This window comes from Carassius auratus, unplaced genomic scaffold, assembly GCF_003368295.1.
Source record: "Carassius auratus strain Wakin unplaced genomic scaffold, ASM336829v1 scaf_tig00016040, whole genome shotgun sequence".
Taxonomy (NCBI): domain Eukaryota; kingdom Metazoa; phylum Chordata; class Actinopteri; order Cypriniformes; family Cyprinidae; genus Carassius; species Carassius auratus.
In genome coordinates, this window is record NW_020524643.1 from 3,479 (window position 1) to 75,567 (window position 72,089).

At 37.1% G+C, this 72,089-nt stretch overlaps 2 protein-coding genes across 4 annotated transcripts; both read left to right on the top strand.

Annotated features, from left to right (window-relative positions):
* Window positions 1-3,773: 3,773 nt before the first annotated feature.
* On the top strand, window positions 3,774-13,403 carry LOC113075001 (acetyl-coenzyme A synthetase 2-like, mitochondrial). 2 transcript variants are annotated; one of them, XM_026247717.1, is made up of 8 exons: window positions 3,774-4,020; window positions 4,943-5,035; window positions 5,179-5,291; window positions 10,041-10,167; window positions 10,481-10,608; window positions 11,444-11,507; window positions 11,768-11,889; window positions 12,095-12,863. In XM_026247717.1, the coding sequence occupies exons 1-8, from the start codon at window positions 3,957-3,959 to the stop codon at window positions 12,269-12,271; spliced, it is 888 nt and encodes a 295-aa protein (XP_026103502.1). In that variant the 5' UTR covers window positions 3,774-3,956; the 3' UTR covers window positions 12,272-12,863. The 2 variants fall into 2 exon arrangements, with proteins under 2 accessions (XP_026103502.1, XP_026103501.1); XM_026247716.1 differs by lacking the exons at window positions 3,774-4,020; window positions 4,943-5,035; window positions 5,179-5,291 and adding an exon at window positions 6,414-6,985 and having other exon boundaries at window positions 12,095-13,403.
* Window positions 13,404-13,950: 547 nt separating this feature from the next.
* Window positions 13,951-31,752, top strand: LOC113075002 (wings apart-like protein homolog). 2 transcript variants are annotated; one of them, XM_026247719.1, is made up of 20 exons: window positions 13,951-14,169; window positions 15,641-16,095; window positions 18,291-18,912; window positions 19,074-19,375; window positions 19,650-19,765; window positions 19,879-19,974; window positions 20,057-20,221; window positions 20,831-20,967; window positions 22,516-22,627; window positions 23,219-23,446; window positions 24,294-24,405; window positions 24,488-24,585; window positions 24,911-24,987; window positions 25,084-25,244; window positions 25,381-25,496; window positions 26,385-26,624; window positions 26,718-26,916; window positions 27,169-27,257; window positions 29,067-29,162; window positions 29,542-29,607. In XM_026247719.1, exons 2-20 carry the CDS (start codon window positions 15,663-15,665, stop codon window positions 29,605-29,607), a joined length of 3,465 nt encoding a protein of 1,154 aa, XP_026103504.1. In that variant the 5' UTR covers window positions 13,951-14,169; window positions 15,641-15,662. The 2 variants fall into 2 exon arrangements, with proteins under 2 accessions (XP_026103504.1, XP_026103503.1); XM_026247718.1 differs by lacking the exon at window positions 13,951-14,169 and having other exon boundaries at window positions 15,663-16,095; window positions 29,542-31,752.
* Window positions 31,753-72,089: the final 40,337 nt, after the last annotated feature.

Genomic DNA, 72,089 nt, shown 5'->3' on the forward strand with positions numbered 1-72,089 from the left:
TTAAACCCACCATCCAGTGAAATTAGCATTAGATTATCCGTTGCTGTTACAGAAAGTGATGAAATGGTAACTTTTGTCAGTCCCCGCTTCCTCTGCACCAATAGAGAGAGTTTTTAGTCTGGGTGGATTGATCATGAGACCACATCATGCTTGGTTGGGTAGCTGGATGGTCTCCTCACTTATTATTTTGAAAAGTAATTATGCCCATCTTTAATCTTCACAACATCTAAAGTGCACATAATCCAAGACATTTTCAGGATATTAGCAGTCATTAGTTAAGCTTCAGGGTTAAAAGTTATGTAAAAGCTGTTACAGTTGAACATTTACAGGTATAGTGGTACAGTAATGTTACTTGTACTAGAAGTGTTATGTGGAATTACAATATAGAGTCGTACAGTAATGTTATGTGTACTAGAAAGGTTATATGGATGTGTATAGTGGTACAACAATGTTATGTGAAAATGAGCACTTAATATTGACAAGTAACAATTCATAATTCTAATAAAATTACCTTTACACCACATACTATGTGGCCCTTTTACCCTTTATTGTTTCCATCATACATTTTACATACTCTTGAAGATTTCTTTAGGTCTTGTCTCAGACCCAATCTCTCTGGTCTCGGTCTTGACTCGGACTCGACCCTTTCTGAACTCGGTCTTGACTCGGACTCGACCATCTCTGGACTCGATCTGGACTCGGACTCGAATGAGCCGGTCTCGACTACAACACTGTCAACAACAGCCATAGACTCATTCTCTATTCCTCCAGTAACAGAACCAAGCTGTTCAGTGCTCAAAGGGTTTCTAAAATCACTCTCAGTATTTCCAGAACTACATCCAGGCTTTTCATTACCCCATCGCACTCACCTCATTCTGTCCCTTTACTTCAGCAGCTCCCTCCACCTGTTCAGGGCCTTTTCTTCCCTTCTCCTTCGTTTGAAGAGCAGAGTTATGTATATCCATATGAGATGTGGACGGGCGCGAGTCATTTAACACTTCTTTGTGCGGACACGAAAAGCGTTTGTGCCCCAGGTCACCGCATACAAAACATTTAAGACTCTCAGTGCTAGCATACACCATGTATGAATTATCTCCATGGGAAACGCGGAAAGAAACTTCTAGTGTGCGCTCTGGTGATGTTAAGAATATATAAACGACACGTCTAAAAGAGAGCACATGTTTAAGCGAGGCATTTTTGCACCCTAATGGGATCATTTTAACTGGACTCGTGATCTTTCCGAATCTCGTTAATTCTTTAATGATGACATCATTAGAAATAAACAGAGGGACATTCGAAATGGTAATTTTAGTGGCTGGAGCGGACAACGGGGTGACCGGTACAAAAGCTTCATTCACCCATATTCCGCTCACAGTCAGCTGATTCACTAAAGCTTCACTCGTCAGAAAGACAACAATCGCTTTGTTCATTCGCGAGGCCGATAGTATATTATCGAACCCGACTTTCTCTCCTACTATTAACAGCAACTCTTTGACTGTAACACCTGGGTCTGACGCACACCTGCACCCATTATGCAGTGAGAGAACAGGTGGCGTTCCCTGCTCGGGAGCTGCCGCCATCCCGGCGTTTACAGTACCGCAACACTCGCGGTACACCAAAGGACGACCAATTCAAAAAAAAGAAAACAGACTATAAAGAGGGAAAAAACTTACAAGAATACTTGCTGCAATCACTCGCTGCATTCACGCACGTGCCTCTCACACCCCACGCCACACTCTCGCTACCCAGCATGCAACACACCAGAGAGAATGAAAGACTGAGAGATCACAGAATGAGCTCAGGTAAGAAAATCATACACAGTAACTTTTGGAAGCCAACAACGGATCAAATCATAGCAACACTTTAAAGCAGCATTTAAATCTCCATAGAAAAGTGATACTTGCATGGCCCAGCGTGCGTGTGCTGGTCCTGGCCCAAGGCCGCGCCGAGGGACTCGCGGGAGCAACGAGGGTCGCACAGGAGAGCAGCGTGTCCGAGAACGAAGAACGAGAAGAAGAGAAGAGAGGGCGGACCTTGTTCGGTCGATTCTTATTGCTTGGGATGGTTCACGCCTCTTTTCGCGTGAACAACCAATGAACGTCCGCGATCTGAAGTGGAGGGAAAGTTCCTTTGTCTCTGTGGAAACACCCACCCTACTAACTTTGGGGGTTGTTAGATTTCAGCAGTGATATTCTAGCAAGTTCTTAATTCAAGATTAATACATTTTTCCTTACTTTGCTTTAGATAAATGGGTCTGTCAAAGCATGACGATTACACAGATACCAAAAATAATATATATATAAATGATCAAAACATGAAAATACATTCAAATGCAGAATTACCCACATTTAAAGTTTTGATTAACACATGATAAAACTGCAGATAGTCCCAATTTATATGGGAAACCTCTAATGTACCGAAAAAACAATACTATATACATTTAGACTACATTTGAGTACATTTTACCATTCTTTTGTAAGGGTTAGATTTCCTGTCCTGTTGCCCAGGGGGGTCATAAAGTTTATGAGCTGCAAAGGAGTGGGGGTTACATAAACATGACTATTTGAGAAAGAGTTAGACTGAGGAGAAACATTTCCACTTATAAGTCATTACTTTATCCATTTACCCAGGATTAACCATTTTTATGGAATACACAAACATTCAAAATACATATTAATAAGGACTTACAAAAGTAAGGAACTTTAAGAAAGGTTTCTTTTTGTGTGTGTGTGTGTGTTAAGGAATTTGGGGGGTTTTCAGGTCTCCTTTGAGGCTCGCATAGATATCGTAAAATAATTTAAGTCCAGCCAGGCTGGCGCCAGGCCAGGCATTTAGTGCAAAAAGGGTTTCATTTGTATGCCTGAATTTAACCCATGAATCGATGACCTGCATATGCGTTACATTTGTTATACATTATACAGGTTCACACGTACTCCGATTGCAGTGTGTAAGCGGTGCAAAAGCAGCAGCGAGAGCGTGTTATTGTAAGCCGAAAGCACATTAAAATAATGCACGAGCGCGAATCTCTGTTCTCACACAGACTTCCTTTGCTCTGTCACAAAACCAGACGTGCTTGCCCGGAGAGAGTGCGCGCACTTAAAGCGTGTCTCCTCTCACTTAAACTGCGTCCTGTGCACTCACAATTCTCTCTATGCTCATGTGTTAGATATTAATTATTTTCGCACATTTTTATTTCTAGCCTTTCACCGCGTGCAGTGTGAACACTCTGATCCGTTAACATGGGCTCGGAAAAAAGGCGCATCACAAACAGTGTGTGAACCTGGAGTAATGCCCAGTCTGTTCTGTTCTGTCAGGGCCGCGAAAAATCGTGCTATAAAGCGATTTAGTAATCGCGATGCTCAAATTGTGATTTTTATGACGATTTCGATTAATCACACAGTCCTAGAATGGACTGGCAATGAACAGAAAATAACTCGGGCTGGCACCGCTCAGCTAAATGGGAAAACCAGATCCAGCTCAACAGACAGTCAGCGGAGCAAGCAGTCAGAGGGAACACATTGACAGCCATTTATGTCGAGCTTGTTGGCAGCCATTTATGCACGTTTTAATTTGTTGTTCTGTAGCATATGCAGCAAAAATATTGATAAATAAATAATAATAAGATAAATTGGTGGTTTAATCTTAAACCAATCGGCCAGCTCAAATAATGGAAGCATAGTAACAGGTTAACAGTTATTTATTTAATTATATATATATATAAAAATGATGTTATTATGTTATAACTTAGACATTTTTATTTTGTTCATGTTTAAAATTGCTTTTTTTTTGGTTCCATTACCGGTGTTCTGTTGAAGAGCTGTCTCTGGTTCTCTTCATTATCCTTGTCTTGACTGTTAGAATGTGTTTTGTGACTGTTTTTAGGTCGTTACTGGGAGACAGTTCAGAGGTTAAAGATAAATCAGTTTTATGGAGCTCCTACTGCCATCAGATTACTTATGAAGCATGAGGAAAACTGGGTGAAGAAATATGACAGGTCATCACTGAAGACACTTGCATCTGGTAAGCTTACAGAGGTTTAGTAAATAAATAAATACAAATAAATTAATAATACAGATATTGTAATGTTTTTGGAGGTATAATATAATATATTTTGTGATAGTATACTACCATTGAAAGGTTTGGGGTCGGTAATATTTGAAAAAGAAAACCATGTACTTGCAAGGATGCATTAAATTGATCAAAAGTGATAAAGACATTTATAATTCTACACAAATATTCTATTTGTTTGTCCTATTAACTTTGTATTGATCAAATAACCCTGTAAAATGTATTATGGTTTCAACAAAAATACAGCATCACAACTGTTTTTAACATTGATAATAATAAGAAATATTTTTTTATCATCAAATCAGGATCATGTGGACACTGAAAACTAACAGTTCCAACAGTTTGTTTATCAACTTTCTCTGAAAGTCTGTGTGTATTTTTAGCAATGTATTACGACTTACCCCCAGGTTACTTTCTGTCATAGGAGGGATAAGTGCATTGCAAGGGCACAGTGGGGAAGGGGAATTAATCATCTTTTCAGGGTTTGAACTGAAGACCTTTGTGTTAACGGCCCAAAAATTGTACTTCCAACACCATGGTATAGTCAGCTCTTTATGGGAGAGAGTTCGGCCACTGTTCAAATTCAGCCTGCTTACGCTGGATGATTTTTAATGAGTCTAGTCACACAGCCTTTGAGATCAACAATGGAAAATCTGACTTTGTGCCAAACATTAAGGACACTAGACTACTTCGCAGCCGTTCTGGGTTTTGTTTGTCCCTTTAGGGCCTGTCAGTTGAAAAGATAGAACTAAGATTTCCTTGAATTGGCAAGTCACTCAATCAAATCAACTTAGAGGCAAGTTTTTAAGTGCAGTGTTTTGGTTGATGAATTTGTCAATATAAATGACCATGTGAATGTGTGATCTGTTGACAGTTGGAGAGCCCATTAACCACGAGGCATGGGAGTGGTTTCATAATGTGGTCGGGGATGGACAGTGCCCTCTGGTGGACACATGGTGGCAGACTGGTAAAACGAACACCCCACGAGACTCTTCTTGTCCGAGTATCGTACCCTTAGTCCTTAGTCTAGCAGCACTGATGGGATGATTTACACCATGTGTGATGTTATTTAGAAATAAATGGATGATTCACTGGGCTCTCTCTCTTCAGAAACCGGCGGGGTGTGTATTGCCCCACTCCCAGCTGAACCAGGAGCAGAGATCCGGCCTGCAATGGCTATGAGACCCTTTTTTGGCATACAGCCGGCACTACTCGGGGAGAAGGTGAATTAAATTCTTCAACAACACATCATTACAGAAGCACATCCACCTCAAAGTAAAAAAATGTAAAATGTCAAAAACAAAAAGACAACTGTCAGATATGAATTGACATTGTGAGATACAGTGATAATTGCGAGAAATAAAGTAGCGATTGTGAGATGTGCTGTAAATCCCCAATTGTAAGATGCAGTAAGATTCTAAAATATAAAGTTAAAATTCTGAGAGATAAAAGTCATAATTGTGAGGAATTATGTTTCAGTAGAGATATCATAATCTAAAATAAAGTTATATTGTAAAATAATAATTCATAATTGTGAGAAATTTGCAATTGTAAAGATATAGTCATATTCTGAAAGTTACAATTTCAAATTAAAAGTCAGAATTGTTAGAAATAAGATTGCAACCATGAGATATAGTTGTCTAAAAAAAAAGAAAATTATAGTTATGAAATAAAAAGTCATAAATGTGAGATATAAAGCTGCACTTATAGAAAATAAAGCACAGTATAGTCATAAACTGAAAAAATGGTTACAACTGAAATAAAAAGACATTTGTGAGATATAAAGCCCCGTTTGCAAGAAATGGTCACAATTGTAAAATATAGTAATAATCTGTCAAATTAAAAAGTCACAATCACAAAAAAGTGACTGTTGAGAGATACAGAGGCATAATAAAACTCACACTGTCAGACTTGTCAGTTATAACAAATAAAGTCACAGTTGTTGTATATAATGTCCCAGTGTGATATATAAAGTTACAGTTGTGAAACGGTCACATTGTGAAATATAAAGTCAATTACAACAAATTAGTTCTAATTAGCTCTTTACTTCCTGGTTTTTCTAATGTAGTTAACACCTGTTCTAGAAAGTTGCTAGCAGACTATCCGACCTAAAGAGGGTTATATTTGTCTTTTGCTCTGCCTGGTTCCGCCTGAATCCATGCGTCCAGCTTGATTAAAGAAAGCTTTGTGTTACAGACAGTGATGAACTTTGAACTCTCAAATTCTCTACTGCAGCTGGAAAAAAAAGTGAAATAATGCATGCTGAAGTGCATGCAGTCTCCTCTGAGGCGCTCTTTTGTTACGCTCCCGGGCTATTCAGAGAGATTTTTACCCCCTCCCATTAAGATGGCGCCAGTGTGTGGGGCAGGCCGTCTGTTGTCTCTTGCCTTAATCGTGTTTGTGTTGTTTTTTACTAACTACTTTTAACAATGTGGACTCTCTACTTGTGTATGATCGCCAGATACTGCTGAACATTAGATTAAATATGGAAAATATGCTAATTTATAATTCTGGTGGATCGAAAACCTTACCTCACCTGCATGAGTTACCTGCGTATCTCTGCCGAACGCCGTTTCCTGCTCGAAAGAAAAAGCGACGTAAACGTCGGGGGAAACGTGGCGGCCTGCTGATAAAAATTAAATCCCGTCTGGCAGTTTCCCGTAATCTCCGTAGAACATTAGCGGAGTATCAGATAGATGACTGCAACTATATTTCCATGCGGTCTTTGGATCCTGTCCACACCTGGCTGGTACCGGTGGTCGACGCAGACAAGGAGTCCAGGGCTCCCCGCTCCGTGTCTCCCCGCTTCCGGAGAGGTAGAGTTAACACATCGTGCCTACGGGTGTTGGATGGTGAGCCCCGGATAGCAATTAACCCAGCTCCGGCCAGGATTGCCCTGGTAAATGCCAGGTCGCTGGTAAACAAAACTTTTATCTTAAATGACTTTTATACCTCTAATAACTTGGATCTACTGTGCGTGACTGAAACCTGGATGAACGAGGGTGAGTTAAGCCCCTTTTCGGAGGTTTTACCTTTAAACTGTGACTTTTTTAACTCTCCACGACTTACAGGACGGGGTGGTGGAATTGCGATTATTTTTAAGGAAAAATTAAACTGCCGGCGTGTGATGTGCAACTTCTACTCAAGCTTTGAGCTGATTGTATTTGAGCTGAATCAAGCTGAACCAGTGCTATGCGCTGTGATTTATCGTCCTCCCAAATACCATAAAGACTTCATAAACGACTTTTCCGATTTTCTGGCTGAAATCATGCCGAAGTATGACAGAGTTTTAATTGTTGGAGATTTTAACATCCATATCTGTTGTCCCTCCAAGCCATTGGTTAAAGACTTCTTAAATCTCACGGAGTCGTTTAACTTGATGCAGTTTGTGGCTAGCTCTACACATGAGCACGGACATACATTAGACCTGGTTTTATCGTGTGGTCTACCTGTTAACAATATTAATGTTTGTGATGCTACTTTTTCTGACCACATGCCTGTGTTATTCGAGATTTCTTGTTTCTGTAGTGCTAAACCATGTGCTCCTGCTCGTCGCTGTCGCGCATTTAACTCTTTAACTGCAGAACGGTTTACTGATGTTTTTAAAAGCGCAAATATGGCCTTCTCAGTGTCCACTCAGCATTATAATACTGATGAGTTAACATCATTGTTTTATACTTCTTGTCAGAATGCACTGGACATTGTTGCCCCTTTCAGGACTCTTCGTGCTAAGTCAAAATCTGAACCATGGCTAAATGACATTACCCGTGCTGCTAGGCAGGAGTGCAGGAGAGCGGAACGCAAATGGAAAAAAGATAGGCTGCAGGTTTCGTCTGAGATCTTGAAAGACAGCTTGTTTAAATATCAAAAAACTGTAAAAATGGAAAAGTCAAGGTATTTCTCAAATGTCATCGCAAATAATTCTCATAAACCTCGTGTTCTGTTCAACACTATTAATTATGTTTTAAATACATCTCAACAAATGAGTTTGGAATTTTCCAAAGAAACATGCGAAAACTTTTTGCAGTTTTTTAATGACAAGATTGTGACTGTTAGAGCCAATATTGTTCACCCTTCTGCTGATATGTCTTCTTTCTCTGTGTGCTCTTTTGTTTTTAATCAGTTTGAGCCAGTGTCTCTTGCTTGTTTAAAAGACATCATTGACAAAATGAATCCATCTGTTTGTCCCACAGACATTATTTCCCCAGATTTCCTAAAAAAGGTTTTTGACACCCTTGGCCCTAAAATACTAATAATTGTAAATAGTAGTCTCATTCATGGAGTTGTACCCCTACATTTTAAACACGCAATAGTGGAACCACTGATGAAAAAACCCAATCTGGATTCATCGGTTCTTACTAATTTTAGACCCATTTCGAAACTTCCGTTTCTTTCCAAAATATTGGAAAAAGTTGTTTTTAAACAATTAATGTCCTTTCTAGACTTACATGGTTTGCAAGAAATGTATCAATCTGGTTTTAAATCACTCCACAGCACAGAAACGGCCCTGTTAAAAGTTTATAATGATTTATTATTGGCCACTGACACAGGTAACTATGCTGTTCTTATGCTGTTAGATCTTACTGCTGCTTTTGACACTATAGATCACAATATACTGATCTCTCGTCTTGAGCATTGTGTTGGTATAAAGGGTGCCGCGTTACAATGGTTTAGATCTTATCTGGGTGAAAGAACTTTCTCGATACGTCTTGGGGAATTTGTGTCTTCTACTGCATCTCTTGTATGTGGAGTCCCTCAGGGTTCCATTCTTGGACCCATTTTATTTTCCTTATATATATTACCTTTAGGGTCCATATTTAGGAAACATGGCATCTCATTTCACTGTTATGCAGATGACTCGCAACTCTATCTGCCTTTAAAACGAAACAATGCAAACTCTATAGCACCTTTGTTGAGATGTCTTGAGGATATTAAAGCCTGGATGGCCTCTAATTTTTTAAAGTTCAATGAAGATAAAACTGAAATCATTTTGTTTCGACCTGGTGGTACCATCAATACCCCTGATGTAGATCTTGGCGACTTAAAGTCATATGTGAAGCCCGTTGTAAAAAACCTAGGTGTTTTAATGGATGGTGACTTTAAACTAGATAAACAGATTAATTTGGTAGTTAAATCGTGTTTTTATCAGTTAAGGCAATTATCTAAAGTCAAGTCATTTGTATCTTTTACTGATTTTGAGAGGGTCATCCATGCTTTTATATCATCCCGCCTGGACTATTGTAATAGTCTCTATGTAGGCATTGGTGAGGCATCTCTAACACGTTTGCAGAGGGTACAAAACGCGGCTGCACGTTTATTGACAGGGACACGCAAACGAGACCACATTATACCTGTATTAGCTTCCCTTCACTGGTTGCCAGTTCGTTTTAGAATTGATTTCAAGATTTTACTTTTAGTCTTTAAATCATTAAATAATACTGCTCCTAAATACCTCTCAGATCTATTACAGCCATATGCTCCATCCAGAGCACTTAGGTCTGCTGGGCAACTGCTTTTAGTTTCCCCCAATGCAAGATTAAAGAGCAGAGGTGACCGTGCCTTTGCAGTAGCGGCCCCGAAACTCTGGAATAATTTACCTTTGTACATTAGGCAGGCATCTTCACTTGCTGTTTTTAAATTACATTTAAAAACATATTTGTATAGTACAGCATATAACACAGTATGAGAGTTACCTGTTAGGAGTTCTTTTAAGTGTGTGTTATAAATCATTATTGTATTTATTGCATATTTTATTGTGTTTTTATTTGTTATATTTTATTTCTTTTTATGCTTTTTAGTTCTACTGTTTACTTTATATTGTATGTACAGCACTTTGGTGAACACCTGCTGTTTTAAAAAGGTGCTCTATAAATAAACTTTGATTTGATTTGAAGATCATCTAAGGAGGGACATAACCTCTCAGTGCACGTGTTTTTAGTAATGTAGAATAATCAATTTTGCTTTATCAACAGGGACAGATATTAATTGGAAATGATGTCAGTGGAGCTCTGTGCATCAGCCAGCCTTGGCCTGGAATGGCCAGAACCATATTTGGAGACCACCAGAGATTCGTGGATGCATATTTTAAACCGTACCAAGGTGAGCAAGACCCCAGAGGCTCTCGAAGCTCCTTCTTGCTAGGAAACTTATGAAACAGAAAAGTTGGAATACTTGCTGAATTATTTAACTGTTCTTTTTGACTTTGACTTCAAAGTGAGGGCATGAGAGGAATGTTAGCAAACCCTATCTGGGAAAATGTCAAAATAATCTGTTTGGATTTTTCAAATGTGCCTTCTGTTGTTGTAGATTGTACTAACTCCATTTTAATTTTCACTCCATAAAAAGTTTCAAATAAAGTTAACATGAAAGTGATCAGAGGTATAAGACAGTAAAATGGTGTAATCTGTCATAGGCCAGTATTTTTCGGGTGATGGGGCGTACCGCACTGAAGACGGTTACTACCAGATCACAGGGCGGATGGATGACGTCATTAATATCAGTGGGCATCGGCTGGGCACTGCTGAGATAGAAGATGCACTGGTGAGACCCCAGGAACCTTTATCATAAGCGTAATCTAGCATTCTTGACCCCAATGCATTCTTTCAAATCATTTGAATATCCCCGCACTGCAATAATTGGGCAAATTAGACCTGATACAAAAGTGTTCTATAGAGAGTCTGTATTTACAGAGCTATGGAAATGCACTGCGGTTACTCTAAAAGTTTGGGGTCCGTAAAGGTTCAATAATAGATTTATTCCAAGCGCACCCTCGTCTTCCTCTTTAAATTCTCAAGCTCATGATAGCAGGATTGATTCTGATTGGCTGTCAATGTTTTTATCGTTCATCAGATGGAAAAAAATCATTCTGAATGTGTTTCCAACTATATTGTTTCTCTATGCCTTTATCTTTATAATTGTGGTGTGGACTCTGCTATTCTTTAATATTGAGAACGATTTTTAGAACTATATTAATTCAAAAAAATGACTAAATATATTATAATGTTGAAAAAGATTTCCATTCTAAATAAATGCTGTTCTTTTGAACTTTCTATTTATGAAAGAAACCTGAAAAATGTGAACAGAAATATTAAGTAGCACTTATTTTTTACATTTAATAATAGCAGGAAATGTTATAATGAAGACTGGAGTAACAGCTGCTGAAAATCCAGCTTCGTATCACAGGAATAACTGTTAAAACTATAGAATAATAGCAATATTTTGAAAAATTATTATAGTTCAAAATAGCAACCTTGGTGAACATAAGATACTTTTTTTTCAAAAACATTAAATACAAAAATATTACTGACCACAAACTTTGGAATGGTAGTGTAGAAGCAAACTTTTTGGTTGACAATGTGTGTTTCTCTGTTACTAGGATGGACATCCAGATGTTCCTGAGACCGCAGTTATCGGAATTCCCCATGAGATCAAAGGAGAAGGTGAGGCCCCCTTCGAACCCTCAATTTGTTCTTCCTCTCACCTTTTTCATTCATGAGCCATCTGGAACACCCCCAGCAACCAGAGACCTTTTGACCACTTCCATTGTGTGCTTTACAACACCCTTGGTCATTGTGAAAACAACATAAAATAATAGATATAATTGACCATCACATAATCAGTGATCAAAGCTAATCAGATCTTACTTTGCCAAATGTTGACATGTCTCTCACTTTCTTTTCCTATCTTTCTCTTTCACCAGTTCCATTCGCATTTGTAGTTTTAAAAGAATCTGCTTCTGAGAACCAGCTTGCTGTTGTGGAAGAACTGAGACACCTAGTGGCTACCAAAATAGCTAAATATGCTGTGCCTGATCATTTCCTGGTAAAATCAGTGCCTTTTTTTATTAAACCTTGTTGTACAGTGTTAACCCTTGATTTATATTATTCTTCTGTAATTTACAAAGAATGATTATGACTGATCACAGAACAGTTTTTTTGTTTTAAAATAACTGTCAGTGCAGATCTGTTGCACAGATGGTTTGGAGATTTATTTTGTCGGCTGTGAAAGCATCTCTTCTCTCTTTAAGGTTGTGAAGCGTCTTCCTAAAACACGCTCTGGGAAAATCATGAGGAGGATCTTGCGTAAGGTCGCCATGCAGGACACGAGCAACCTGGGGGACGTCTCCACGCTGGATGACCCCTCCGTCGTTTCAGAGATCATCGAGGCCCATGAACAAAACAGAAGTCATGCAGCTAGGAAGTAGAAAAAGACTGTTGGAATGTTGCAACGATTATTTTGAGGAACTGTGATGACAGGGAAACTGTACAAGTAATTCACATGTAAATGTGAGAGTAAATATGTTAGCACACAGAATGCATAAATTGCAGGTTAAATGCTCTCATATGTAGTAAAACTTGCTCATTGCCACCTAAACTGGATGTTAGCCCCTCCTTAAGACAACTTGGACAAACCTCTTTTAAACCATAATTATGAAGTTCTGCACAGTGTTCTTCCTGTAGTCAGAGACTATGTGGATTTGCTGTGTCACACCAGTATTGTTTGCTTGAGAGATGATTTTATTTTTAAGGTGCTCAATCAGTTTGTATTCCATGTTCTCCTTTTTTCCCAGTTGTATGCCTTCATTTGCTAATGTTTGTGACCAGATGAACATGAAATGACTGGTTAATTTACAAGCAATATACATTACTATATAATTATGACACAATGCCCTTATATTATTTAAGTGGAAGTTTAAATGTTTCCATCTAATTAGTATTTTCATCTTATTGGAATAAACGAGAAAAATGAATAATTCATAAAATGAATTTTTAACATTAAAAAAAAAAGATTTAAGATTATTATTTTTTTTCTGGCTGTGTGTTATTGCTCTCTCTATATATAGTCTACTGTTGACTTATCAACTGCGAAATGTTTTCACACATTTGACTTCACTTTTGAAGGTTATCTTGTATTGTTTTGTTATTTTACATTATTAATCCATTTGTATTTTTGGCAAGAACTACAGTTAATATGACACATACGACTCTGCTACTTTTATGAATGCTAAACTAGCTGCTTCGTACAACACATGCTACTAGTAGTAATAGCGTGTCTTAAAGGCCTCTTTTTTTTTCAGCGTCTAAGACTCATTAAAAACTGATCCCATCCTGATTGCACTTTTCACCCAAACGGCGAAAGGTCAAGAACGGTGGCTTCACAATAGCGCCATCTCCTGGTTAGATAGAAAACGTTAAATGAAATGCGCTAATAAAAATCGAATATTACCATAATTATTACTTTGAAGAAAAAAGAGCTTTGAAGACACCTCGTATTATAAAAAGGTTTTTAAGTAAATTTAAATGTATTTTTCCTTCTCTCCTCTGTGTTGTTCGTTCTGTATTATTATTTTTCTTTTGTATTTATATTCTGCAATAAAAAAGGTTCATGATACAGAGGTAATACAATTTTAAACACTTAAGTGTAACGCGTTGTGTAAATTATGAGTCCAAATAACGTCACGGTTATGGAGAAGCATCAGGTGAAAAAAGTAGTAGAATGTAAAACATTTGTGAGCATCAAGGGTCTAAAAAGAGTTCTTGATGTATTTTACTAAGAATTGCCAACTATAAATGGAAGTGAAATTATCCGTTGCCCCTGTGAAAGATGCTGTCACGCTCCATATAAAAGTATGTATAGCTATAGCAATTATTATTACAGTCTGCAGCTGTAATCTAAAAATTAATTTCTAACATTCAAGACCTGTCCGACCTCACCGCGAAGCCCCGCCCACTGGTTGCTGTTTCTCTCCAATTAGAACGCGCTTTCTTTGTCATTTGATCCTATCGGAACTACGTTTGCTGCACAGATGATCAGTGGGCGCATCTCTGATTGGTCGAGCGGGGTTCTGGTGTGACGCAATACTTTACGCCGACGTTAGGGGCGGAGAAAGAGGGGCGACTCTAATGGCGTATCGCAGTCTGACCGATCCAGCTCTCCACAAATAAACAACAGCAGTACTTCACGATCTGGCCTAATTTGTGCTTTTGTTAGTTGTACCGCGCTGCAGCCGCGCTTTGCGCTTTTGCTCATTGAGCAGATCGCCTGGGCTTCTATTTAGCGGCTTCTCGGAGCACAGAGGCCCAGAGGAAAGACGGCGGATCGGTGAGTGTGCAAACATGTAACCATCTGTTAAATGAACAATGTTTCTGCTCGTAATGTTAGTCATTACAAGGTAAGTTCACCCAAAATCACACCTTCTGACATAATTTACTCACCACTGTGTTGCTATAAACATGTATGGCTTTATTTATTTCTTGGAACACTAAAGAAGATGTTAAGCAGAACGTTGGGGTCTGACAGCCTCAGTCACCATTGACTATCAGTGCAGCTTTTTCCATACAATAAAAGTAAAAGTTGACTGAGGTGTTATTATGGTGTCAGCCTGCCTAAAATCTTCTTTTGTGCTCTTCTGAAAGAAAAAAAAAAAAACTCTCGCAAGTTTCAAACAACTTAAGGGTGAGTGAATAATAAAAATATGTAATTATTTCGCGTACTGTCCGCATAATTCTTTAAAAAACGCGTTGAATAAAGAAGTTGTGTGCCAGTAAAGTGCTCCACATTTTGTTTGTTACTTTTTATGATTTAAACCATCTTTTTACTATGGCATCCCTGTAAAGCCTGATGAAATAGTCACAAATGGAAAAGTTTTTTTGAACCTTTATAAAACAAAATATTCAAATTGTAAAAAGTTTCCATATGTGTTTTATGTTTTGTATCATATTTGGTCTATCAGGCTTTTATGGCCCATGTAGTATCATTAGTGAGAATATGGAGCGCATACTCAATAGGAAAATCATAAAACAAATTTCCAGAGACCCAATCTCAGCAGAAATATGCAGTTTGATGCATTTATTATTTATATAATGAAAAAGTAAGATAAAATTCTGATAGCGTATAATGTAATGCAACTAGATTATTATGAGTATAATAGAGTACTTGCATAAAATCTATATAAATATTGTGACAATTCTTTTAAATTATGAGTTTTATGATCAAAGCTCTTAATTTAATTGTAGGGGGCAAAACGTATATTAAAACACTATGATGATGATAGATGTACAAATAAACTTTCCTCAAAAGCCTTTTGTGTCATTGTGTTGATTCTTCAATTCAAAAATGATTTTAAAAAAGCCTGCATGATCAAGTATGCCTAAGTTGCAAGTCTTTAAAAATTGCAAACAATTTAAAAGTTATTAATAATAATAAAAGAAAAAGTATAAGTATTTTTAGAGCACATAGAAAGACACAAGGTGAAGAGATTTTGAAAAATTATCTTATGTTATTTTACTTGTTAAAGAATTATTGAACTCCATCACAGGGCTGAAGGCATGTGGTAGATTGTGTGCAGGTTTTTCAGAAAAGTTTTAAATTTATTGGACTTAGAAATTTCTGTATCAAATATGATACAGTAGGCTTTATTGGGTTAAATTGAATGTATTATTGCATATTTATCTGTTTCAGTCCCATTGTAGCATTTAAAACAAGGTGTGCTATGCTTTTCTTTGAAATCTTTCCTAAATGCTGAGATATTGACATGATCTTTAATTTCTCCATGTCTTCTGTTTCCCTCTAGAGAATATGTAACAAACATCAACATGACGTCCAGATTTAGTAAAACATATACACGGAAGGGAGGAGAGGCCAGCTCGAAGTTTGATGAGGTGTTTTCTAATAAGAAAGCTACGCTTAGCACCAAATGGGGAGAGACCACCTATAAGGCACAGTTGGGGGTCAAACGGCCCTCGTTCAAGCCAGAGGTTCCTGAGCTGACTAAACGACCCCGCTTTGATGATGACGACAGCTCAGAGGACCCCTTTGGCTTTGATAGTGATGAAGAATCCAAAACGGTCACATTCAGAGGTACTCCACAATCTGAGACGGGCTCCGATGCAGCAGGATCCGGGAACGAGCAGCTGAAGGCCCAGGCAGAAAAGCCCAGTCACGGCACAGCGGTGACTGCTGTGGGTACTTCCACCTTGGGCAGCAGCCCAAACATCAGCACCGGGGTGGTTGGTATTAATAACCCAGGTAGGACATTAAGTAATCAACAGGGTTTGCTTTTGAAGAGCACGCAATTCATGCAGAAACATGTTATTTACCTGAGAAAGGTCTTAAAGGGATAGTTAATGAGAGCAAAGTGAAAAGAATCCATACTCTTAGAAATTCTTCATTCTGTAGGGTGCTTTAAAGTGGCCAGTTTTGAGCACTTCGGTTTGGAATGACCCTTTAAAGTTGTGGCCATGATTGCTCTCCCACGATTGGAACGCAGTGAGTGAGAACTCAAGAACCTGATCGTAAACGATACCAAACTATACACAAAATGATAGCGTTTTTTTAAATTGGATCAACCAATTGATTGGAAAGGTCACACTCTCGTTCACAGATCAGACATGGTTACTTTTCTCAAATCAGTTATTTAAATTATTTACAGTGAACAATGATTTCAATTTTGGCTTTTAGACTTTCGAAGTACAAAATACTATTTTTTTTAATATTATGTCATCATTTTTGTCCATGCATCAAAAGTCCAAAAATCCAAAATGTATAAGTTGCATAAAGTTCATTAAAATATTTTAAAACTGATCCATATGAATCAAGCGGTTTAATCCAAGTCTGCTGGAGAGACACGATTGCTGGGCGAAAATGAGAGGATGTTTAAAATGTGAATTTGTGCTCCAAAGATCTGAACAAATCTTTTCAGGGTTTTAAAATTACACGAGGGTCAGTAAATGAATTAATTTGTGGGTGCACTGGGTGTAAATGGGTGCCACTGAGTGTGTCTGTAATGCAATCCACATTATGGCTTTGCAGTTACTTTTAACTTCCAGACAGTCATTAACACACAATAAACGATGTCATGACACAGTTATTATTGTGCTTGTGCCATTGCTCTAATGAACCCAAGCACCTGGCTTTGCTGTAATTTAGGGGGCTATATTACAGGTTACCGAACATGACCTAGATCACTTTAGTCAGATCCATATTATGATGTTTGAGTCATTATGATGACCTCATACCATTGTGCTATGTGGGGTGAAGTCACTCATGTCTTTCTGCAGCAGTTATTCTGGTTTTATTCAGTGCTGAGAATAGCAGTAGCTCTGCTGAAGTCTTGGTTCTGTAGTCGAGGGGCTCAGGTAATCACACTAGCATGGACTCTGGGGCTCAGCGGGATATTTTCAGCCCTATACAGTTCCACACTTTCCCTCGGCTCTTTAGCAAGTCTAATTACAACATTAGAGGAGCCGTGAAACAAGGACCCTCTAAGGACCATAAAAATTCTAATAGTAATAATTCTATTTACAGCCAGCTGCACTCAGCCTTTCGTCGATCCAAACCTCTATGACTTTATTTGTTCTGTGGAACACAAAGAAGATATTGTTAAGATTGTGCTGGTCTTTCATTTCCATGCAGTTGAAGTGAATGGAGAATGTATGTTTGAGAATGTTCTAGAAAGATGCAAAGGCACCATTAAACCCCAATTCATGATCCATATGACCAGTGTGGGATATCCCAGCTCTTCTGAAGTCATTGTTCAATGAAAATCTTTTTTTCCCCTCGTAGGACTCATGAGTGAGAAATAGTGGTGTCTGATTTGTGAACTAGATGTTCTTCTAGGTTCTATCTTTTAAATCAATTGATTGATCCAGTTCACGAATCCGCTGAATGACTTGTTCATTGTGTTCAACAGAAGAAAGTCAGTCATACAGGTTTGGGTGAATGAATGATAAAAGAAGATTTTTTTGTGTAAATTATCCCTTTAAGAATTCAGGGTTGTCATATTTGTTGTTTTGGTTTGGTGTACTGTTTTATATAATTTTTTTTATATCGCTGTAGTTTAAGACAGTATAATTTGAGATAACATTATATATTTTAGTGATGTTATATTTCTGCAATATAATTATGCATAAGTTTTTTTATATTGCTATTACTTATAATTCAATTTTATTTGCTTGTCTTTATATGTAAAAAAAAAAAAAAAATTCTAATATTATGTATTTTTGTTTTGCTATGGCTTATATTCAAGCAATACTTTTTTTTCTATAAAATATATTTTTTTTATTTTGCCATTGTTTATAGTTATAGAATACGATTTTATGTAACAAAGTTATGCTTTCATGTTCCACTATTTCAGGTTTGCATTTTTCACAACCAACCAACACTTTATTAATCACAAATTACGATATCTTATTTTTTTAATATATATATATAATTTTTTGTAGCTACAACATTTCCAACCTCATCGCATGGCAGTGCAGGAGCCTGGAGCAGATCCAGTGCCACAGTAAGCAAACCAGTCTCCCAGATCTCCAGCTTAAAAACCCACAGTAGAACCATCTCTGACTGGGACTCTTTCGGGGAGGACTCTCCTCCAGGGGCCGGCGAGGGGAGTTCTACCCAGGGTGGAAACTCTTCAGATGGGCTCAAGAGCTCAGAACAGTGCCCTGATGAACCTGAACCTCCAGTGGAACCTGTTGACTTTGAGCAGCTTCCGCTTCTTAAACCATCCAGCGACAGAGTGTACCGACGGCCACGGAATAAAGAGACGGATAGTTCTGGAGCCGGTGATGCACCAGTTCCTGCTGTGACTTCAACACCAGCCTCTGCGCTGGTGAAGAGTGCCCCTGCAGGGGTTGCTGGGAGTTCAGAGGTCAAGCCCGCAGGTCGGGGCCGGGTGAGGGACTACACGGTTCTTCACCCGTCCTGTGTGTCCGTGTGTAACGTGACTATCCAGGATTCAGTAGAAAGGAGCGTGGATGATTTTGCCAGCCCAGTGCAAGCTGACATAGGAGAGGCAGGAACCTTCCGGAGGAAATCCGACACACAACCTTCCAAACCTACGAGGTACAATATAAACATACTCTCTTGATTCACCAAAGCATGTATTTTTGTTTGTATTCGCTTGATTAGGTTTTTTTTTAATTTTTTTGTAGTAATGCAGAAAACTTCAGAACTAACTTATTGTCATCTGGATTTCTCTCTTCATATTCTATATTTTTTTTTAGGTTCAGACCTGCTCAAGGTAAAAGTAAAAAGGAGACAAAACTGGAGTTTTTTGGCTTTGAGGAGAATGAGGCTCAGGACGCAGATGGAGACGCCACTGCATCCGGCAGCACCAGCTACAAGATCAAATACTTTGGTTTTGACGACCTGAGTGAGAGTGATAGTGAGGATGAAGACGACTTAGCTGCTAAAGAGAAAAAGAGGAATAAGAAAGCAGAGACGGAAGCTTTGACAAGCAGCGTGGGCAGTCCCCAGATCAACGACTCGCAAGAGAGTCAACAGAGTCAAAGCAGCCTAAGTACAGGTATTCTTTTATTCAGTTAACTCTTTCGAAGGGATTTTTAACAGAGTTAAGCCAAATACAATTTAAGAGTTCTTAGCAAAAGATAAATGGTAAAAATCTGATAGAATTAAGCCATAGATTTTCTTTCCATGAAAATAGCCACAGAAGCTGGCATGGCATTAAAACAAACAAATGTTGTTTCATTAGAGCATTAATGGGAATTTAAACTATAATTATGGATAACGATTATTTGTAGAGTTATCTCTGGGTTCATGATGTCTCTTTTTTTTGTTAGATTCTCAGGAGTCGCTGGATGAGACAGGAGATACAGGCTCACAGAAGGAACGACATGGAAAGCAAAGCGACAGATCAAAGGAGATCGAACGCAAGATCTTCAGCAGGCCAAAAAAAGTAAAGCTAAAAAAAAGCTTCATTTAAATAAGCAGAAACATCATTAAAAAGCTACATTTGAATTTTGAACCTAAAAAATTTGTGTTTATTTTGTGTGTGTGTGTTTAATGCAGTCTCCTGCTAAAGCCGTTTATAACGCTCGTCACTGGAATCAACCCGAGCCGGAGGAAGTGCCGCCTTCTGCTTCCTCTCATACTGTGGCTGTACCTGTACGTGAAGTACTTCTGTTCAGGACCTCACATGTCCTCTGTCTTTGCACACCATAATGATGTTATTTTTGTTGTTTTGCAGAAGGCCAGTGTGTCCAGCAGCAGCAAAGACACAAACTCTCATAAAGATGATGGAGTGTTTAAAGCTCCACCCCCTCCACCCAAAGTCATTAAGTCTGTCACTATCCCCACTGAGCCATACCAGGACATCGTCACTGCACTAAAATGCAGGACGGAGCACAAGGAGGTGAGCAATACAATCCGGGAAATAATGGAAATCATTCTTTCTAAAATGTTTCCACTTTTAATAACTTTAGTACTTCATCTTAAACTTATTTTGTTTAATTTGGATATTTAAATTTTTCTTCCAGTATTCTTAATGGTTTTAATCTAGTCTTTATTTCAAATAAGTTTTTGTTAAAAAAAATTTTTTTTATAAGATTTAGTTACGTTACAACACTGACTTGAACAAATGACATGCTCATATTTTAATATACCTCGCACCTGAGTATAAGTGGCATCTGTCCAAAAATATGTCATGATGAGGAAAAAAACATATATAAGTCGCACTGGACTATAAATCACATTTATTTAGAACCAAGAACCAATAGAAAACATTACCGTCCACAGCCGCGAGAGGGCGCTCTATGTCTTCAGTGTAGACTACAGGAGCAATGAGCAGCATAGAGCGCCCTCTGGCGGCTGGAGACGGTTATGTTTTCTCTTGGTTCATGTCAAATTAATTTTGATAAATAAGTCGCACCTGACTATAAGTCGCAGCACCAGCCAAACTATGAAAAAAGTCCGGAAAATATGGTAACTGTTTCTTCCTTGCCCTGTGTGTCTGTGTGTGTAGTTGTACACGGTGGTCCAACATGTGAAGCACTTTAATGACGTAGTGGAGTTTGGGGAGAATCAGGAGTTCACTGATGACTTTGATTATCTGGAGACGGGCTTGAAGAGCACACAACCCCTCAACACACGCTGCCTTAGGTGAGACAAATGCTGAAAGGAGTATTCTGATTATTTGCAACCTCACGCCTATGTATCACAGCTGTAATTTGCTGTAAATTATTATAGATAATGACTTCAACTATGAAACTGACTCAGTACAGCTTTAAATCTTTCTTAGCAAATAAATATGTAAGTAACAACAACGTTGCAATAATAGTATTTATTAGGTGTGTAACAGTTCACAGAAATGATGGTTCGGTAAGGCGGGGTGGAATTAAATCTCATAATTGCTTCGTTCCTTTTCATTGAGCAATGGTTTACTGAACAGATTTTGGCTCTGTCTTTAAGTAAAATTAATTATATGAAATTATATTAAAACAATCTATTTAATCTAATGCTGCAAACTGTATAAGGAGTCCTGTTGTGCATCACATTAAAGGTTACATTAAACAACAAAGCCCAAACTATTGTATTCAGCTGCTATTTATTTTAAGATATAATCATCAACACTAGAAAAATTAATTAATAAATAAAAGCATCTACATGTACATTAACTTCCGAATCTAATTATAAAATTACTTTGACTCCAATTCGTTGTTGAAATGTAATCATTTTCACAGTGTCTGTCATAACTAGTTTTAATGACAGATTTATATCAACATACATAAAAAAAGTGCTTCTATTTAGCAAAATGACACTCAATGACAGTTTCCAGTTTTCAATAAGAATATGTGTAACATTACACTTTTAGTATTTATTTATATTTTAAACTTTTTTTTATTTCATAGTTTTTTTTTGTTTTAGTAATATTTTCTGTTTAACTTTCATTTATTTTAAGTTCATTTTTAGTGCTGTCAAATTATTTGTTTGCCAAAATGTGTCTATATAATATGTGTGTGTACTGTGTATATTTGTCTATATACATACACACACATACATGTATACATTTAAGAAAAAAACATGTTGGTTATAGATCAAATATATCTAACTGTAATATAAATATATACATGTAAATATTTTCAAAATATATACAGCATGTGGTTCTATTTATATATACATAATAAATATACACAGTACACACACATTTTGTAAACAAAATCTTTTATTTTGGATCTGATTAATTCCAATTAATCGTTTGACAGCACTAGTCATATTAGTACTTTAGCTTATTTTATTTCAGCTGTATTTTAATTGACACTCTTTAATAGTTTTAGTTAAGAATAATAATGTTGATGCACACAGGAACCCCCATATATGCACTTCAAGTCAAGTCACTTTTATTTATATAGCGCTTTTAACAATACAGATTGTGTCAAAGCAACTTTAAAATATTAAACGGGGAATATAGTGCGTCAATAATGCAAAATGACAATAGCAAACTCAATTTTCAGTAAAAGGCAGTTCCCCATTGAATTCAGTGATGTCATCATCCAGCTCAGATTAATTTAAATAATATCAGCCTACAGCAAAGTCACATTGTGTAGAGGACTCATCTGGTTCCTGTAGTAAAAAAACATTCTCACACACAAAGACACGTTTATAACAAAAGCCGCTCATCCTTTTTTCCTCCTTCATTTCTGGCTGCAGTATAATCAGTCTGGCCACACGCTGTGCCATGCCCAGCTTCCGCATGCACCTGAGGGCCAGAGGGAAGGTGGCCCAGGTCTTTAAGATGCTCAGTGATGCCCAACAACACCCGGTGAGTGACTGAATCAGGCCCTAACCAACATGCCAGTCATGAAACCAACCAACTGCCGTTAATGTTAAAACCAACTAATCTGTATAACCAAGCATCCTTCCGAACTGTCACAGCTCTATCATTATGAACACAGCTACAGTGCTGTGTGGAGAAACCGTTTGTTTACTTCATTAGTATACATTAATTGGAGATGTAATCATCTCAGCGGGAAGACAAGGGAGAAATGCAAACAGAAGCTGAGCCGTTACTCTGTAAATCTCGTTAGTTCAATTTACACAGATGGAGCGTGAATGTTTGCCTTGGCTCTTTCGGCTTGACTTGGTTTTGTGTATTGAAGGATGTTCGGTAAAAATAAATTAAATCCACTTAATGAGTCAAGACAGATGTTTAGAATAAAGCTAGAGACTAGAAGTCTTGCGTTGCAGTAAAGCACTGTTTTTATAATGCTAAGTGACTTGTTTTTGAAAGTTTTGTGGCATTAAGTTCATTTCTGTTGAGGACATTGATGTGCAGGTGTTCCCTTAAAAGTAAAGATAAGATATCCAGAACATTTTCTTTCTCTTTCTCTCACCGTGCTTTTGGATCTGGTAGAACCTGGCTCTTTGCACAGCATCTCTAATGTACATACTGAGCCGAGACCGGCTAAATATGGACCTGGACCGGTCCTGTCTGGAGCTGATGATCAGGCTGCTGGAACTAGAGCAGGATGACTCCGTAGCAGACCAGTTAACAGCTAAAGAGATGAGCCGGGTTAAACAGAAGATCCGCAAACTCTGCGAAACAGTCCACAACAAACATCTGGACCTAGAAAACATCACAGTGAGTGACTGCTGTTTCTCGCACCTTTGATGTCAGAACTGACAGAGAAAACCAATGAATGTTTTAGAGGAGATGTTCTTCCGTTCACCTTGGCTTGGTTCAGACAGGCAGCAAAAAAATCTGTTTTTTTGTTTAGCTGTTTGTAGACTGAATAGCGAAGAAAGCATAAGAAATCAAACGCTGTCTTTGACACAATGTATTTTTTTTTTCTCGAAAAGGTTTACATTCACTACTTTTTAAAAGTTTGGGATTTGTAAGATTTAAAAAACCGTGGGAGTGTGAAATATTATTACAATTGTAAATGATTGTTTAAAACACGTTTTCTATTCAAATATATTTTGAAATGTAGTTTATTCCTGTGATAGCAAAGCTGAATTTTCTTCAGTGTCACATGATCCTTCAGAAATCATTCAAATATGCTAATTTGCTGCTCAGGAAACTTCCCTTCTTATCTGTTAAAAACAGTTGAGCAGCTTAAATTTTTGTGGAAACCGGGACACTTTTTTTTCAGGATGCTTTGATGAATAGAAAGTTCAAAAGAACCACATTAATCGGAATGGAACAATTATACAATTTTGTAGAAGTATATGTCTTTACTGTCACTTTTGATAAATGTAATGCAGCCATGTTGAAAAAAAAAAAACCCTACTGATCCCAAACTTTTTAATAGTAGTGCATGCAAGTATAAAAAGGCCAACAGGCCTTTCAGAAGAAGCCTCTCTTTTTATTAACTACCTTTCAAAAGTAAAATGCTGCTTCGGTTTTTAAAATGGAAATAACCTTTTTTAACTTTGTATGTGCATCTGCTTGAATGCTATTTTCTAATTTGTTACTTTTTGCATCTCAGACTGGACACTTAGCGATGGAGACATTACTGTCACTGACATCGAAGCGAGCCGGAGACTGGTTTAAGGAGGAACTGCGGTTACTTGGGGGTCTGGACCACATTGTAGATAAAGGTACCTTAACTGCGTATACCTGGACTTAATTCTGATGTTTGTCGAAAGAGAGGGTTGAGATATCTATATTTTTTGCCCTCAGTGAAAGAGTGTGTTGAGAACTTGAGTAGAGAAGAAGATAAAGAGAGTCTGGTGGCGTCACTTTGGGGAGCAGAGCGCTGTTTACGAGTTCTGGAGAGTGTGAGTATGATAATAATGAAATGATTAATAAAATTAGGACTAAAGAAGGACCTGCAATAATTAACCTGCAATAAGTAAATAATAACATGGACTTTATTGACCTACATTTATTTGTAATGATGCCTCTTCTTAAGATGCTTACTCTTTAGATCTGATCAGTTTTTGGAAATTGCACCAAATAGAATGAAACCGACATGATGTATAATTGAATATATGTAGTAATATTTACTGCAGGTTGACACAATACCTTTGACAGCCCTTGAGGAGAATGCATGTAATTACTATGTATAATTAATAAAAAAACATATTCCTCTTTCACATCCAGGTGACAGTCCATAATCCTGAGAACCAGACTTATCTGATCGCCTACAAGGAGTCCCAGCTCATCGTATCCTCAGCAAGGTGTGTGTGATGATATAGAAAGTCTAGTCGCAGCGTTGCTTTGTGTGATCAGTCATTTTGTCATTCTGAAGTTGTGCTTCGTGTGTGTGTGTGTAGGGCCCTGCGGCATTGTGAGCAGATGATACAGCGCTACAGCCGAGAGGTCTCTTCACCGAGCTCCGCCCTCCTGCAGAGTAGTCATAGCAACGTGGGCAAGGCCGTGGAGGATTGTATGAGAGCTGTTATCGGAGTTCTGCTCAACCTCACACATGATAACGGTGAGACACTTTTAGATGTGTGACTGAGAGGATTTAAACAGTGCTCACCAAGTAATGAAGTAATATAAAATAACTTTGTGTAAATGTTAAGATAAGAATGTAAGATAACCCTCACATCATCTCTTTGACCCCTCAGAGTGGGGCAGCACTAAAACAGGTGAGCAGGATGGCCTCATACAGACAGCTCTGGACTCTGTTCTGAAGGTCCCACGCTATTTGCCTCAGGAGCAGAGATTCGACATCCGTGTCCTGGTGAGAAACTCCACATTAATTACACGGACCTGCAGCTTCAAAAATACCATTTATAAAAGAAATCAGTTCAAAAATAACAGCAAAAGTTTTTTCACAATATAAGATTATTCTAAGTAAATATGCATATCAGTGCTGTAAATCGATACATTTTTGTTATTGTGATCAATCCCACCTTACATTAATGTTTTTAAATATACTTTTGTATTGTTATAATTTCACATTCGTTCTTCAATTAATGTAGAAACCGCATAAAGACAGTATATTTAAGTGACGTGTGTGTGTGTATGTATATATATATATATATATATATATATATTATTTATTTATTTATTTTTTTCTGAAGGTGAGTATTACTCCTAGCAATAATACTGATGTCTCTAGGAAATAGTGCCCCCCCCCCCCTCCCAATATTTAACCATTGATTATAGCCATTCAACATTACAGGAGCTATCAGGTATAACATTCATTAGACTAAATAAATGTATTAGTTAAAAAACAACTACTTTCGGTATTCAAAACAATATTCAATATTCACATAAACCCATTATAATAAATGCCACAGAGTTACTTATCAACAGCTGTGTAAAAGGTACCATCAAAATAATCGAACTAATATTACAATAAAAATAATTCAAAGCAAATGTGGCAAGATAAGAGACTAACAAAAACTTCCATGCATGCACAGTCTTGGCAGTCGCTGAGGTGAAGTCTGAAAAGTCTCCCGTTTGATGTGTTCATAAAGACGTTCTGCGTCTAAATAAGCGCAGTTCTTGTCAAGAAGTTGAACTGAGTTTGTACTCTGTAATACTGACCGATTCTATTATTCTGTTCAGTATTGAAGTGCCGGTGTTTTTGCCGTGAGTGTGACAGTGTTTTATCTGTGCACAGGGTCTGGGTCTGCTGATTAATCTGGTGGAGTACAGTGCCAGAAACAGACACTGTCTGGTGGAAATGGACCTGGACTTTAGCTACATGATCAAGATGGAGGTACACGTGAAGTCGGAGAATGACGTGAAAACAGAAGGAGAGGAGGAGAGTAAGGCGGACGGACCAAAAACGAATAAAACCGAGTGCGAGAAGGGACCCGCGACAGTAAAGTCATCAAACGCGCTGGCTGCTCTAGTTCAGGTGAATATAGTCTCCATGTTTGGTCTGCGAGATGCTTTATCCTTAAATCTGATATTGGCCAACTAAACCAAGTGTTTCTGTTTGTCTGTGTAGCTCTTTCTTGAACGGGAACAAGCAGCAGTGCTAGCTGAGGCACAGACTGATGACCTCATAAGTGAGGCGCCCAAATCTCAGGCAGACCAGAGTGGGGAGTGGAAAGAAACATCTGGAGAGATCCAGTGGGTGGCCTCGGAAACCAACGACACAAATGACAAGAAAGAAGAGGAGGAAGAGGAGCTTGACCTCAATAAAGGTACAAATTATTCCCAATTACTACACTTTTGACATTGGACAATGGAATTGCATTTCACATAATTTTTTTTGTTGGGGAAATTACACTAATATGAACTGAAATTAAATTGCTATCATATTAATAGTGTACATTAACCATTGTTGCTTTTTTTTAAAAAATAGTCTTTTGATATCCTGCTGCGTGTTATAATGTATTTTATGTACTTGTTAAAGGGGAAGATTTTGTGTAAGCATCCTGTCTTTCTTTTTTTAGCTCTGCAGCATGCTGGGAAACACATGGAGGACAGCATTGTGGCATCATACTCCGCTCTTCTTCTTGGGTGTTTATGTCAGGAGAGTCCGGTGAGCATCACTTCTCTTATTCTTTAGTTGCTCCAGAGAGCAGCTAGTTGGGTAATTGATTGGTTAGTTTTGAACCAAAGCATCTATGTAGTTTTGTGTATTTTTGTGACTTCCTCCAGTGAAGTGAGTGGAATTTACTGTCATAACTATGCCAGTCCTCTCTTTTCTTGCAAGTCCACTCACAATTTCTCAGTTTAAGTCTAGATTCTGTCTGCTTGGCTTCATGTCTGGATTTTTGGTCTTGCTGGGGGAACAAATCTTGTACGTTGCTGGTGCAAGTTTTCACTTGATTTTGTTGCATTCATTGAACCCTGATACGCCTTCTAGGGCCTGATGCAGAGAAGCATGATACTGTCATCCCCATGATCTGCAGTGAGGAAGGGGTGTTTCAGATGATGCTCAGTGTGTAGCTTACACGCTACATTATATTTCCTCTGATGTCCAAAAACTTGATCTTTGATCTCATCAGACTACACAACCTTCTCCTGCTGCATTAAGAGTCTCCCACATCCCTTCTGGAAAACTCCAGCTGAGATGTCATATGACATTTTTAACGGTGTCTGTCTCTGTACCTCTTTCCCATGAAGCTGTGAGTGGTGAAGCACCTGGTCTCTTGCATCTCTTCCACTGAAGCTTGTAGCTCCCTCAGGGCGGTCATGTGTAGATTTACAGCTGTGCCAATACTCTATTTCTTACCTAATATAACCGTACTCCCAGGGTTGAATTTTGAAATCATCTTGTATCCATCCCCTGCCATATGCTTTTCAATTACCTTTTCGTGGAATTGCTTGGAGTGTTCTTTTTATTTTCATGGTCTGTGTTCTGCCACAATAATGGCTCACAGAAGTTGAACCTTGCAGATTTATGAGTGTATTTGTACTATAATCCGCTGAAACCCTGTGACTCTACACACGATCATACCCCTGATAATGTAAAGAAAAAGAAACTTGCATCACTGTTTCCACAACAATTTTGAGCAAAGCAACTGTTTTCCACTTTGATAGTAGGAAGGATTGTTTCTTGAGCACCAACGCAGTATATCAGTAATTATTTCTGAAAGGTCATGTGACACTTAATACTGGATTAATGGCTGCTAAATATTCAGCTTTGCCATCACTGGAATAAATTACATTTTAAAATCAATTAAAAAAAGGCGGTTATTTTAAATTGTGATAATATTTTTCATATTTGTAAATTCAGCCCTGGTGGGAATAAGAGATGTCTTTCAAAAACATATCAAATATATCGCTAAATATTTTCGGGTCAAAACTGAAAATTCTGGATGCCCTGAAAATGGTTTTTAATAATTATTTATCATTTTATTAAATAATATAAAATAATTTTGTGAGACTAAGCTAACTCTATAATTTTAACGATACTAAATTTAAATATACAAGCCAAAAAAATAACCACACATTTATTGACAGTAAAACAATAAAATTGGACCGAAAATATATGAATATTAAATATCAATATAATCTTTTTATTACGTTCTTTGCAACCGATTTTTTGTTTAATTATCCAAATAATGTATAGTCCTGCAAAGCTATTATTATCCGAGCACATGAGCAGAGCATAGTGACACAAGAGGATAGCGTCATTTATCAGCGTTGCCCTGTACTACACCATGTCATAGCACATAAGCGCTATTGCAAACAGGAGCAAGTATACTTCATAGAAATGTCCTGTCGGCGCATTATTGATAAGACTTTGCTTTTTGTGAGCATGAGTGAGTACATGAGTGGAGCATTCGAAAGTTCTAAATGTAGTGCATCCCTAAATATAATATCCTTTCTCTCTCTTTCTCAGATGAATGTGAAAATCGTACGGGAAAACCTTCCCAAAGGAGATTTCTCTATCATGACTGAAATGCTGAAGAAATTCCTTAATTTCATGAACCTGACGGTAAGTACAACCAATGATATCAGAGATTTTGCTCCTTGCATTGCACAATTAAAAATGGCAAGTGTTACGTTATTTTAATAACTGATGGAAATATCAGCATGACAAAACATTGTGAAATTCTGTAGTACATATTACTTGCTTGTATGCAGATGCTGAAAAGTCATCCAAATGTAATTCTAGTGGTCGGACCAGAGTGTGTCTTGGCTGTAGTTGCACCTGGCTTTAAATGTGTTATCGAATTGTGAACTGGTCACCATGCATGCAATCTAGTGCCAGGTGTAGAGGGCCATGATGTTATAAAACATGTAGCTGTTCTCTCATGTCTGGCCAGTGACATTTAAATCCGTTTTAACTTCTCTCTGTTCTTTCCTCTCGTCAGTGTTCTGTCGGAACCACGGGACAGAAATCTATTTCACGGGTGATTGATTATTTGGAGCACTGTTAGCAGAGGTGTCGTATTTCCACCTCTTCTGTGGGTTAAATCTGGACCTGGCCACGTGCCTTAGGCCCTTCAGGACTAGAAACAACAGATCCGGTGGTAAAGGTGGTTAAGTGTCGCTACAGTCACCTGAGTGGCTCACTGCAGAGACTTTCATGTTCTGTTTTTTTTCCTCTTTCTTTTCGCTTGTTTTTACATTGTGTGTTTTTCAAATGCTGTCTCTTTCTCTCATACTCACACACGTACACACACTCGGCTGTGTTTGCTTAATATTTGGGTTTTGAAGCCCTGATTCTCATGTAAAAAACAAACATGATTTTAAGATGGTTGTCCTTGTTTGTAGTGTAAAGATTTACACTAAACCTAGTAACTTATTGATATTTCAAACACTGAGGGCTGAGGCTTTGTTCACACTGCATGCAAATCCGCTTTGCTTTTCAAATCTGAGTTTTAGGCCAGGCTGTTTACACATGTAAGAGAATTTATTACACCGTAACAAGAGTTGTAGAAACTGGTAACTTTGCCTCTGCTCATGACATGACACAAGCATCGAGAGGCATTTTGTGTGTTCAGGAATATATCCTAAAATATTATTTTTCATGTTTTTAAAAGAAGTCCCTTATGCTCACCAAGGCTGCATTTATTTGGTCAGAAAAACGGTAATATTATTAGAATTAAAAATAAGTGTGTTCTATATGAATACATTTAAAGATATAGTTTATTCTTGTGATGGCAAAGGTGAATTGTCAACAGTAACTGTCTTTTTAATTGAATGCATCCTTGCTGAATAAAATAATTATATTTTATATATATATATATATATATATATATATATATATATATATATATATATATATATAAAGGAATTATACTGGAGTCTGGTCCCAAATTTTGAACCGAATTGTACATGTTGTTTGCTGTTGAAAGTAGACTCTAAAAATAATAATAATAATAAAGCTAATTGAGTCCGATGTGCAAAAAAATAAAAATAGAATAATGATTTTGCTGCCAGTCTGAAGAAAGCCTAAGATGCCTAACGAACCAAAGACAAAGACCTTGTGAACATGACACCGTGGATTCCTGTAGGGATTCTTGTAGTCCTGCTCACAAAGTGTTTAATGATTATGAGATGTTTAATGTTCATATATCAAACGTTTCTTTCACATTTATACTGAAACCAAGCTATTATGTTTGATTTCTGTAAAAACTACACACTAAACAAAATGTTTTGGTGATTTTTATCTGGATCTCAAGGGAAGAATTGTAGGGGGCTCTGGCATATTTTCATTGCTTCTTTGATCTTCCAGTGGCGTCTGCAGTTTAAATACTTCTCTGTGTGAAGAATCACCATCTTACATTACCCTTGGAAAAAAGTTTTTTTTTTTTTAATTCATAATGTTTCTTTGATTAGTTTTGGAGACTGTGCTGTGAGAGCTCCATTTCAATGTAAAAAAAAAACAACAACAAAAAAAAAACGGTACTTAAAAATGCTTTTCAAGTGTTTTAGTGCGTTCATGACTCAAATCAAAATGCTCATCCTTTGTTAATTTAATTATGATCTAAATAGCATGGAATTGAGATTTATTGTTTTATAATTTTATGAATTATTTTCTTTATCTTTTGATGTGATTTCAGAATTTTTTTTCTTAATTATGTTTCAGACATTTTTAATTCCATCCTGTGTATGTCTGCAGAATGGCTGGAAGCTGCTGAAAGGTCTTCAAGAAAAAAAAAAAAAAACTAAACAAAAGACAGTGCATACTTTTTCAGACCGAACTAAGCAAAAGTGTCTTCTATTCCTGTCAGATCTTTGCTGAAGCAGAGCCATATGTAGTAAAGCTTGTTCTATTTTGTAAAACTGAAGCAAGTTTTACGATAAGTTAATTTACAGATCTGAATTAATTTTTCTTTCAATTGTACATATTTCTGTACATATTTGATGTTAGACTGCTAGACTACTTTCACCAACTTTTCTTCGTTTTATACGTTCCCCCCTTATTGCATTATTTTAGATAAATTTTAAATTACAATTACAAGAAATATATAAATATTATATATATATTAATGGAAACGATTTGTACCATTTTCCAGGATGTTGTCTTTGGTTACAATGTAAATAATTTGACCTTGAATAAATACTTGCTACTTTCAGTATTTGACTGTTTTATAACATCCTCTGTGATTCCAACCTACTTGCTTGAAAGTTGTTCGTGTGAAACTACAACTGTCTGAAGACCCCTTGAAATCAAAATGTAACGAAGTAAACATTTGTTGTCTTTGAAGCATCAGTATAGATTATATCTATCTATCTATCTATCTATCTATCTATATCGTTTTGATGTTTCCTTTTCAAGGAGTTTTTTTTTTCTTCTTTTAAAAAGTTATTTTGAACATGTCATGCAGGGACTGTACTCAAGGCAACACCGATAAATGACCAAAAGAAATCTCATTCACAATTGAAAAGCAAAACCTCCAGTGACTGAAGGTCATATCTTGTGTTCTCTGCATGAATTTTGTCTTTAATATGCTCAAGGTCTGTGTATAATATGTGCTGTGAGCCTCCCTATTTATTGTGACAGCTCGACTTGAAGGTCAGAATTGTATTGACGCTTTAAAAATGTTTGGATATTTTTGTCCTAAAGCACATCTGTGTGAAAACAGATTTTTGCTGCGTCCGTCACGATGCATGTTTGCCAAACAACAGTCTGCTTCACCTTGTGACATTCTCAGTTTTGTCATGTTATGTTTCGACAGTTTCCACAGCTGGTTTCCAGAAGAGGGCACTACGGCTCAAGTTCATGTCCTTCCAGACAGTGTTTTTTTTTTTTTTTTCTTTTCTTTTCTAAGGGCTCTTTGCTAACCTGCTGATGTCTATACTCGCCGTAAAGGACTTTTTAAATCATGCTCTGCTGCTGCTGTCCTGCTGACAGTGGTGATTTATGCTTTTCCACCTTTTCAGATGGGTGTTACGATGAACAAACCCCATAAAAGTAGTTTGCTTAAGGAGCTGGACCCCCTTCCTCCAATTTGAGACATTTGTTGCCATTAAAAAGCAAGAGCTGTCTCCACCTGGCAGTGCGGTGGAGTTCAGCGCTCCTCAATCTGACCTTCATCTTCTGAAAGCATGGAGTTCTGATAGAACTCTCTCCTGCACTCAAGAAAACTTTCTTCTCCTTCCACATGACTGCAGCAGACAGGTTGAGGTTACAGCGTGACACTCAGCAGCAGGAGCGTTTGGATCAGATGTTGTGCTGCAAGGCCAGAGGCTTGTTCTGCCCTGGTTCTCACTGGAGGGTCACTTACTCCAGGGTTCAACAGTATAAATTCTCCCAGGCGCTGTGTGTTCTCTCTGTGAAATTAAATGGCTCTGCAGGGTATCGCTCCTGCGTTTCCGTGTCATAGCGATGACTTGTATGGATTTTCAAAGCTCTATCACATTCTGGTGAAATATAATATTAGGTGAAATCATATGATGAAGAGTGATATCTAGGGGCAGGTAAGGCTGGAGTGTCAGTTCTTTTAAGATTCAGTGTCTAATCACTGCGGACTGTTTTAGTAGGCCTACTTGACAATCAACAGAAAGTTGCTTATTAATGATATTTGCTTATCAAGTTAGGGATTGTACAGTCAGTTGATCGTTATCGTAAAAAAATAAACCAAACCGGGTGATAAGCCCATCAATGTGGTAGCATCTTAAATTTAAGGCTTAAGAAAACCAGTACTAGACGAGAGACATCAAAACAATAGTTGACCCAAGAAATGAACATTGGCTGAAAATTTAAGAGGGTCATAATGTAGATGAGTTTGCTTTTCATCTGAACACATCTGGAGAAGTTTTGCATGTGCTCACCAATGGATCGTGTGCAGTGAATGGGTGCCGTCAGAATTAAAGTCCAAAGAGAAGAGAAAACATTACAATGATCTGCAACAAGTAATCCACGCAACTCCAGCACAACAGCCAACGTCTCGTGAAGCAAAAAGATGGATGTTTGTAATAAATCTAATAACGCTTCTTCCAGTGGAAAACGTCCATCTCTTGTCCTCTCACATTAAAATCATATTTGTTTAGACCTGTTTAGGACTGCTTTAATATGATAATGACCATTGTATATAGAATCATTATAACAAACATTATAACAATAACATATTAATAAAATCATATTAATTCCAAAATCCTTAAGAGATAAAAAAAATGTCACAGTTGCTGAGATGATTGTCTGGATGGCACGATGAGGGGAATTTGGACTCCCTCACTAAATACAGACCCATGCAGGGAAAATTTCTGGCCAGATGTAAAGAAGGGAATCAGTGACACAAATGTTTTTAGATGCTAAGCCGTATGTGGCCCTAATTAGAAATGGAGATAAATCAGAGGTAAGAGTGTAATTTGGCTGTGAGTGGAGACTCCTGACTGATCAATGAGACACAAGCTGTTAAACAGCTGTCAATCACAGTATGTTCTGTCAAACATGTTGTTTCTCATATAATGAGTTTGTTGTATCTTGCGGCTCATTTTTGGATAACTAGGGGATCTGTTTCATTAATTACTGAGCTTGAGATTCTATCTAAACTTGATTTTTGATTCTAAACTTGAAAATAAACAGATTTTTTAACAACTGGACCTGAGAAATATTTAAAATCCTGCACTATTTATGGGTCACTAATGAAATAAATACATTTATGACAGATAATGAGACTCTTTGGACAGATTATCAGATATCATTGCATCCACTGGAGCTCAAGATGCTTTATGGATCATCTTAAATCATGTTTGAGAACACGATCATCAGGACTGACACAAACATGTGGTGCTCATCCAGCTCAAATGCTGCTGCCATTAAAATAAAACACATTCTGAAATTCTTTTAAATTACTATTATTTACTTCAATTGTTATACTAATAGAACTTGTAATGAAAAGATAAAAAGGTATTGGATTTGAAAAATTGCAAAACAAATGCATTTTCATTAATGGCTTCAGAATTTTGGACCCTACTGTATTATTTAAGTTCAGTTGTGTTCCATTAGCGCCTGTCTGATGCCTGTTGAATGAGTGGAAATGAAATGAAACCGATCCGCAAATTGAAATCTTTCAGGGCTGATTGAACACTGATCTGTGGATGATCTCATATTTTTAAGTAATAATTGTTTGGAAGGTAGATGTGGAAGGCAGGTTTTGCATCAGGAACACCGAATCATCATATTAATTGTCCGGCCTTTCTAGCCTACAGAGCCTCCCCAAGGATGGCAGAGGGAATGAAACGTGAGAGCAGCTGCTTGTGAAGCCTGTGTGTTTGTGTGTGTGAGAGAGATGGAGCTGTCTGCTGTTTGTCCTGCAGGAGGAAATAAATCAGAGCAGCCTGGCCATGAAAGTTTAATGAAGAAACAGAAACAGACTCACTCAGTCCAGCCCGGTCTTATCATAGCCATCTTTCTTTCAGCCTGATTTAATAGTTCCTTCTGACAATACTTATTATAATTTTTTTTGGACATGAGTAAAAGATGTTCAAAAATTTGACTTCTACAGTATTACAAAATTTGATGTTTTTTCCAGTATATTACGTAATATTCTGAAGCAAAATATACAATTTTTATAATTTATTTATTTTGTTTTTGAATGCTGTATGATAGCATATCCTATAAAAATTCATCTCAAAGCGTCAGTTGGAACATGTTTTGAAACATAGTAGGTGGCTTCTAGTGGCCATTAACACAGAAACCTTCAGTTATGATGATACATGTTTTTCTATGTTGCTAAGAATATTATTTTGTCAGAATATGGTTACTGTTAAATGAAATGGATGGTATAAAAAATCTGTCGGAACAATCGCATAGCGGCATCTCTTGTTGGTTGGTGGCGGTTTAACAAGCCAATTACAACACGTGTATTGTTCAAATTGTGCCTCGTGCTCCAGTGTTATTTTACTCAGAAATCATTGTCTGGAGAGGAACACATTCGAGTAACATTTTCCCTGACAATATTTGTGATATCAAGTCATGTGTCTGTATTTTCTGTCGACTTCAGACCTAGATGGCCGATTTGCAGTCAGTTCGTGATTTAGAATCAATGGCTGCATCCAAAAACTTAGGCAGCTAACTTGCTGCCTCACTGCCATATGAGACGATGACTTTGCAGGCAGCGTTTTTGCACAAACGCACCTCATGAAACTAATTTCGGACAGACTTCTGAGGCAGCGCAATGGTTTAATCATCTACAACAAAATAGCCAATTTTTGTGATAACTAAACGAATATTGAATTACTATAATACCGATTTCTCGCTAGAACTTACATCAAAATTGCAAAAAGTTAGTCAAAATATACATTTACACACAAACTGACCACCAAGCGCAACTTTCAGACACCATCTTTTTTTTTTTTTTTTTTTTTAGCTCAACCATGACATAATGGAACGCACAGGATTGTGGGATACCAAAGGCAGTGAAGGATATATACTGCCTTCAAAAACTTCTGGAGACAGGAAGTTAAGCAGAATTTGGATTCGAATGTGCCTTGATGCCTTCATGCCTCGGAATGTTGCCTCTGAAGGCAGCATTTTAGAGTTTTTGGATGCAGACAATGATTCACTCACAAACTGAATCACTGGTAGCATATTCATACAAATGGCACGCCAGGAGTAAAACATAGTTTTGAAAACAGAACAAGATGAAAGATGGATTATGTGGATACTTATTTACAACTACCTGAAATCAGTTTAAATACATTGGGTTTGCCATCGATGAAGAATGTCGATCTAATGCACCTGCATGTGAATCTTGTGACCTGCAGTTAAACAGCATCATTTTTCAACAAATAGCATCGAAATATTAAGAGTAAACAAAATCATGTAAAGGAACCAAAATAACACACTTCTTGTTTGACTTGGTCACTTTGCTAGAGAATGTGAAGATACGTCATGCCGCGTTGTATGCTGAGGTGCTGCCGCCATTCTGGGAGGATCGCCCTCAGCCACAAATGCTGAAATTAATAAGGATACATGTTTATCTTTTGTTTTGCCTTTGCTTTGAAGTTAAATATTTGCATTCTTCGTTTTAGTGTTTGCAGGGAAGAGAAGCCATTTTATCGCTTTGCATGATAATTCGATTTCTTTTTTTTCATTTAGGTTTTGTAGAATTTCATTTACAATGTGGATTTGGTTACATTACAGTGTTGCACGCTGGGTGCTCGCTGCAGCTTCAGCCCTCATATGGTGCCATATCCAAATAAAAGTATGCATTCAACAAGCTGACAGAAGTCCATCCAGTTCTTTGTTGGAAACATTTCAGTTGTTTCAAGTATAATTGTTGTCCTTGTAAATACAATTTGTTCCATGACCGGAGGAGAATCGGAGTCATATTCTGCGGAACAGACACGAACAATGTATTTCAACAAATGACAACCGGAATCAAAACTCTTGGAGCTTGTTAACAATTTTGTAGCATTTTAAAATGACAAAGCGTTGCGACATCAACTTCACATTATTTGTATTGGTAGTCGAGGGTCTGTATTTTATTGGCTGTGGAAGTTCTGTGTTTTTATACAGTAGATATGTTTTATTTGATACAGAACAGAGCTTATTTCAGAAGCCACAGGGCTTGCTGGCTAACGAGATGTCTGACAGCTCAGCACTAGAATACTACATTCCAGCTACCAAATTTTTTATTACAGACATCTAAAGATTTAATACATAACCATACTTGTGAAATATTAATGCAGACGCCTGAGTAGAACGAAGCAGAAGTTGTCAGAAATGAGCAAGTCGGTCCAAGCAGATATGCCGTGGCTCGTATTGTCTCTCCAGAAATCATAGCTTTGGTTTCCTGCTTCATTTGAAGCTCTGAAGCAGACAAATATCTTCATATCAATGTACCATAGGCTTAATCATAAAGGAGAGAGTTCTTCCATGACATGCTCTGCTTGTAATTTCCCGCTTTCTATGAGAGATGTCCATCACACTTTCTCTCACTCCATGTGTGTGTGTGAGGCGGAAAGCCATTGTGTGTGTGTTTGACTAGGTTGTATGGATATGAGCATGTGTTACAGTGCATGCAGGTATTTAATAGTATTATGTGCGACTGATAATTCAACCTTGTTAAGACCCTCTGTTCAGCTTTTGTTGCTTGGCAGCAAAAGATCCTCTGGGATCTTTTGAAATAAACCAAAACAGAGCAGGGATGCAAATGGTGGGGACTTTCCATTTACTTCACTTGCTTTAATGTCAAGCTAATTATATTTTCTATTTTCTAACCCTCACGCAAACCTTTCTGCATTTTTCGATTTTCATTAAGGTGGTATTTACTGCATTTATTAAGCTGTTTTCCTTGTGGGAAATGTCGGCTGCTCTCCACAATATATGATTACAGGTTTAACTCTCCTTGTGGGAATATGGTCTCCAGAAATGGCAGAAATTAAATTCTTTTAGGCATATTCTCAAATGAAGGGGCGGCAGAACATAGAAGGACAGAGAGACAGACTGAGACTCATTTGGTAGTCTGTTTTAATAGTCAGTTTCTGTATGGACTATACATTATTAAATATTTCATTCACTGTTTCCCAAAAAAACATGTAGTTTGTTGAAAACTCGTGCATTACCTTACAAAAATTTGGGGTCAGTAATATTTCACCGATTGTTGAAAGAAATTAATACTTTTAAGTTATAGAGACATTTATGCTGTTACAAGATTTCTATTTTTCATTATATAGTTGTTCTTTGCCTCAGTCTAATGAATGAATTATAGCCCTGGTCTCTCTTGTTTGGTATCTAGCAGTGTGTTTGTATATTTGCAATCATTCCATCGCAAACCTCGAGCTCACCACATAGTAGATTTTTTTTTTTTTTTTCCCCTATGTCTCACTCCTTTCTTTTATTAATTTGATAAGCTGTTCTTGCCAGCTCCCTCGTTACTTCCTGTACCCATGAGCCCCCCCTTCATCTGTGTACCCATTCCCAATGGAGACTACTGGCAACCCTGGAGCATAGAGAAAAAGAGAGCGCGAGAAGGACAGGAAGTAAATGGCAAACTATATGAGGGAACAACAGGGTTTTTGTGTGCAAAGCTTACAGAGGGCTATCACTGGAGGAGAGCAACGCACAGCGGACAAGTGCAGGAAAAATGAACATTGTAGAACAAGGGCCTTGGAGTTAGAGAGAGACAGTAATGAAGAGAGCAACGGGGGGATAGGAAGAGACGAATCTCCTCCTCAGTTCCTAAAGAGTGTGTGATCTCTGAAAGAGCGGTCAGAAGTGTGTGCGTGTATTTGTCTGTGAGTGAGAGGTGGCAGTATTAGAGGATCTCTGAAGAACTAGAGGGACGTTTGAAGCCTCTGCTAGCCCTCCACAATGATTCCAGAACACCTGTTAATTCATTTCATTCCGTAATGTTTATTAATGTTAAAGAAATAGTTCTGCCAAAGTTAAACCAGGCCTGTATGAATTCATGTCTTCTGCTGAACACAAAAGAAGCTATTTTGAAGAGTATGCGTAACCAAAATGTTTCTGTTTTCAGTATTTTTTTTTCATACTATGAAAGTCAAAATATATCCAAAATGTATTCTGTTATAGAGAAACATACATGTGAGTAAATTATGACAGATGTTTTCATTTTTGGGTGAACTTATATGATGCTATTTTAGTGCCACACTAAAGTCATAATATTTTAAGAATACTCTGATAGACCCCATAATGGAAAAACGTCACCAGGTTTCAAGAAATAAGGTAATGAATAGTAAATGATAGTATTTTAAAGAGTAAAAGAATAATATTTAATGTTTTTTAATTATTATTTTATTTTACCTTGGCATAAACCAATCATAATTTTACTTTAGTCTATGTAATTTTAAATATGCAACTTCAAAGCCATCAAATATTTATATTGGAGGGAAGAAATCTGAATACCCTAAAAAATACCATTGCTTAAAATGTTTGAAAAGGTATGAGGGTGTAAATTTTGAATAAATGAAAAGTTGTTGCTACAGTGGCTCCTGTCTCCCCTACTGCAGGATGAAAGAGGAGAGTAGAGTGGGGAGGGAGAGAGCAAGCGTGTGAGCATGATTATGATAAATGTGAGGAAAATAAGACATGATTGATGTTAATAGAGGGGTTTCTACAGAGCGGTGCATGGGGACTGAAGGTTCTCATATTTATATTAAGGTGTATGATTCAAGAAGAATTAATATAAATCTGGACTCATAGAAAGGTGCTCCATCTTACTGCAGCCTCTGTCTCTCTCTCAGCAGAACTGCCCGATAAATAATATTTGCCACATGCCCTTAAAGAAACAACACACACACACACACACACACACACACAAATGCAAATAAAATTGTGAAGGTTTCATAAACTGCACAGGTTCATTGTTTGCCTCCATTTTGAATATTTTGCTGTCAAAACTCAGGCTATGACAGATGGCTGCACTTTCATTACAGTTTTGGAAACCGTTTCTTGTGAGATGAATCAGCTAATTTATGAAAAGCTGGGAAGTTCATGCAGAGTTCCTGTCCTAGTTTCACGTCACCTGCAGGCTTTATGACAATAAGGTGTTAGTAAGTTCAGTTCACTAATGCTGAGTGTTTTGGCTCATATGTGTGAATTTTCCAAATCGGTTCCAATGCAAATGTAAAGGTGTTTGTGATGCTTTAGACTTATATGATGACCATTTATAATCAACTAAACATGACATTAGACATGGTGGGAGCCTGTTATTCATGAATCTGGGCTGGTTTCTGGGTCAGTCCCATCTAGGCAAGGAAAGAGTTCTACCATGTCCAAACAATTTCAACCTATGCTCACTGGAAAAGCATGCTTTACCTACATTGTTGCAAAACTCCAAAAACGTACCATTACAGTTTTCAGCTGAAAGAGCATTAGAAGCAGTAAAACACCAACAACTTTATTTATTCATTTTCACACAAATACAGAGTTCTGGCATGAAACTCTAGATGGCGTAGTCCGATAGGTTTAACTCAGTCTGACCTAATGACATCATTATCACATGGCACAGCTGATTGGTTCTGTCCTTTATCGGTAGCCAATGAGCTCACTCCTCCTCAGCATTCAAATATATGACTAGGGCTTACAATAGCAGTTGCAGCTTGCGTCATAAAAAACCCTCCACCTTCCCCAGCTCCACCTGTATAGATCTGCTATGATTTGATTCATGTATGCTATATGGGGGTTATTTCATGTATGTTATATTTGCAACAGCAATATTTCTTACATGCTTACAGCAGCATGATGTGGCTGTATTGGCAATAGCAAGTCTTGATACTTGTTCTGCCGTGGCAGCGTAGCAGATCTATTCTGCCAAGACCAAATATATTAACATTGTCATTTGCATTACCATGGCAATCCCTCTGAGAGTTGTCATGACAGAAATTATGGCTATGGGTCAGATTATTGATTAATAAAGACTTAGTATTGTGCAAGGAACCACATGTAAATGTTATGACTACAAAATTATGTGTGATTAGTAAAGTAATAAATTACCAGCTTGTAACCAGCTTCATGGCTTTTCTGGTAGTAAACTTGTTTGTTAGCTCACCTGGTACAGCACTGCGATGTGGAGCACTAGGGTATGAGTCCTGTGAAAGTGAGCCAGGATAAGAGCTCAAACACTTGTAGAAGCAAGCTAAAATATAATTGTTGCTTCAGCAAATATGTTTTTACCTCAAATGTGTTTGCTTTTGTTAATATTATGGGCAGGGTTTAGTTCAGACGATATTCTGTTTTCAAACATGAACCTTTTAGTGCCACCCACTGGACATTTAATTTCTGAAATGCTGTGAGTCCTACAACCACCAAATGTTGGCAGTTTTACGTTGATCTGTTTTGGACAAAACTGATCTTGTTTTTAACGCCACTCACCAGGCATTTCAGTTTGAAAGTTCTGCGAAACGTTTAATCGACAAAGTAATATTGAATATTTCAATAGACTGATTCAAACCCATAATGTCTGCAGCATACAACACTAGTTTTGGTGCACTGTGGCAGAAACATGTAAATACAAGTTGTGCCTATTAACAAACTTATGAACTTTTACAGTCAGAATGAATTGAATTGTGTCCTACAATTTTGTTCATTGAGAATTGATTGAATCGTTGTTTGTTTTGTTACTGCGATCTAATGGGAGTGGCAGGTTGCCGGATGTGATGGATTATTGTCCCGCCCCTATGCTGGTGCATGTTATAGAGGATAGATGAGAATAGAAGGGGGAAGGGAATTCAGTGTTTTTGATTTAAAGATTACAAAGGCATATGACTTCAAAAAAAGAATGATGTGCACAGATAAACAACTTATAATATCAAAAAATATGAATTGTAAATATTGATTTTCTGGTGATTTTAATTCCGCTCCCATGTAACCAAACGGTTTGACAACTGCTGCTTTGAAGGCACATATCAACAAAATATTTCCAACATAACAGCTCATCCTGTTGAAAAACACTTTCAACTACTTTGTACTACCGTCCCTATTCAGCTTCTTGCGAAGCACGCTGTGAACTAGATGTCTACTGTTCAGTTTCAGTGAAGGCCAGCAACAATTATTCATGTAGTGCTAACACAAATTTATAAATTTAAATATTTGTTTAATATTTTTGTTCAATTGCATCATTTTAATTAAAAAACTGAACAAGCATTAAAGGTGCTGTAGGGAACTTTTGTAAAAAAATATTTTTTACATATTTATTAAACCTGTCATTATGTCCTGACAGTAGAATATGAGACAGATAATCTGTGAAAAAAATCAAGCTCCTCTGGCTCCTCCCAGTGATCCTATTGCCATTTGCAGAAACTCCATCGCTCCCGGTAAAAAATAACCAATCAGTGCTGCGGTCCGTAACTTTGTTTGTGTTCAAAATGTAGAAAAATGTATATAATAAGCGAGTACACCATGAATCCATTTTCCAAACCGTGTTTTTTGCTTGTCCTGAATCACTAGGGTGCACCTATAATAAGTGTTTATATTCGGACTATTTTAGATTGCTTCGGGGATACCGCGGCGGAGTAACCCAGTACCTTTGTGATTCTTCATAGACATAAACAGAGAGAAGTAGTTCCGGCTACGATGTTCTTCCGCAAGACGCAAGCAGTTCTGTTTATTAACCGCTAGAGCATCAAAAGTTCCCTACTGCAGCTTTAAGGATAATTTTTGGAATTTTTGATAAATAAAGTATAATTCTTATAGTGTAAGACAGGATTCACGCCGGTTCTTACAATCATTTCCTCTTCAAATTTATGCCACTCAACGATGATTCATGATTGAGGACATTATTTTGCGCATGTTGAAGATCTCTCTCTATGTGCTTTTAGATGGAAACCTCTTTTCTGCATGAGTGCAGTTACTTGAAGTCTCACTCAGTCTGATGTCTTTAAAATGCTCAGGGGCTCAGAGATCCTTCTACCCCTTTCATCTTCACGTCTCTGTGGCCCCCCTGTGTTTAACAGGGTTCACAGAGGAAAGCCACCTTTTTCAGCATGTTTACACAGAGTGTGTAGACTGATGAAAATGTTATGTTGAATAAATCGAACATGCACATGCAGTTAATTGGTTTATGAAGGCTAACGTGTTTCTGTGTTTGTTTACTTGGTTGGTTGTGTCTTAAATGACCAGTACATTTAAATGTGATTCATTATACCACAACCACACAAAAAGCCATGCAAGACAGGAGTTCAGTGTATGATGACATTAATATATTATTTGTTTAAGAAAAAACTTTTTTTTTTTCATCTGTAAATGCATGTAAAATATCTGTATGCATTTATATAATTTGTGATTTATACCCAATTTAAATGGATTTGAATAAATAATCATCAGACTCTAAACTACTTTTTATTTTATTTTAGCCAAACTTCAAAGTGTGAAGTCCAAGTACGGTGCTGTCTGATGATTAGAATGTAGCCTTGCCTCATCCTTGTTATTAGGAAGTCCGATTTCCACTAACCTAATCAATTCACCATGCTAAAAACTCATTAAGTTTCTGTGCATGGCCTGAAGCTGACTGTTGGAGGAAGATGAAGCAGTCAAAGGTAAGACAGAGGTTTACGTGCTGGTGAAAGAGTTGTACATCTAGTAGTGTTTGTGTGCATTTTACCTCCAGTAAAGTATTTCCTGACGTTCATTCTGCTCGTATTTGAAACCAAATTCATTGAGCCTCATTAGGGATGCAATATATTACTACTGGTCACATGTAGATATTAAAGTTTTTCTCTCCTTTTATTTTATAATTACTTATACAAGATTAAAGTTCATCTTCGACACTTAATCATTTAAATGTTTTGAATTATTAATAACACTGTTCAATATAATCATTATCATAATCTTTTATTACAATACTGTGATGCCTAAATTCATGAGTAGCATCTAGGAATGTTTCGTTTTACATTTTTATTCAAACAAAAAGCTATTCATTGTAATATCCACCATTTATCAGTCTTAAAGCAATCATCAGCTAGTCAACTTTGTAGAAAATATAGAAAGTCTAAGTAAATATTTATTAATATATTTTATTAAAGTAATTATAATTAATGTCATATAAATGCAGTAAGTACTGCAGCAAGTCTTCAATTCTATAGTAAACACTTAGTGTGTGTGTTAAACGGTTTGCTAGAGGTGTGTGGATGTGTGTTTATGAGTTAAATGTTCTGCTGCAGGTATGCGTGCATGCATGTGTGTGTGTTAAACAGTCTGCTGCGTGTGTGTGTGTGTTAAATGGTCTGATGCAGGTGTGTTTGCGTGTGTGTGTTAATCCCAGCAGTATCTCTGTCCCTCCCGGGCTGATGAGCAGAGGCTGACGGTGGAGTGTCAGGCTCATTGACTCTCTCGCTGCAGGACTCAGTGCTTTAATAGCCTCTGATGGCATGACACCAGATTCCAGCCTCTGACCTCCCACAGGCAGCAACACTCTAGACTGCAGTCATGCCCAGCGGGAGCCATGCGTCTCACACGCACACAGAGCTCAGCAGAGTCAGAACGCACCCAGACACCGCAGACTGCAAGGATCATGCACGGCTGTTTGGGGAGAGAAAGGTAAAGGGTAGGGACCAGTGCTGTAGTGATCCAGAAACGCTCGCTTGTGTGGAAAGGTGTTTCTAAGAGGTACTGTAGTGCTGTGCTATATCCTTGCTATAAAATCACCATTCATATATAGATTCACTTATTCAAGTCATAAAAGTATTCAAATATGAGTAATAAGGAATCTAATGTCACATTTAAATAGTTAAAATCGAGGTTAAAGATTAACAGACAAAAGCTCATCAATTAGCCTAATTTACAGTAAGGACGGGGGGGGGGGGGGGGGGGATTCTACCTTAATATGGAAATGTAAAAAAGGATCACGTCTTTTGTGGTCTTAGGTTTTAATTAGTGCAATAATCAGTCAGGCTGACCATACATAAAACCTCAAAATTTGAACTTAATAAACTATGATGATGTAATATTGAAAAATGAATTAGACCTCCCCCTTAACCTCTAACAAACTCAAATGTTAGCAGACCTTGAACAGGTCCACAAAATGGCAAGTTACCAAACCATTAAATAAATTAAAGGAAGGCTTGTGATGCAGAAATGGAATGGAGAGCACAAAGGCACTGAAAGAACCAGGCGAATATCTCTGCATAAAAAAATCCTTTCAAATATTCAGTTCTTAATAACAGTTCTTAATAGCATTGGTTGTCTTGTTTTCCAGTAAAAAATCAGCTTGGACCGTTTTATTGGAAAATATGGCAAATATACTGATTGTACTAAAATAAAGATACTGATGTAAATAATCTTTAATGAACTAATCATTTTTGAAACTTCTAAAAATAAAGGATTTTTTTTTTCTTGGGAAGAATATACATCTGAGAGACAGGATAATGTTTATTCTTTCCTTAATGCTCTATTTAATGAATTGTCTAATTTCTTGTTTTCAGCAGTTAGTCCTGATACTCCTGCCAATACTGTTTCTCTGAATTTGAAGGTGATTAAAAGAGAGGAAGAGAAATGGAGAAGGTAGGGGGAGAAAAGGATAGAAAGGAAAAGCTAGGTAGCAAGAAGAAGATAATACATTCATTATTGAAGCATTCAAACCTCCAGAGGTTTTCTAATGAACAATGCGCCATTTTGCTCTATGACGTCAGCACTAAACAAATTTCAGCTCACTGTGAAATTGAGGCAAACATAATCATCAGTGGCTTTCTCACACTTTGATCGGACCACAGAGAACGAGAGAAAGCGACATACACGATGTTCTGTGCATTTGACCAAAACAAAACAAAAAGCTTGTCAGGACAAACATGTAGGGAATAATTGGTAGATCTGATTGTTTGCCAGCAGCATCCAGGACGTGAACCTGCAGCAAACCTTTGGCAAGAATGGGCAGTTTGCTTCTTCTGCCAAACAGTTTCCATAAGCTCATTTGCATGTGTGGCAGTGTTCATCAAATGTTTACCACAGGGGTTATCATAAATGCATAATAAATAAATATAATAAATGACACAGTAGTGTTTCTGTGACTTTCCAAAAGAGGAAAACTGTTTTAAAGAGACTGATTACGTTGGACAAAAGAGAGAAAGATGTCAAATTTGCTCAGTCTTTGTAGTTACATCCACATAACAGCAGTGAGTTTTATGTTATTTAATGCTAAGGCAAGAACAACACAAAATATAGTTTTATAAATAAAATATTTACATTAAAAATAAATATAAAAACATATGGTCTTTCTTTGTATGAACAGAAAAGGTGCTTCAGATTAGATTTTGGTGTGTGTGTGTGTTGTTTAGGTTTGGTAAAACTGTTGACAGAGACGTTGTCTTTGGTCCCCTCTTTTCAACTGAAGTGGTGTCCAGACTCATCTGTCCCTCCCCCTCCGTCCAGCTCTGTAAATCACACAGATGTGACAGCTGCAGGTTTCCTGATTAAAACATCACTTTCATCTGTCCAGTCTGTTTATTCCAAGCATGTACAGATGCTTCTGGTTCTGGAGGAAGAGGAGCCAGAGCTCCCTGTGATAATGACAACTTTCACATGCAGTCAGATTTTATAGGGAGGTAAAACCATTTTGCATCTTAAAAATGCTTTCAAATCCACATTTACTGTATAAAAAGCATGTTTCAAAGGAAAACCTGACATTTTGGTATAGATGATGTACGTGAAGATTTAACACATCACTTATCACCTTTTTTCAGTACCTGCTTTGTTTGATAAGTATCCTCTTTCTGATTTCAGCTTAGTATTTTCTTCAGTTTTTGCCATTTTTTTCTGCACCTAACATTCAGTCACCTGTTAACTATAGCATACAGGAGGATTTTCTATTTTCCTAATACAATAAAATTGCATTAAAAAGGTTAGCTTTTAAAACTACCTGGCTGCTTTTACATATTTCTAACTGATCCAAGCTGGAAATGTATGCTCTGTTGGTTCAAGATGAATTATAAACTGGTGTCCAATATTGACTTTTTTGAATATTTGATTAGCAAAAAAACAGCTTCTCTAGCTTAAAGGTCCCCTGAAGTGCTTTGAAACAGCAGCATTATTCTATGTGGCAAGTATTTTCAACTGAAACAGGAAAAGAGGGCGTGACATATCGAGCAACCCCATCCCCTTTTTAACGTTTTGTGAAACCAGACCTCATTTGGACCAATCGAAAGCATATTTACACTGTCTGAATCATTCCCTATCATCTACATTGTGCTAGGGAATTCACTGTACAGGACATACTACACCGTGAACAAGTGACTGATCTCAGACACAGCTTCAGCAGCTATTTATAGTGCAGGGGCCATGCGCTTCATATTCTTTACAAAGCATTTAATTGGTCAGAAGATTTGACGAGAAGATGAAGTATGATGTGATGTCAAAAAATTGTTGAGCCATTATTTTTCCTTTCCGGAAGTGACGAACTGCAAGCTTTGAATGCATATATCTTATAAATGTGAATTTTGTCAATGTTTTGGAGCACACTGCCTTATATATAACCTTACGGCTAACATATTGATTCTAACACACACACAAAAAAACATTCATTTTTGATTTCATGCATAGGGACTTTTAAGGGAGTGTGGCCTTGTTTTTCCAAGAGCTAGACTGAGGTTTGTGTTATTGAGAAGAATTGATGAGGGCAGACTGCCTGAAAAGAGGGAGGCCTGTGTAAATGTGTGAACTTGACAGACACCGAACAGGTGCACAACCAGAAGATGTCAGCTTGCACATGTGTGGCGATTTCTTCAAAAGTAGGCACTTTTAGAAAAGTACCACACATTTGACACTTTTTACATTTATTTTATTTTTATAAACCAGCAAATGTATTTTTTCATCACATCACAATATGTGTTCTGTTTAATATCATTCTGTATTGTAAATAACTTATTTAAGAAGGAATGTACACTGTTGGTCTAAAGATTCGGGTCAGTAAGATTTTTTTTTTGCCTCTTATTCTCAGCAAGACTGCATTTATTTGATAAAAAATTTATTTAAAAAGTTTTTTTTTAAATGTATTACAATATTAAACAACTGTTGTCTATTGTAATCAAAATGGTATTTATTTTTATGATGACAATGCAGAATTTACTGTACCCCCAACCCGATCTCACTGTAATTCGTATGTATTTTACAAGGTGGCTTATTCGTACGAATTCGTACGACCACACTCGTACAATTTTATACGATTTGTGCCAATTCGTACGTATTTTACAAGTTGCACAATTCATATGAATTTGTACGAATGATCTACACCTAACCCCGCCCCTAAACCTTACCGTTAGACAAATCGTATAAAATCGTACTAGTGAGGTCGTACAAATTCGTACGAATAAGCCACCTCATAAAATACGTACGATTTGTTCGTGAGATAGCGTTGGTACCCTTTGTTCCAGACTTCAGTGTCACATGATTCAGAAATCATTCTAACATGCTAATAATAATTGATGCTCAAAAACAAATTCTGCCTAATATTTTTGTGTAAACGATCCTTTTTTTTTTCAAGATTCTTTGATGAATAAAAAGTTCAAAAGAATAACATTTATGTGAAATAGGAATATTTTGTAACTTTGTACATTTGTAATAAATGTATAAAGGTTGTTTAAAGATGGTTTGTAATGTTTACATTTATTTATATAATAACATTTAAATATTTTTAAATTGGACCTTCATATACCAAAAAGAACTTGAAGTCTGCTATTTTTTTCATATATAGTCCTTGGAAAATGAAAGTGCCTGTAGTTGAAGAAACACTCATACACTGCTGAAATTGCTAGTACACAACAAATATATTAACTTATTTGCAAACATAAGCAACGTCACTTCTGCTTTAATAATAATGTCAAGATTGATAATTATGTCAGGTGAATTTTCAATCAGGTCTGCATCTAAAAAACAAGTATATGCTTATGGCTCTGACTCTGATTCATATATTAAACAAGCAAATGGAAGGCGGTAAACTGCAGGTGTGTGTGTGTGTGTGTGTGTGTGTGTGTGTATTCATCACAGGAGCTAGTCTGTCACGGATTGCATTTTAACCATAAGCTCTAATATTCTGCCACTTGCTCTTAGACTGTCTTTTTAATGCTCTCCCTCCTTTTCCTTTCAAAATTTTCTTCTCCACTCTCTTCTCTTCATCCATTTATTTATCGCCCCTCACTCCTCATACATTTTCTTTCTTTTATGAAAAGATAACATTACCTTACACTACATTTTACCAGTAAAAGCGCACATAAAAGCACACACATACACCCGTTTACTCACACACATTACAACTTAAATCAATCTTACTTTATCATTTATGCTCTTATGAAACAATGTCTTTTGAACATTAAACCAAATGAGATCATTAATTCTCAGAAACATCTGTATGTAATTTTAGATCTCTACCCTTAATGGAACATAAGAAACATTACCCCCACCATAAAAATATGTCACCCAACCACAGTGTTTCAAATATCTTTTAATCGGGTAGCAGGAACAACTTTAAAGGTTGTGCATTAAAAATAAATGAACAGAAAATTGCATTTGTCACCTAATGTTATTTTATGTACCGGATCCAAATATTTCAAGCAGGGCGATAAATGTTGAACTTTCTTGACAATAAATGGCAGTAAAACCTGTTCAGCAGTCCTGTAGTCTAACATTGATGTAATATTACGGAGTGTATATGAAACCCTAAGGGCAGTGGAAGACTTCACTAGTTTTCACATCGTATTGCCGTACAACCGTTAAAAACTGCAGTGTTGATGTCCAAGAACCTTTTTTTTTGTTTGTTTTTGTTTTTACAGTTTCTTATGCTGCCCTCTAATATGGTGTTGAGTGTTACTTTTCATTTTAATTATTATTATTATTATTATTATTATTATTATTATTATTATTATTATTATTATTATATTTTTAACCCTTTAACTGTCACCCTGTCCCGTATACGGGACACCTACATTTACTTCACTAAATTACAATTAAATCGAATCTAATCTTGACAAACTATATATCGTTGGAAAGGTCTAAGACTCATAAATATATATTTTACCAATGTTTTTTGTAAAAAAAAAAAAAAATGTAGGAACAGTAATAGATTAATTTATGACAAGAGTGCACCCTCAAAAATCTTCATTATAACAGGAATTCTGGTGGACTTCTTTTGGCTTTTTCTCTATCACATTTTAGAAATCATCAGAAATTATATATCAACTGAAAACTTAAAATCTCAAAATTTATCCTTTAAAACCCATTTTAAAATCAGACATTGCATTACCATGTAAATGTTACATCAATATCATGTTACAAAATGTTTTCACTTAAGTTTGAATCGCGCACTATAAAGTCTATGTTCAAAAATGTGAGTGACAGTTAATTAAGATGAAATATTTTGGTGTCTTCTTATATGGTGAGTGATTATTTTTTCTTTCAAATTGTGCATTCATTATAAAAAAAGTTGAGAATCATTGATGCTAGGAAATCCTTGTTTCAATATCAGTTTCTCGTTTCTAGTTTCTAGTTTCAATGTCAGTTTCTGTGGTCTTTTCCTCTTTCCATAGCCTGGTAGAAGTTTTGGGATCAACTCAGTCCATGCAGTCAAATGCAGTTTAGAGCTGCTTTACTTAAACCAGTGCGCTTTGATAGGGACTTCACAAGGGGGAATCGAAATTCTCTCTTTCATCCTCTCTACTGGCTTCCTCTCTCTTCCCTCTCTCTCAAGACAGTTTATAGTGTGTGTGTGCCAGTAAGTATTGTGTGTGTGCGCTTGTTTATTGTGTGAAGTTGCATTTACCTCGGACATACGTATAAGAAAGCACATTAGTTAATTCCCTTATTGTTTACAAGAAAACCAACCCTGAATACATATATGGATAAACAAACAATTCATATGAATAAATATAACTGCCTGAAGAGAGCATTAAATACCAAAGGAATGAGAAACAGATGCATCTATGATCTTTAACTTTCCTCAGAAGCAACGAAAACACAATTTGTCACACTTTGGCATTGTATTTAGTTGCATTTGACTAATATATAACACATCAAATCCCTCATTCTGCAAACAAATCACCCTGGATTCAAAGGATTATGAGGCCTGGGGCTAAATGAGGTCGCATGAGGACAGAGAAGTGATTCGGCAGTTGTCCTCTGAGGAGAATAAAGGAATATTTTTTCATTTTCAAGGCACAGGAAGCTCAGTTGTGTTATGAGGTTTTGCATTTGTTTGCTTGTTTTTTAATGCGTGGCGTGAGAGTAATTAAATAAGAACAGATGGAGGTTTGGTGATGTATTCGGTAATTTAATTTCTGAGTTGGTTTTTATTTTGTTATTCTCACAAATGGCTGAGAACAGGTTGATCCAATGCTATCTCACGAGCAATTCGTACGTATTTTACGGGGTGGCTAATTTGTACGAATTCGTATGACCTCACTCGTACGATTTTGCATGATTTGTCTAGACCCCAGTGACGGGTAGGTTTGGGGGCGGGGTTAGGTGTAGGTCATTCATACAAATTCATACGAATTGTGCAACTCATGAAATGCGTACAATTTAGAAAATCTTTTAATTGTTATGAATGAGGTTGTACAAATTCATATGAGTTTGCCACCTCATAAAATATGTACGAATTGCCATGAGATCAGGCTGGTTGAACCATGTCAGCTTTTCTTATTTTGGGCAAGACACTGTTAACATCTGATTAGATTCTCATCGTTCTCCATCATCCCTTTCGCTCTCCTTCAAACACTTTCCTCTCTCGTAATGGGCCAGATGTAGCTTCTTTATTTCTCCATTGCTATCATGCATTATGTATTTCATTATCGTGACAAACAACTCTCAACCGCTGGAGTGCAGCCAAACATAATCGACACGCAGACATTAAATGGCTCTCATGAGCCTTCCTGTATCGATCTGCATACTGACCAAGAGCAGGACTGGAGACACTGCAAACATAAAACCCTGACTCCTCTAGATGTACTTCTGTGACAGAGTTCACCTCGAAAGAATACCATCCTGACAACAGAGCGATGACCAGTCTATTTAGTGTATGATTTATTAATTGAGGTAAATGTCAAGTGTGCAATTACAGGAATATATAAAAAATATGTGACAATTAGATGGAAATGTGGAGGTTGTGAGGATGAGCGAGAGCGGGGGCTTTTGTTTAGGAGATATTTGTGTGCTGTGGAAAAAAAGCCATGGCATTTCTAAGATCGGGTCACATTTATCAGGCCACGCGCTCTCAAACGCTGCTGTCAGATTTCTGGCATTCAGACTCCAGGATAATCTATTTTTTAAGTTGGCAGCTACACTTTCACAAAGATTTTTTTTTACTTTTTGTTTGGTGAATAGACTCCACTTCAAAACTGACAGTTCAAGGTAATCTTTTGTTTCTAAATTAAGACTCGTTTGACATTTCAAAAAGTTGACGTTGGAATTCTGTTCAGAGCTCACCAGAACACAATGAATCTTCTGAAAGCAATCGATTTTGCTTTCCACACTTTTCTCAGTTTGTCCATTGCTGGTATATTGTGTTTTCAACATCTCATTGAGAAGCTTATGCATCGTAACATCGGTCTGCAGATATATATAATATGTGTGTATTAATGTGAGTGTGTGATTTCCTGGGCTTCTTTGGCAAGTAGAAAGGACATTTATATTCCCTGCAAATGGTTTATTTGTTCACTGAAATTTAAGCATATCACCAAACTATTAAGCCTTACATTTTTTTGCGAAATCATTAAGATTATTCCTTTTGTACTTATGCAAACTGCCATTTTGCCACTATGCACAAACCAAATTGCTATTATGTAAATAACTGTGCGGAGATGTTGATTGGAATATTTCTGCTCGTTTAGCTGATTCAGGAGCTCCATCAGAGGAAATTAATGACAGAGATCCTGAGTGTATTCCGCCAGAGAGATCGAGAGAACGTGAGGGGAGGAGGAGCAGAGGAGAGGTTTGATCAGCATTTACAAACTTTTACTGGAACTTAAAGCCAATCATGTCAGCTAGGCAACTTCACCAAGGTCAAACGAATACAAGAGAAAGAAATGAAGACACAATAAAAAGGTAGCAGTGAAAATCACCTGACTCCACACAGTTCTATAATAAGATGAAACCCTCAGGTAAAACATTACCGATGCAGGAATCTGTAAAATGCTTTCAGATGCATATTACAATAAAGCTTCAAAGGTACAATTGTTATTCTGTGGTTACGAGGTCTTATGAAAGTGCAGTTTGGAGTTCATCGGCATGTTAAAGGGGTATGGTCATTTAATCACACTAAATTTATTTCCAAACCTGTATGAGATTCTTTTTTCTGGGAAACACGAAAGAAGATATTTTGAAGAATGTGGGTTAACATATGGTTGCTGGTCCCCGTTGATTTCCACAATATGGAGAAAAAAGTTATTGGGATCCAGAAACCATTTGGTTGCCAACATTCTTCAAAATATGTTGTTTTGTGTTCAGCAGAAGAAAGAAATTCACAGGTTGAAACAACTTAAGGTGAGTAAATGATGACTGACTTTTTTACATTTTTAAACTATCCCTTGACTTATAAATCACAGATCTGTTCAAAGTGATGATTTATAATTTAACTTTATAATCCAGGAATTTTGAGAGTAGATTTTTAATTACATTGCATTTATTATAATTTTGGCTCTGAATTCATTCACACGCTAGGCACAGGTGTACCATACCTGACATGAAAAGATACAATCAAACCTAAAAACAACATTAGTGCTCCTATGATGACTAATTTTAACTGCTGGAAAAGTTATGTTTGATGGGTTGATATTTTTTCACTCTGTAGAAATTATTATTTTTGTCATCTTTTTCCATCTTTGCACTGTGAGATGCACTTAATAATGTATGAATGTCACTGCATAAAAAAAGTGACATTTATTTAAAAGAAAGACACTTTTCAAATAAAACATTTCCCAAAAACGTTTTCCATTTGTTGTTTGTTTTGTTTTGTGTATTTTAAATTATAAAACATCAGATATACCATTCAAAGTTGAGATTAATTTAAGCATTTAAATTGTTGTCAGGGTAAAATATTATTTTCTGTTGCAGTGTATGCTGCATTTCATGAAGAAATTGACCATTGATAAAGAAGATGAATGCGTTTTTCTTTTCACCTAAATAGTATATTCAGACACTCATTTGTCATACTTCTTTTGGCATACTATAGCTGGGAAGTAGACATATTTAGATGTGATATGATAAAAGTTATTGTGGAGAGAAGGTCTGGCAATATTTATTTGCAGACACCATATTGATATTGACACAATGGGTGGATAAAAATGAATGGATAAAACTAATATTAATCAATATTTTACTACAAATAAATTTTTTACAAGAAAAAATTAACTATATACACAGTACCTTACAAAAGAATAAAGTCTGTTAGATTTTTAATTAATTCATCAAGATTGTGTTAATTTGTTCAAAACTGAGGTCAAACCAGTAATATTGTGGAAATATTAATATAATTTTTTTAACTAACTGTTTCCTACTTTAGTATATATTTTAAAAGATGTATGTATTCATGTGATGGCAAAGTTGAAATTTGAGCAGCCTTCATATTATGTCATAAGATGCTTGAGAAATATTACAAATATTTTTATTTGTAACAAACTATTTTTGCTAATGTTAATTTTTTTCTTTCCATCTTCCTTCCCTTATTCCTTCCTTTCTTACTTTCTTTGATGCATAGAGAGAACTCATGAAACCAAAAAATTAAAAATAAATAAATAAATAAATAAAAATAAAAAGCCAGCATGACTCGGGCACCTACAGTGTTGATTTGTCAATGGGGAATTGTTTCCCTCCTGCTCACATATGCTGTCTTGCGCTGCATGACGGTGGACAGTTTTAACAAACCTCCATTCTGGAGAATATTTTCAGCATCTTACACACAAGCTTTTAATTAGTTTATGAAAGTGTTAGAATTTCACTTTAGTAATAAACAGAGAATCTGATTTCGGAGAAAATGTAAACACAGCAATGAATCCAAATATTCATCCAAGAAAGAATGAAGACCTTGCAATAAACCTTAAGTTAGAAAAAATGTCACACTTCACAGGAGACAAACTGACATTTCCTCTCTCATGCTCTGTTCTTTATCGAACAGATTTGATAGAAGTGAAAGCAGTAATAATCATTACTGTACTTAAGCATTCTATATCATGTAGTCTGTTAGAGAAGAGTCAAGACAGATAATATATAGTAAACAATACAACAACATAGTAAACAGTCTTGTCAGAGATATCTGAAGAATTCTATATTTCTGTTCTTTTATGCATTTACCTGATTTTCTACCTCTACAATGTCATAATGTTTTTTTTTTTAAGTTTAAGAGGCAACATGGCGTCTTTACCAAATGGTAGAAGCAGGTGCTTGTGTGCATGTGTGTTTGTGTACTGGCATGTGCTGCAGCCAAACACTATTAAAATAATCTATAGAAAATATACAGAGTAGGATGTATTCATTCTGTGCCAGCGGAATAATGAAAGGAAAGGTCTAATTTGCTTGTGTCTTGTTCACTGTTTATCTATATATAAATACTCGTATGAGTCATTGTTGTGTGTGTGTTTGAGTGTGTGTTTGTGGCCTTTTGTTACGCATACGTTTTGTCCCACATACATCCTGTGGCTCAAGTGGTAAAGCATTGCGTCAGCAGCGCAAGGTTGTGGGTTCGATTCCCAGGGAACCTGTTAGGTAAAAAATGTTAGCCTGAATGTGCTGTAAGTAGCTTTGAATAGAAGCATCTGCTAAAATGCATACATCAATCACACAGAGGGTAATTTTCATTTCACACTCATTCGAGTGGAGAAATATACGACGAGTGAGCGAAGGAAAGCACGAATAAACCCCTGGAAAAATCTTGTGAAATTTGCTGTAAAAATAAATGGGTAACTTGTTGACAGAAATTCACATAACAGATATTCTGACAATGTTTCAGGCATTATAGGATGTGTACTTTATGTTTTACAACTGACTATTGTTATTATACTAACGTATTTAAATTCAGTGTCGAAAACAGTTTTTGCTGCTTTATTTTTATTTATCTATTTGTTCATATATAAACTATGATGAATAGAAATTTCAAAAGAACAGCATTTATTTGTAAGTAGACTTTTTCTAACATTATAAATGTGTTTACTGTCACTTTTGATCAATTTAATGCATCCTGAAAAGAACTTTCTTGTTGTTATTATTTATTTATTATATATATTTTTAACTCTAATCTATTTTAATTTTGAAGGCTTAATTAAGACCTTTGCATGGTACTATATCATGGTTTCCACAAAAATATTAAGCAGGAAAACTGTTTTCAACATTAATAATAATAAGACAGTCTGACAGTCTGACAGTCTGAAACTGAAACTGACAGTCACCACCATAAGCTACTACTAAATATTGTAGAAACATAATTTTCTGTAAAGTTTCTTTGTAACGATTTGTATTGTAAAAAGCGCTATACAAATAAACTTGAATTGAATTGAATAAGAAATATTTCCTGTGCACCAGATCAGATCAGATCAGATTTTTTTTTTTTTTTTCAGAATTTCAAGATAACTCCCAGTTAACAGATTAACAGGTTTTCAGCCTAGCACTTTTTGGCAAAAGCAGCCCCGGGACCATTTGAAAAGTGAGACGTGGCCTCAGAGAGATGCAGAAAAAATGAGCAGGTTGTGAAGGTAGCTCAGCAAGACTCTCTGTAGACTTCAGCTCTCATGAAACGAGAAGAAAGCTCCATTTCTCCATTTCACAAACATCAGAATCCAAAGTGCTTTCTGCTTGGAAACTATGATAACATTTTATCCCCTGAAATTTAAAAGTGCGTTTGGGATCACCAAGACTGGTGTTTTCATGTGCTTCCTTTGGAACTAGCAAAAGCATCATCAATAATGTAGAAGAGTCTTGCCTCAGTGTTCAGTTCAGAACAGGTTTAACAGAGATAAAACAGCAGTTTGCCATTGTAAACAAAGACTTAGCTTCTGTTTTTTCTTCATTTTCTTCTCTTTTTGCCCGAGTTTCCATGGTGAATTAATGAAGTGAAGAGGCTTCATTCTGGCTTAGTGCTCAAACCGAATGCTGCATGCTTTAGGCTGCAGTTTACTTACAACATGCATGAAATAACATGTCATAAAGTCTAAATTAGCTCATAAACAGTCATAACCTGGAGCATGTCATAAACTCTGTTTGCCATGTGTATTTGGCAGTTGCCACACACTTAGAGTGCAGGGATGTAGAAATGTATTGGAATGTATCCGGCTCTTCCTGAATATAGAACTGTAGCGGCAGCAGTGACAAGTAGCTATTAGTGTCAGATGCACCTCATTTCATGCTGCCTGCAAAACTGTAGCCACAGTCCTCCTCTTCTGTGTGTCTTCAACTTTTATTTTATTTAGATGCATGCTGGGAGCCTAAGCAACACTACAGATGAAATACTGTTATTCTTTCTTTCGCTTGTTGGGGTTCTGTCTGTTTAAAAAGCGAAAGAGGGAAGGGGAGGAAAGAAAGCATGTTAAAAGACAAATATGAAATGAAATTAGTGTGCACAGTAAGAACAGAATCAGCAGGTTGACGAGTTTTCGTTGCATCAAAAGGGGAAAATGAAGGAGAAAGGGCGATAAAGATAATTACAAACATGAAGTCGCTGACATCAAGGTTACGTTTCCCAGCGAGATCTTCCACCAGATGTGCCTCGCATCTCGGATTGTAAATCATTCCCCGAGTGCAAGCCAGAAAGGTTTATCTATCTCCTTGCAACATCTCACGCATGTGTTAATGTGGAAGAAGAATGGGGAAAAGATTGGCAGGTGCGGCTTGTTCACAAAGGGAGAACATGATTCATCACTCGATGGGCCTAATACGGACATCAACTCTTAAGAATACTGCAGGGAGCTGGGATGGAAGATAGATGATGGAAGTATTGTGAGGTTAGCTGAATCTGTTTAGTAAATATATCATATGTGTTGGAATTATTGCATATAAAAAATGTATTTTTAAATATATAAGTATATTTTGAGTACTAGTCTTAAGTACTGTAGCTTTGTTCTTAAGTTAGCCCACTCAAAAATGCAGTGTGAACTTTTTCATGTTATTTGTATTTTGATTTAGATTTCATGTAATTTGTCTCAAGCTGGCTATCCAAAACAAATGTAAATAAAAAATAAGAAAAACGACCAAATAAGCTAAATTAAAGACCGAAAAATGTATTAATACTGCTTAAAACACTTACTGTCAAAGCACTGGTCCATTTTTGACCTATTGATATGCTTGTGTTTAGCTGCAGGCCTGGCTTCATCCCAGACTGAGATGACTAATTAGTGTCTTACATTAGACATTAGAAATTGGTCAAAGAAACTCTCAAAGCCTCACTGAGCTATTAGAAGATCTCATTTTAATTCATTAGATGCCGTTTTGGTAGAAAATAAACAATAATTACATGTGTCTGTGGAGACAATATATGTGCCTTTAAGGAAGAAAAAGGACTGGCTTTGAGTAAGTATTCAGTTTCATAAGGACAGATGGGCGTGAATCTGATTATGTACCTGTTAGGTACAGTACCTCTGTGTGCTATGGACACACTTCATTTCTGACAGGGAGGATTTTAATGTTGGCTGCTGCTACTTCCAAATGATGTGTTTGATGCCTCACATGAACTCATATATCCAAACTATCCCGCAGGCAGGGGTGGATTAGGGTGGTCAGGGGCCCCTAGGCTGCTCTTTATGTAATCCCCCCAATCATTATGCTTTACTGGAAAAAATTATTTAGTGCCATATACTGTATGGTCCACACGCAGTAAGGTGAACTAGTGAGTGTCCCCAAAGAATTCTGTGAAACTGTGATGGGTGCACAGTGGTTCCTTTAGACTGGGGGGTTCTGTGGGTATAAGAAAATGTTGTTCATTTTAAATGTACATGCATAAATCTGGTGTATTTTGAGAGCAGAATCAAGTGACTAGATCAATTAAGAAATATGTGCTCTTTCTTAGTAGTATTAATTTATTTATTTGTTGCATAGATGCAAATGAGATGGCAGGGAACAATTTACACTATATAAATTCTTAAAAGCTACAAATGCCATTCTGTCAAGAACAGGGAGTGATTTTTCTCCTTGTCTTTTGTTGATTGATTATCATTAATGCTGACACTTAACTCAAGACACGAGACGAGACACAAGATTTTTTACACTTTTTATTCTCAGTGACCAAATACATAACTGGAAAAATTTTATTTAACTAATCATCTTGTAATAAATGTAATTTCAGTTCTATTTTCTGAGAATTTTATTTTCATATGCAGTAAAAAAAAAAACAACAACACTCAAGCACTGTAAAAGGTTTTGCCACAAAATCAGCTGACCGGCTTCTCTCCTGTATGATTTCTCTTCAGACCTTAGAACTGCACATTAATTATGGGATTCTAGAACGTTTGAACACCTAACTGAACTCCTTTTCACAAATTGAGAATAGAAAAAAAAAAACAGTATAAATAACAAAAAATAAACAACAGTTCTCTCTTATTAAGTGCGAACAATAAGTGCTCTTTCTATATATTCAAAGTGCAAATAGAGACCAGTTTTTTTCAAGCAAGATGCAGAGCTATAGACAACTTCAAAACCTATTACAGCCTACATACTAATAACAGCCTAGACAGGGAGTCGCTCTCAAAACATGGGGTATTAAAGTCACTTTTGAATGCACGTGCGCGTTTTACTTTTATTTTACTCTCGCCAGTGCTGAGCGCGCATTCTACAATAAAAGACATTAACTTTGTTAGACACTCTGCAAAGAATCTTTGATGTTTCTTATGGGTCAATAGAGGGTCATTTTTGTTCGCGCTGAAGAAAATTAAAAAAAAAAAAGTCCGGCCAATCCGAGGCCCCTGCACACGTGGGGCCCCAAGGCTGCAGCCTAGCCATGCCTGTGCATTAATCCGTGCCTGCCTGCAGTTAAATCAAACTTAAGGTGAAAAAAAAAAAAAAAAAATTATATATATATATATATATATATATATATATATATATATATATATATATATATATATATATATATATATATATAATATATATATACATATACATATATATATATATATATATATATATATATATATATATATATATATATATATATATATATATATATATACATAATAAATACATTGCATCACATGTTCTGTTTGTTATGACAAAGTTGCCTTTGTCATAACAGTTGCCTTTGATTTGTATGTCTTTGTGTGTTTCGCAAATTTAATTTAAGACTCTACTGTTTTTTAAAGAAGCTCTCAAAAAAAAAATAAAAAAATAAAAAAAAAAAAAACCCTGAAGGACAGAAATACTGTGTGCATTTAAGAGTTATGACATGAAGTGCTTTCTGTTCTGGAATGCTTTCCATTCAGTTTAATGAACGGTTGCGTATCAATTTATCTTTTAAATACCAGAGCATCTCAATTTAAACAATTTTGTGTAATCAAATTTTTTATCTCATCCATCTATCTATCCAAATATGACAGAACATATAATGCAAGTTTTATAAAAAGAAATGCATATAAAACACAGTATTCTATTCATGTGAGCTGTCCATAGATGATTTTGGCCCATTTTTCTCTGTGAATGATGCCATTATCTTTCTATTTTTATTTGTTTTTGTTCCTCTTTGTTATAGTAGTAATTGAGAACGTTGAGTTGAAACTTGAGTTTTAGTAATTTAGCTACTAGTTGTAGCACTCGAATCATGCTTTAGAGACTAAGAACAAGGCACCTTCTAATGAGATAGAGAGAAAGGCATTCAGAATAGCTTTAGACAGAGACATTCAAAGAATGAAGAAAGATTTTCACTTTGTTTCTGAAGTTCACCTTCATGATAATTAATGGTTGTTTGTGGCTTTTGTGCGTCAAGACTTTTGGATGCACACAGCAGCACTCATTTGCTGGAATAAATAAATTCTTGACATATCATTTGGAAAAATGGCCCTGGTACCTGGCGGCGGGTGTTCATGCATGTTTGATCTATTCAAATGCCAGGTCTTATTTACTCTCTCCAGGAAACCTTGAGAGCTTGAAATGACAGTCTCTCTTCATCTAAATAACAACTTCAGGCCTTCGTTTGAAGAAGAGACAAAGAGGAACTATGCGTTCTCTTTCGAACAGCTGCTCGAGTACTGAATGGCCATTGACTGGAGCACATGTGACAACAGTCTCCGCTCTGCTCACGCCTCATTCATGGATGAACCACTGTGCTGCCGGTGCGGTTAGTAGCCTAGGAGTTGACAGGCTTCCTGTTAAACAGACTCCACAGAACTCAAGTGCATTTGGAATTATTGTCGGTTGCCTTACCCCCATTACTAATTACTAATTTGTCATTTAGCAGTTGCTTTTATCCAGTGTGACATGTAGTAGGTGTAGGCATTCTATTTATTTCCATTCCCAGTCTTACTGAAATCATATAATGGCCATCAATGACACTTATCTGTGAGTTATAATCTTATCACAATGTGTGATGGGTATTCATTTAAACGGTCTTTCTTGACTTAAAGATGTTCTTTTGCTCATGTGAAACTAGGAAATGTGGTGTTATTTTACAGATTGCTAGATGAGATGGTAAAAATAATGAGCTTAATTAAACACAATTTGTCAGTCATATAATTAACATAATCAGCGGTTCGGACATTGACTTAATTGTGGTGAATTCATTGTTTGGCACATTGTTGCAGAAGGTTATATTAAGCAATGCTGGTGTTTTTGTTGTTGTGTTCTTTGTAATTTGCCCCAAATAGGACTCCAAATATAAAAATTTAGCCACTGTCTGACTGAGATTCAATTTTAATCAGCATTTTGTGACTGTTTATTGTATTGTCTAAGAGCCTTGTGTATCTGTGTAATGGTGATATGCACTGTAATGTTTGCATCCTCTCATAATGGTAGTCCACTAATGAGGCTACAGCTGGAGGGGAGCTTGGGGGCACCAAACATGTCTGCTTCCCTTTGATCGGCTTTAATTATGTACATGTCACGGCTCGTGAGATCTCTGACAAGTGGTAGGACAGCAGCTTAACACCCCTCATCTCCTCTATATTCTCAGCTTCTTTTCATCCTCGCAGCTTGTTTTCTTACGTCCCTTGTATTGGGTATGAATCTGAGGCATTGATCTAAGCTTCTAAGAGTTGCTCTTGTTGTCCTTTTGATGCTCCCTGATTGCCATGGTTTGATCATCTTAATGATTTTTACATCCTTCAGGTTAATTTTGAACTGCTTGAAGGAAAGCCTGGTTTCACATACACCAGACAGGGTGAAGAAACAGATGAGTGATCTGCAATTGTGGTTTGCGCTTCATAAATCTAGAATTTCCAGTCTAAAGGGCCATTCACACCAAGGACGAGAACCACAATGATAACAGTGAATCTATAGTTTTGAAAATGATTCTAAACTTAGTTCACACCACAGTTATAATGATTATGGCACAGGGGAGTGACATTGAGATGGTTGGAATCACTTTGCAAGTTATATTTGTTCAATAAAACACTGACAATAAATCAGAATCCACTCAAAAAAGGTCTGTTGTCTCTATTGTCAACTGTGTAGTGATGTATGAAGCACTGCTCACACAGAAGTTACTTTCACATGCTACAGCTTTCTGTGGGTCAATGTGGTGTGACCAACTTGAATTGGTCGTGAAATATATGTGGGGAAATCTTTCACCCTCAAGAGAAATTCTGATTGCGTGATTTTGCCGAACAACTGTGAACATGACAGCATCTTAAACTGTTCATTCTCTCAGTATTTGAAAATCTTATTCCTCTGGATCATTGACATAACATTATAGACATCTACATTTGGTATATTTTTAACTGGTCTCTGCTCTTTGCCCTTTTCTTCATCCCCTCTTTCGAGGCCCTGCTGTGGCATGAGTTTATTCACCAAATAAGTTGTGACACGAGCTGTTCTATCTTGTTACGTTAACATCCAGAGTCTAACTGGATTATGTAGCCTGCAGTGTCCAAACAGAGATTAGCACACTAATCCAACCTACAGGCTTGAGGATGGAGGGTCACTTTAACTATGAGCAGTGCTGATTCAGATTCAGTACTAAGATCATGCTATAGTGAAGTCAGACAAGCAATTCATTATCATTAGTTCAGATTACAACCACAAATCCACCTGCACAAGTATTAGGTGCTGATTAGATTAAATTGAGAGAGAGAGAGAGAGCGATTTTCTACATTGGGTAGAATTAGGAATGTTAGGTATTAGGAAATAATGAAAGGTATTAGGAATGCTCCGGATTCAATACAAGTTAAGCTCAATCGACTGCTTTTGTTGCTTTTTGATTACCACAGAAACTTTTGACGTGCCACAGCAAAACTCAGGATTGTTGTAAAGCACTTAGAAATAAACAGTGCCATCAATTTTTAATATATTTTAAAATGTGATTTATTGCTGTGATGCAAAATTAGAATTTTCCGCTGCCGTTACCCCAGTCTTCATGTCACCTGATCCTTCAGAAATCATTCTGATATGCTGATTTGGAGTTCAAGAAACATTTCTTATAGATGTCCTTCTGCTGATTCAAGATCTGCTTATCTCCATTTAAATAAGGAATTTACCTTTCTTCTTAGCATGCTTTTGAAAACATCATGCAAAGGTTACTGCCATTGCAATGTCATCACAATGAAGCTGGCTGGATATATGGCTAGTCAGTAATTCTATCACATTAATTTCATGTTAACACATCTGACATATATTTGCCATGGTTACTTAAATTATAAAAAGAGGGATATATTACAATTATATTATTACATATTATGCCAAAAAAAGGCTCATTTAGTTCCCATTCCTTTCTATGTATCATATTGCAGCACACTGAAGATTAAATCTGTAAGTGAAAATGTTAAGATTTGTTTTGTTAATTATAATTATATTTCTCTTAGCTAATATGGTATTTCATGTGATGCAAAATTAGCTAATATAAAGATTTTAATTAATTACAAATATATTTTTTAAAATGATTAACGTTGACCCGTGGGAACGAAACAGAGAAACAAAAAGTTAATAAACATTTGACAAAAAACAAGTCAATGAACTTATAATACATTCACTGCATTCAAAAGTTTACATTCTGCTCACTTTATGAAGCAGAACTAATCTCTGATCTGTAGAGTTCTCAGAACTCCTCGCGACAGGCAGTTCTTCCGATTGACCAGAGGGGCGCTGTGGCGCTGTCCACGTCCGACTGATCCGAGCTGACGACCTGACAGCCTTCCCCAAACAATTAAGAGATATTTCTGTTAGTGTCGTCTCAAGAAATATCCTTTAATTGTAAGGTGAAGGTTACCATTTCCCATCCATTTCCATAGAGAAAAATGTCAGAAAAGTACTCAGGAACATTTATACAAAAAACGTGACTCGAGTCCATTTAGGCTACGTGGTAAACAATTAATTCAATGAAACGTCAGACTCGTTTAATCGACTCACCTTATCTGTGTAATGTTTTATTGTAAACATGCGTGTACCACATAGTAGCCTATAGATTCGACGTCAGTCATTCACTGTTCATACACAATCATTCAGTCTCAAACACCCACTTGTTTTCCTTCTTCCGCGGTTGCTACAGACTCCGTTTCTTTTCTTTTTCAGGGTGATAGCGGGGTCTATAGACTCTACCGGGCAAAATATCCACCGAGAAACGCAGCGCCCGCGGTCGCTCTTCTCACTTCTGGAGTCGCTGTCGGCGCGGCGAACTTCTGTGGAGAATTTGAACCGTTCGTATCAACAACTTTGCTTTTCCTCCAGCAGCCCTGAGTTCAAAACCAGTCACTCAATTGAAAAACATAGCTCAGCATTGAACGTTTGAAGAGTTTTCTCCTTTCCGGTGGTCTGCCCGAACTTCACGCTCTCAGGGCTGCGCTAGACCTCTCTCCAATAACCACTCCGCCGCTCACGCGACTCTCTCCGGTGCGTGCAGATTTCATTTCACCTAGGTTTTTTACCGTACCGTTTCGATCTTTCGACTCATCGGTCACGTGGTGGAGCGAAACGCGAAAGACTAGCTATGAGAGAGAGAGAGAGAGAGAGAGAGAGAGAGAGAGAGAGAGAGAGAGAGAGAGAGAGAGAAAGAGAGAGAGAGAGAGAGAGAGTCTCTGTCTCTCTCTGCTGCAGTTAGCAGTATCCAAACCACACTGAGAGCTGGAGCGCGCGGACCCGTTGCTTTGCTTCTGACCGTGGTACCCCCGTCGTTTCCCTTGCTCTCCTACCCCTCCTTTTCTGCTTTCCTTCCCTTGAGAGCTTCTTTTCCCCGCGAACATCCTCTCTCACTTTCAATTTTATTAGATCTCGGAGAAAGATAGAAGTGACGCATCCCTGATCTCCTTCACAGTGGTCGTTCTCGCGGACGCTCTTTTTCTCACTGGAACTGGATTTTTGAAGCGACGTGGACGCGTGGATGATACACCGGGGCGAGAACTGGAGATGGAGTTGCTCGTGATCAGCCTCTCCTTATGGATCCTGCAGTGCCGCTCAGCTCGCGCGGACTCCATTATTCACATCGGTAAGCACGGTCTCGGGCAGACGCCGCTGAATCACAGATGGCTTTCTTCAGTGCATCGTATTTTAAAGTCGGACGCGTGCAGATTAGAGTTGATAGAAGGCGTATTCGCTCCCCTGAACTGCTTGACATTTGATAAACAGCTTTAACTTGCCAGGAAACATTAGCAAACGGGTCCACGAAGTGCATTTCGGGTGCTGAACGCGTAGAGTCCGCACGTATAAGCCAAACGAGACGTCTCTTCTCCGTGTGTTTCAGGGTTAACTCCAGTCCACCCCTCCCCAGCCTTAAGCCTGAACTTTCTGTTGAACGTGACGGAAATTTTAATTTCGTTCATTGAGGTACTGAGCGCGCCACAAGTCTCTTCTCGTGCCCGCTTGGCGTTTCCTGAGTGAACTTCAGTTTGCGCAGCTGGCGAATAAGATTTTAGCTTTTGTTTGATCAGTCGTTTGTATTAGCGTGCTTGGCAGCCTTCTGTCAGTATGCTGCATTCCGTCCTCTCCGGCAACTTAATCTGGGAACGAAATTGGTTTGCTGGCTGACTTCAGAATGTTGACTCATGCACCCCTAAATATGTTACTTTGAGAAATGTGATTAGGCTAAACAAAACTGTTTCTTGTCTTATTCTGATGTGTTATACATCTGTGTTATAAATCTGGTGCTCCTCTGTTGGTAGGGAACCTCTCTTTTGTATGCAGTGGATGTTCTCCATCATCCTGTCGCTTGACTGTTCTCCTTCATCACCAGGAACACTCACAATTGGATTTGAAGCTTAGTTGCAAAGAAGGATGATGTTGAGTCCCAAACATTGAAGCGTAGACATTTTTATAAGACAAATTCACACTTTAACTGAATTAACATTTATTGCTGTTATCTAATTAATCTAATTAGGTCTAAATGATCTGATTTAAATGTGTATCCTTGGTATAGTTTATATCTTTTCCTTGGGTACTGGTTGTTTTAGTCAGGTCAAGTCACCTTTATTTGTATAGCGCTTTATACAATACTGATTGTGTCAAAGCAGCTTTACAGTGTCAAACAGGAAAATAGTTTGTCAATAAGGCCAAAATTAGTTCATTGATAATTAATTGATAAATTATCATCCAGTTCAGCTCTCTTCCAATAGTGTCTTTTCAATTAGTCAAGTGTCCACAACTAAGTGAGGTAGTGGATAATAATCTTATAGTGGTGTTTTTTTTTTTTTTTTGGAAAAAAGAGATTGAAATAATTTGGCCTAATCTAATCCTGAATATATTTTGTTTTTAAATATTATTCATATTTGAATAACTTTTGTCTGCCAAACACAGTCTGTGTGGCGTAATAGTCATGCAGGAAGCCATTTTGTTCTCTTCACAAGACAACCATAAATGGTAGAGGTCTCTTTTAGACCCTTTTTGGGTACAAAACATGAATCATTAGAGTAATGAAATCAAACTACTTTTGTAGCAAATTATATAAACGTTCTTACAGAAAATGTATGAAACCAGCATGGATACAAAGACTGATTGCACTATAAGAAGGTTGCAAACATGTTTCAAACAAGATTTTGAGAAGATTTGTCCTCTTTATAACCTTAAATATCCTTGTTTGTTTTTGACCAGCGCATGTTGGCGAAGTGATTAAAACAAGCTCACTTTTGTTGCCTCAGTGCACTGCATGATGCCTCAGCAGCTGTTTGATGATGGCTAACTGTGCATGTAAATAAATAAAGCCCTATTTGCTTCTCCTACACCTTTGGCACTTCAAGCTGGCTGCTCTGTGCATTTTATCACTGTCGCCTTGATCTCAATATGTCATATCATCAGTGGGTCACTGTTTATAGTCCTGCCCAAATCAGCCTTATTGATTGCGTCCAAACACATTCTGATTTAATACTGGGCTGTATTTCCAAGCATCAAGGACTTGTTGGTGAAACAGCACTTTATGGGTTACTCAGTCATGTGAAGTCAACATTTAAATAGCTCTGTGCAATATTATGATTAGGATTAACCCATAAACAGCTGAATTAAAAAATCCCCTTTCTTGAATACCTGAATCTAATAGGTCAAACGTGGCATAGAAGAGTAAAATATGTTTGTATAAGGACCTCTAATCTGAATATTTCACCAATGGCCATGGCAACAGACAGCCCCGTTTTGTCATTTCCTGCCTCTCTTTTTATATCAGTGCAACTTTGGAAGCATCTTGCAATTTGAAATATTTTGAATTCAAAAACAGTTTTTAAATCAATATTGTAATACTGAATCAGTTGTTGCTAAGCTGATTGTTTTCATTAGTCAATACTTCTCAAGTCAATACTACATATCAGTTGTTTATTAATTTTTTAGGCAGCTGTGCAATATGAGCATAATCCCTTACTTCAGATTTTTTCCCCATTTTATTCATCTGTCTAGGATGTTTTGTTCGACCTGTCCACTTTTTATGACTTTTCAAGGATACACCAAACTCCAGCACATATAAAAACAGCTCATATTTACCATGGATACACCTTGTCACGTATAAGATACCCTTGACATAAAAGATCTTCCTGTAGGCTTACAACCCACTGTGTTTCCACACACTACAAAATGCCCTTGACAAATTAGGGATGCGTGTAGAATATTTACAGCACTTCCAGCACTTGCGCTCTCCATGGTGCTGAACTCACGCCTGAAATGCTGTTGGCTATAGACAAGCGAGGAAGTTGCTGTAAATTATATCTGATGGCTATATGCTGTGTTCTCGATAACCTGAATGGGTATAATATAGTTTTAACAGTTTGCCCCACATGATGAATCTCCATTCCCCTTATTTTTACCCCTGAAATGGGTATGAAAGTTTGGAATAACTGTGAAATGGCTTGAGAGGCAAAGAGAATGAAGTATTAATAACGAACATTCTGTTTCATCCAACAGGAGCTATTTTTGAACAGAACGCCATACGGGACGACGAGGTTTTTCAGCTTGCCATTTCAGACCTGAGTTTGAATGATGACGTCCTCCAGAGCGAGAGGATTACACATTCTATCAAACTTATCGAGCCCAACAACCCCTTCCAGGCGGTACAGGAAGGTGAGTGACTGACTGGTATCTCTAAGCAATCGATTAACCACACCGTTCTGCTTAATCTGTATGTCCTGTCCGTTTGCTCGAGCAGTTAAAGGATATCGCTGGACCTTCTTATGAGGATCTAATGGCAACAAGTAGAATAGCTGCAGGTGTGGGATTTCCACAAGTGTTGATTTCCTCCGCTCAGTCTTTATTTCTATTTAAATTTTCTTTTCCCTTTATACAATCTAAAGTGTTGTCAGTGTGTTCTGATGATGAATCTAAATAGCTAAAATGGGCACCTCTTGGAATCAGAATCCAGTGGAAGAATAGCCATGTGGAAATGTGCTGAGAACATATGTGGTAACATGCTGAGTGTGTTTGTGGCGCACAGGCAAGCTGGATCAGCAGTGCCACTCACAGACATTGATGTATGAATGTAGCAGGACTTGATTTATGTTATCAAGCATGAAGGCCAGCTGTCATCATCTGTCCAGTTCAGACATTTTCATTGCTTTCCTCATATGAACAAGCTTTCAGTTTTTTTTCGTGGCTACCTGAGATGAATTTTAGAAGCAGTTATCATCAAGACTAACTTCTCTCAAATTGTGGAAAGGGTCCAGGGGCCGACTTGAAGAAAACTGTCAAGACATTCCGTAATAATTAAGTTTGTGCCAAAAAACTTGTAGTAAAGAGAAAGATATGAACATGCCATGCCGCTTGAACAGAGGCACTACATTGATCTGTCACAACATTTCAAAGAGGCGCAAAATAGTATTTATTGTTTACATTTCTTAAAAAATAACCAAATTTGAAAGCGGAGACTTTTCTGTCAGCTTGTTGTCAGTGCCTTCTTTGCTCCGTTGTATATTTTTCAGTGTGAGAACATGGTGTGTTGCATGAGAGGCCATGGCTTGTCGAACATAGAAACAGTAATTAAGGGAGGCGGGTACTTCCGAAGGGCAGTTGTGTACATACATTTCGTGTTCAAGGGTTATATTGTAATGCTTAGTATTTGAAATAACCCATTAATTAATTCATAAAACTTTATGGATTGAAGACCAATTAGAATTTTATCAAGCTGAAGTTAAATAACTTCAAATAAGTTTTTCAAACATCAAAACATTAATTTCAGGAATTCAAATTCTTTATAAGTTTTCTCTTTAGAACTATGCTAAGTTCCACTGCAGTTGCTTATTGTATCACATAAAACATATCTTTGACAATCCAAATTACATAATTTTTCCCCCTTTTCATTGTGCCTTAAAACAGCTTGAATATAACTCTACACCCTCATGTCATTTAGTAAACATGGATATATTATTTACATTATTATTAGCAAATTAGTCCTCACCTCCACTCAATCACAGTCATATTCTCTATATGTTTGAACCAGAAACTGATTCCAAAGTAGAACACAAAGAGCGAATAATACAGGAATCGTCTCTTCAACATTGGACACGTACAATAATTGATATCATTAGCCTTTGGCTTGATACGTTATTAAGCTGCTGATAATGTGTTGCTAATGTCACACAAACCATGTTTCCCTTCACCATCTCAGACAGCAATCTTCAAAAATCATCATCCTTAGGTGATAACGTTTTGCTAATGATATGAAAAGCCCCACTCTGTTGTGTGTTTGTGATGGTATACAGGAAACAGAGGCTGTATCAAGCTGCATTTATAGACCTATAAAAATACAAGCAAATGCTTATGGAGCAAATGCTCAGCAATGGTGTTGACTGATGAATTTCCACTTGTTCTTTTAAGCATATTAAAGGCACCAGATAGACATGCAAACAACATAAAGACCTTGATTTTCACTCAAGGAGGTTTGTAAGAAATATTTTGATGGAATACATTTTTTAAGCTAAAGAATAAGTAAATAGCAGTTATCAAGAACTGTATTCGTAAAAATGTTTGATGAATCCAGCCCCAGAGTGTTTAGAAATGATAGTTGGAATGATTGCCCATCCTGAGGAAATGGAGTATTATGCTTTTGTCTGGTTTCCAGGGGCTCTGGGATCGATTAGCCTCCCCGGGTTTGAGTGACAGTTGAGTGTTGATGACCTTTCACTTTGCTCTTTAGCTCACATTCACCCTACTGAGAAGAAACTCACCTGTCAAAAATACACACAAGCACACAGAAAAATCCACTTAATCTCCTCTGTCAGCAACACACATACACTTTTGTCATAGCATAGTTCCAGCCTTTTACCAACCAGTCAATAAAATGACTTAAGATCCTGTATGTGGACAGAGGACACACAGCGGGGGTTTGCGGCTCAGGTAAGAGTGTGTATTGTAAGGACCCAGCTGTGTGTTTATCTCACCTGCATTTGTTCTGCTATGGGCATCATGATTAACTACTCATTACTGCTTTGTGATCCTCACACACACCAAATCATTCACCAACACAGACAATTTCCAAGCTATAGGTAAGTGTGTGTGGGAGCAGAGATGCGTTTGTGTGTGTGTGTGTGTGTGTGTGTGTGTGTTTATGAACCGTTGCTACAGCATGACAATGACAATGAGACAATAGTGCAAGATGGCAGATTCCTGTTGTGACGAGTCAAGCTATTATTCAAGAGGCAAATGTGGCCTTGTTGTGTCCTGCTGTGCTTTTTGGTGAAAAAGTGCTGACATGGAGAAATAAAGTCACCTGAAGGGGAAATTGCTTGAGAAGTGTCACATCTTGTGTGAAAACCTCTGAAAGGCTCTGTTTATTTCTTCTCATCTCTTTATCCCATATCTTTGACTTTCTCATCCCTCATCCCTTTCTGCTTTTTTTCCTCTTCTGTTAAGCCTTTCTAAGCCCCTGATTTCATCTTTTTGGCTTCTAGGCTGCAGGAAATATGGATGGTCATCCTGGATGCTGTCAGATCTTTCTTTTCTTGAAAGGGTTGACACTCCCTTTCTGTAAAGATCACAGATTTCTCCTTAATTCTTTACTCTGTCTCCTCCTCTTTCATGTTGTTAATGGTGCTTTCCTTTTTTATAGGCCAATAAGTACACTTTTCATCCTCTAAAAGGGTTAAGGCTTCTTATCAAGATACCTGTTATTTCAAAACATCAGTTATTTGTGGAGATTTTTTCTAAATTGAACAGGTCATAAAAATACACACCCCTGAAATAGCCTTCATGAGGCTGATGATAGTTTAAGTCAAATTGGGATTGTAAGGGAAATATTGATGCAAGCTGGCTAAATATCAGAGGTCAAATTTTGTCACATTGCTTTATTCTCGTAAAATACAGCATTCATCAAAGTGGGCCTTTAATACAGTCTCTGGCAAAATTGCACTTACTTCTCATGACAGTTGCTTAGAGCAGCTTTGTACAAGTCTGTAATTCTAAGCTTTTATACATTTTTTTCCCCTGCTTCAAACACACTTTTAAGGTTTCTTCAGAAAAAGACCAGAAAAAATTTTTTGTCCATAAATGACTGGCTGCTTGAAAGTG

Excerpts from the sequence above, each read along its gene's own strand:
- LOC113075001 (XM_026247716.1), top strand. The coding sequence starts at position 6,554 with ATGGAAAATATGCTAATTTATAATTCTGGTGGATCGAAAACCTTACCT. Across the intron at positions 10,168-10,480 it reads ATATTTTAAACCGTACCAAG|GCCAGTATTTTTCGGGTGAT; the intron begins GTGAGCAAGACC and ends AATCTGTCATAG. Across the intron at positions 11,890-12,094 it reads CTGTGCCTGATCATTTCCTG|GTTGTGAAGCGTCTTCCTAA; the intron begins GTAAAATCAGTG and ends TCTCTCTTTAAG.
- LOC113075002 (XM_026247719.1), top strand. The coding sequence starts at position 15,663 with ATGACGTCCAGATTTAGTAAAACATATACACGGAAGGGAGGAGAGGCC. Across the intron at positions 19,975-20,056 it reads CTCATACTGTGGCTGTACCT|AAGGCCAGTGTGTCCAGCAG; the intron begins GTACGTGAAGTA and ends GTTGTTTTGCAG. Across the intron at positions 27,258-29,066 it reads GTTTATGTCAGGAGAGTCCG|ATGAATGTGAAAATCGTACG; the intron begins GTGAGCATCACT and ends TCTCTTTCTCAG.